We start from the raw sequence: 72,089 nt of genomic DNA, 5'->3' as shown, positions 1-72,089 counted from the left end.
ATAGGGGGAATAATATAAGTTTAATTAAACATTAACAAATTATGAGAATTAAATGACACTGAAAAAAGGAAAAGAGTTACAAATAGATAATGTTTTTAAGGCATTTTTGTTCTCAGACAACTTAATTGAGAAGAAGTATTTTTCAAGTTCTTTTACAAATATAAGAAAGAGAGGTTTAGCATTAAGATATTTAGATTTATGAATATGGAATTTAGCTAGAAACAAGATCAGATTAATCACATAAAAAATTTTTTTTTAGATTGGTCAAAATCAACAAAGCCCAAGACCACATTCTAACAATACAACATACATTCATTATAGATTTCAGACCTAATAAATCCTAAAACATCTTGCCAAAACATTTTTGTAAATGGACAATACCAAAAAAGATGAACTACAGTTTCATCAGAGATGTCACAGAAAGAGCAACTGGAGGAAATATCCTTTTTGAACTTTTTCATTTATTGATTTGCAGGGTAGCATTTATGAATGATTTTAAAAGAAATATCTTTTACTTTATTGGTTAAAAAAAGAGATGTGGAAGCGTCCACACTTTTTTCCAACAAATATTACCAACTACATTACTCCAGTAAGTGGTCACAGGTGGTAAAGTAATAATGTCTTGCTGAAATAGTGACCGGACTGATCTATTATTGTTTTTATTGGGAAAAGCAAAGCACAATTTGCCAACAGAAGTATTAACCAAACTCAAAGAGACTGGAAGTAGAGATTGAGTTCCTCTCGATAAAGCAAGAGCACCTGATGGGCTTGAACCCATAACTATTGAAAATTATTTGGGAAAAACAGGAAATTGAAAATGATCTAGAAATTCCTTATATGAAAACAACAATCCCTGAGAATTAATTAATTGACTAACTAACAAGATATTTTTGTCAAACCAATTCTGAAAAAAAAAAAAATATATAGATTTATTCTTGTATAAAATATTACAGTTATTCCAAATAAAATATTTATGAGGTGAAAATTTGTGCTTAAATATCAAAGACCACGCCAAAAGTGACTGTCTATGAAAGGCAGATAATATTGCTAGTAATTTTTCAATTTTATAGTTACATAACAGAAGGAAATCCAGACCACCAAACTGTGAAAAAATATAATTAGGAATAAAGTTCCACAGAGACCCTGGGTTCTTTCTAAACTGTTTCAACCAATTAATTTTAAAGGGATAGTTTAAAGTACTAAAATCCAAAATATTAAGACCATCCTTTTCACTTATATTCATTACAATGGATTTTCTAATATAATGAATTGAGTTTTTCCACAAAAACTTAAAGAGTATCTGGTCAATATTTTTACCGAGCTTTGACTCCAAATGAACAGATTGAGCAGCATAAAGCCTTGAGAGGCCTTCAGCCTTTGTAAGAAGTACCCTGCCTCTCAGAGAGATCTCTTTGTAGCCACTGGTTAAATCTCTTCTGAATTTTATCTGTAAGGGGTTGAAAATTAAAGATGCATCTTTCTTTTTGGTCCTTCACTATATAAACTCCTAAATAACAAACCATTTCTTTTACAGGGATACCATGAATAAAAGAGTCATTGCAGTTTTGTATGGCCAAAAGCTCACATTTATGAACATTTAAATGCAGGCCAGAGGCTTTGGAGAAAGACTCAATAACACTTATTGCCAAAGGGATCTGCATAGCATCCCTAAGAAAGAGGGTCATGTCATCATCAAGCTGACTGATAATCACCTCTCTTTCAGCTATAGCTACTCCTTTCAGATTGCTGGATTTTATGTGAGCACAGAGAAGCTGAGCAGCAAGAAGAAGAATATAAGGTGAAATGGGGCAGCCCTGCCTTATTCCTCTTGAAATTTCAAAACGGTGGGTAGCACCATGATTTAAAATAACAGAACTACTGCCATTTGTGTATAAAGTTCTTGGCACTACAGAAAAAATCTCCAAATCCAAGCTTTTCAAGACACTGACAAATAAAGCTATACTATAGAGTGTCGAAAGCTTTATAAAAGTCAAAAAGAAGCACAAAACTATCATCAGCAACTAGATAGGAATAATCTAAGATATCTAAAACTAAACGTATATTATTTGATATGTGTCTATTACTAATGAAACCAGATTGAGCCTCATCTATTATAAAATGGAGCAAAAATTTTTATTCTTTTGGAAAGTATGTGAGCCAAAATCTTATAATCATTATTTAATAAACTTATTGGGCGCCAATAGTCAATAAAAAGCAAATCTTTGTTCTGTTTAGGAATGAGAGAAATTACTCCTTGAGTCATACTGGGAGGAAGTTTGTGGTTTTTAATACTTTCAATAAATACTTCTAAAAGAAAAGGGGAAAGAATATCTGAGAATAGTTGGTAGAATTCTGCTGTAATGCCATCATTGCCAGGTGACTTTACATTTGAGATGTTTTATGGCACGAGCTACCTCTTCTAATAACATATCCTGATCACAATTTTTTTTTCTATAGCACTAATTGAATTTACATTTTCTAAAGAATCTAAGAAGAAAGTGGCAGAATCAGCACAATAGCTGGATTTGTAAAGATTGGCAAAAAAAGTTATGTCAGAAGTGAGAAATAGTTTGACAATCATCAGTAACATGACCATTGAGGCTCAAGTGGTGAATAGTATTACGCTTACCCCGCTGTCTCTCAAGATTGAAAAAATATGATGAGTTTTGTTCACCTTTTTCTATCCACTTAACTCTCGACCTGAAAAAGGCCCCTTCTGCTTTGCGCTCATATATCTCATCTACAGTAATTTATATTGTAGATTAGTCAATCGCAATCTCTCCTCAGGTGAGATCCTGTCAGGAGACACCATAGAAAGAGAGGTGATTTCAGACACAATTTTCTCCTCTGAAATTCTGTTTAGTTTGGAAAGCAAAGCACCATGTGACCTTAGATATTTACTAACTTCATATTTTAAAAGTTCCCAATATACACCAAAGACTCCTTCCTTTTGTGCCAAGTCCCAATGTAAAGAAATATTTTTTTTTAAGTTCTAACTTAACTGACTCATGCCTTAAGTGAGAAATGTTCATTTTCCAAAAGGAGCTACTATGTGGTGCTACAAAAGAGGAAAATCTAATATTTATAAAAAATTGCCTTGTGGTCTGTTAGGGGAGTAACAAGAATATTTACTAAAACATTCTCCTTTGGTATGCTACTCGTGACTAACCAAAAGTCTATGCGAGACTGCTTTGTACCATTTTATTACTCCAAGTATAAGTATTTTGATTTGGTTGCATCTCCCTCCAAACATCAACCAAATTGTATTTTTGCATAAAGGTTTTCAAAGCATAACTAGACGATCCTGACTGCTTAGGAGGCCATCTGTCGACCAAATCATTTAAAGTAATATTCAAATCACCACCCACCAGTAAGAACGCTTGTGGATACTTCTGAAACCAGAATGAAATTCTATCATCTAAAGACTCAAAAAGTTTGTCATTTTCTGTATTAAGATTGTATCCATAAATATTAACCAATATAAAAATTAAATTGTTCCAAGAAATAAGTAAACATAAAAAATGACCAAAAGGGTCTGGAAATGCCTCCAGAACATTCCCAGAAAAAGTGTTCTTTAACGATGTTACCCACAAACCACAAATCATTATTCCACTGTGATCTCCAGAATTTTGCATCATTAGCAACAGAATGTGACTCTTGAACAAAAACGAAATCAGTTTTAAGTTGTTTTGCAAATAAAAATAAAGCCTTCCTTTTAACAGTGTCTCTCAACCCTCTAGTATTAAGAGAAACGAGTGATAAAGACAAAAGAACAACAAAACAAGTAGTACAGAAGAACAAATTATCGTCCAGTAACTAGAAGAAAGTATATTATCCGAGCAACATCACTTGTAACGATAACTAAAAATAAGCCTTTGAAAAGATCGTAACAGACTCTGTGCGCTGCAACCAGCAACTTCAAGTAAACAGCAACTTAAAACATTACTGGAAAGTCTTTTAGCTTGGGGGGGGGGGGGGGGGGACTCGGGAACCATCACTTGACTGAAAAAAGGATGTTAAAGACAAACAGATTTATATCTTAATTTCTCCTTCACCATGAATAAATGCAAGAGCTCCCGCAAAGAAATCCATTTTCCCTGCATCCTTAGCTTGTTTCACCAATGGCCACAGCTTCGAGTGCCTTTCACGATCACCTTTTGAGAAGTCTTCCTTGAAGAGAAGTCCATTAGCTTGGAGAAAGGTAGAAGTCTTAGCCTGCTTCCAGATTTCATTTCTCATCATTCACAATGTAAACTGAAGAATATTGGGTCGAGGACAGGAGTCAGCTGCGCTCTTCTTGCCCAATCGATGTGCAATGTCAATCGTTTCCGAGAGCCGCCCTGAGTCTTCAGGTAAAACAGCTTTGCAGATCTTGATGGCCTGCTGACGCACATTCTCATCCTTATCTTCTGAAACACCATATAGCCTTAGATTCAATCGTATGGAGTAAGACTCCATCTCATCCATTCACTGTTCAAGCATTTTGACTGGCTTTTCCAAGGCAAGCATGCGACCCTCCATCTTGCACATCTTATTCTCCATCTCTTTAATTTCAGCAAAAGCAGTATTAACTTTCTTACTCAGCTCATCAATTCTTTCAGTGTTGCCACTCACCAACTTTTCAATGCAATCGGACCTTTCGTTGATAAGTTGGGACAGTGTGCCGATGACATCAGCATTGGAGGAATCAGTCTTGACGGACTTCATTGTTTTTTTCTTCGCAGCAGGTGATTCGCTCGGGGTCATCTGTAACTTCGGAAATTCCTTCTCATCTATGATCATCTCTTCTAGCACATTCCCTTCAGCACAGCTTTGACTGTAGTCGTGATCACAACCAAGCTGCATGCTGTCACTATCCCAGTGAAGTGTTGTCACTATTGCTGTCAATTGAAGAATAATTTAAATATCGATTCCTTTTCTTCCCACCCATCCAAAGTGACGTTAAAATTCACTTAAGATGGAATGCTAGCAAGACAATACTATAAATCAAAAAGTCTAGTTTCTAAAACCAAGTTAGGCTAACATATAAGTTTTGTGATGAAGAGCTCAACAAAAAGCGTCAGTTCAGGTGGCCATCTTGGAGACGCCCTGTTATGACAAGTACTCCTCGCTGCAGACTGTAGCGTGGTGACGTCACGTATGTACGTGAATGTATGTATGCATGTACGTATGTGACGTATGAGTTTTTATCGCGCATGCGTAGTAACGTATATGTGTTTACCGTAAATACGATTGTGCGCCGTACTGACTGTCATTAATGCGCATATCCGGGTTCATTCACTTCCGGATGTGCGTAAGGTATGGTGGATATGAGATATTACTTTTGTTTTCTTAAAAATTTGCGTTTAAATTCCTTTTAATTCTAAGAATGCTTTGGTCATAATCATAGGGAGTGTCATTGCAAATGTGTGTGATTTCAAACATTTAGGACATGTTTTATGATATAGTATTCTAATGCTGGTCTTTCAAAGTCTTTTTTCACCTAAAATGCCATTAAAGATGTCTTAAAATAGAGCAGAAAGACCTTATTAATATAAGTAATGCCATTGATGGTTGCATGAATTGCAAAAAAAAAAAAAAATCATATTTGTATCATCTTTTTCATTGACATTATCAAAGACTAATAGATACTGTAACACATGTATTGTTTATTGTTAGTTCATGTTAAGCACAAATGCTATTTTGGGGATTTCCGTTTTTCATTTTCCTACCTAATTTTGAATGCCTGCCTATACTAATGCTACAGTGTAAGCTCAGAAAGTTTGGTATAATTTCAAAGGAAACCCTTTGAAATTACATAAAACACTGTTGAAATTTATAAAAATGACAATATATGCTGTCTGTGTTATTATAAATAGGGAAAAAAACAAGGCGCTTTTTTATTTTATTTGTGTAAACTGAAGTTTGAAATGGTATAACTCAGGCATTGAAGGGGCTGGCAACTTCAGACCAATGTCTTGTGCTTGTTCCATTTGTCAGCTTTTAGAGGAAAACAGAAATTTCTTTCTATCCTAATTAATGCAAAAGTTATTCTATTTCAACTGAAGGAAGGAATAATACCATTTTTGTATAAAATTTTTGTCTAAATAAGTATGAAGTCATCTTTTGCACACTTGCAGTATGGAATAATGTGATCTCTGTATATTATTTTACAGAAAACACTCAGAAGTTACATAAAAAGCTGCTGTTTGTGACAAATAGTATTATTTATGTTGTTTCACATATGATGAACCATCTCAATACAATGTGCTTTTTTTGTGTGTGGGTTTTCTGAACAGTCTTTGAAAGAGAATAAGTCATATTACACAATAGCAACATGCATAAAATTATAAAAAATATCTGGTCTATCACAATCTAAAATAGAATCCACAATCTCCAGCTTCATATCGTTTCATTTATGTCTATTCTGCATCGTGTAGAGATTGTGAGACCTCGCCTTTCTCTTTCATATGTAATATTTTGATTTTTTATCAGCGTGTATTTTGGTTTCGGTTTCTATACAGCGTAAACAAGCTCCCCGAAGCTTTTGCGCGAACTTCGGAGCGTCAACAAACTAATTTATGTTTATTCCCCCAGTACTGTACGGATTACTGTACATTCACTGAGATGCGGTCGAACACTGCACAGTTATGAAAATAAACATATTAGCTTATTGCTAGCGAAGCTTCCAAGCCTCAGAATAAAGAATCAAATGTATGAAAGCGAGTAGCACGCGTATAGGCTTACCAGATGCGCGTCCTGACCTCTCCACGGCGAAGTTGGCCACCCATAACTTGTTTTATGAATATTATGCATTATAAATCCGGAGATTCGGCCATTTGTAGTTTTGCCTGGCGTGGCCTTTGTTTAGAAGCAGCAAAAAACTCAATTTCCCAGACATCAGTGCGTCAAACGAGCGGAAAAGAGTGGGCAGTCGCTGTCCAGTTCCAGCACCCCCGCGGTGCTGAATTCACACCTTCGATTGGAGGGAACGACTTGTGAATGACAGCTATCAGGACAAATAGCGCTTCACAAAAGAGATCAGACGTCTATAGCAGAAGAAAGGCATTTAGACCCGTCTATATGACTTGAAGATCTTTTCAATAATACAGCCCTTGGAGCGCTTTTGCGCACTTGTACAAAACGCTTAATATCTCAGCAATGGAAGCACGCAGAAACGTAAAAATGGTCTTGTTTGAAAGAAGAGATTCTAATCTAAAAGATTATATCGAGTATATAGGTATGCGTGGCTGTTTGCGGCTGACTGAAGCGGTGCAAAATGTATAAATAATAAGGTGAGAAATTTTACATCGCGATTCTGTTGAAGATCATTCGATCTGTGATTGTCACACAATAAAATGATCTACATCATCAGATTCCTGAGAATGAGAGCTTTCTTGTGATATATGACTTGACTGTTTTGTGAAAAATATTTTAAATACACATTCTTACGAAAACGTATTCGCAATCGTTAGATGGAAATTTATGGGGGGGGGGGAATATATTTCTTAGCTTAATTTGACTACTTTATGTATCATAAAACCCCAATTAATGGTATTCTTTGTAAAGAAAACACTCTAAGCTTTCAAATGAACCCATTTTTGGGCAAATGCCATATAAGGAAGGATATGCAAATGAGACACAAACATCTGGCATGCTATTTTCGGACCCGGTACCGGGTCTGCAGAGTTTAAGATACATTAACTAGTTTTTACCAATGACACCTTATTGTATTGTTAAATTGACCTTCATATGTCTTAATATGACTTGATGGGGACATTGTCAGTGAGAAGAAATTCAGAGAAGAGACCCACTTCATGTGGCTAGAGTACTGTAATTATCTGTTTTTCTTTCTCTGACAGACTGTATAGCCCTCAACTTTAAAGAAAACTTCAAACCTTCAGGCCATGCTTTCTCAAGCCAAGCCAACCTAAATTATGACCTGACAAACTTTATTAATTTAGTTTATGTTTATGCTGGTTATAAATTAAATACTTTAGGTAGTTTACAGATAAAGTAAATAGCACTTTTTCTAACACCATGCTATAATCCCACAGCCCGAGAGAGCTCTGGTGCCGGAAGTAAATTTCCCATTCATTTCTCCCATTGACTTTCGGAAAAATCCGTATCTAAAGAGTTTTAGAGCATGTGTGAGGATAACCAGCTACGGCTGAACTCATAAGCATATAACATATCATTTCAAGTGAAAAAATTAAGACAAAACCCCAAAAAAGTCAAAGGTACAAGACTGTGTACATATTTTCATTTCGAGCGCAGGAACTACTCATCCCATAAACCACCACGCCTCATTGAATTCGACTGAAGCCACAACCGTGAACGAGGCAACGAGCTTTTTGAGCGACATCCAAATCTGATGACGGCCGCCCGCGCGAACTTTTTCCTCCAGTGAATTTTATTTTATATAGTGAATGTGCAGTAATAGCAGTTCTTTCAGTATTAATCGTGTAAATAAATAGTGTTTTATAAATGTATTGTGTATTTTATATTGTGTGCGTGTGTGAAAGCGGTTAACGTCAGCAACATGCTGCAGTGCTTTGTACCAGATTTCAATCACCGCTCAGTCATCAACACATGTCGTTGCCATTATACAAATGTTAAGTAAATGCACAAAAAGGTATGCCTAGGCTAAATATTGTTTTGACAGTGGCATTATAAAATGCTTGATATGACTCATACCATATGAAGGCTACAGAAGCCTAGCTACAGCTGACGATAATGCTAACTAACGTTACCAACCTCCCTGCAAAACTCTAGTGGCAGCCATGGAGATCATGATTGCACTGATAAGTCTACCGTGCAAAAACGCAACACAGGTTTTTATTTTATTGTAATTTTATTAATGATCTTCAGTCTTCAGGGACCTTCGCGGGGTTTAACCAGACGGTTACACAAGCTCCACCAATCAGATGTATCACTGTGGGATTGTGGGACTGTTCAGGATTGTGGGTAATGAAGTACTTAGCCAAGACACCGCGAATAAAAGGCATTTATATCAAAACAAGGTTAGTGCCCCATGATCCTTTTGCGTTTATATGAGCATATACTATCGCTTAGTACAGTCGTAGCTGCTTCAAGTCTACCATGTATGGTTAAGTTTTTATGGCTTATACCCCAAATGTCAATGCAGAAATTGCATTGAATTTTTACTTCCGGCACCAGCTGTGGGCGGGCCTATGATGCTCTATTGTCTGAACAATAATGTTCTATAGTCTTAATCTATATTTGTATATACAATTATATTTTCTGTTTTGTTCTTGGAAATAAATAAAAAACATCACTGTCATCAGTTTGGTTTTTTTTGGAGGCACCTTGCATAAAATGGGATGCAGTCAACTGAACTTAAAACTACTTTATTGGCTTAAATGTTTCACATGCAGAATTGCCAAAGCAAAAGAAAAATGTCCAAATTTATAGTTAATGAATAGATAAACAAGAACCATAGCAAAAGAAAGATTAAAATAAGAAAGGCAGTAGCTATTTACACTAAGTGCAAATGGCTATAGATTCTATTTATACTATGTTAAAATTGCAGGATTTTCTGCTATTTATATTAATTATTGCAAATAGTGGCAATTATCTGCACCTCAGTATTGTAGTACATTATAAAACAGTTTGCAATAATTACTGAGTGTAAATTATCATTTTAAATCAAATTATTACATTTTATTATTTCCTTCGTTTTTATTTAAAATAAATGCTTTTCTGATGTGATTTGAAATTTAAAAAGGGAGAAAAAAACTGTCAAAAGGCAGATTCGGACCCTGATCGATTGCAACAAATTGTGAACAACACACGTCTTACCATCTGCACTATTAGAGCCGACGACTGTACTTTATCTGTTGTAATTTTGACTAGCTCAATAAGAAATATAAGGTGCCATTAAAGTGTAATATTACAATATACACAGTGAAGTAAAGTGCAACAGAATGTTAATATATTGTAAGTAAGATACTACACAGATATTACAGAATAAACTTTAATTCAGTATAATTTTACCTCAGATGAAACATGGTTAAACATGTTCTTTTTTTACACCTTAATGTTCTTTAATACTTTAACATTTTATAAGAGTTTTCTGTTAAGTATGCGCATCGGGACCCACTTTATATTAAGTGGCCTTTACTACTATGTAGTTAAATTTAAATTATTAATTTGGTACAATGCACTTATTGTGTATATACATGTTTTTACGTACTTATATTTGAAAAATATCTGCACATAATTACATCTGTAATTCATTTCTGTAATTACATGTATAATTACACGTTGACCCATCCCTTACACCTTAACACACCCTTAAACTTGCCTATACCACCAAATCTGTCCCTAACCTTAACGGTTTCCCACCTCAATAGCAAAAAAAAAAAAAAAGTTGCAATACAATATGAACACAATAAGTACATTGTATTTATTTTTTGATGTAAGTACATAGTAGTTAAGGCCACTTAATATAAAGTGGGACCGCGCATCGTTTTAATGTATGCACGAAGCGAAAACAACTAACGTCATCACGCAATGCAAATTACAAGAGCATGCATGGTAAACACATACGTGACATGATGTTACCGCGCTACAGTCTGCAGCGAGGGGTGTCTCGTCTTTGAAGAAGCAATAAAAAAACATTCATGAATGGGAAAATGTGTAAACTGACTACCAGGATTATTGCTCTGTTGCAGGACACTTGTGTGAGAGAGATATTTTTTCATTAGTTGGAAAGCATATTTGCCATCACAATTTAATAAAGTGTTAAACTGCCAAAGCTTTGTTAACTCTATGCCTGGCACTGTTCAGGTGCAACATAATTTATGGGACTTATTCAGTCTAATGAACAACCGACTATAAGTTTCCTTAAGTAGTGAGTTTGTCTTCGTTTATTAAACTATACAACCATTAAATGCGTTTTACTGGATTCAGAGCATCTTTAACTTTATTCATAAACTTTTGAGGAGGTTCACAGAACACAAAACATCCAAATAATTCTTGAGAGCAGAATTAAGATTATCAGCCTTATTCTGAGACTTCCAGTTCACTAGCCGCTGTTGGTAGGCCTAAGTAACTAGAAGAATGACAAAGTACAGTAAATGATACAACTATATGGCTTATTTATGCCAATATAAAATCTGTACAGGTAAAAACAACTTTAAGAAAATAACATGAAACATCATTATCTATAAGTCATGTCTATAGCGGAGTGCATGTGCATGAGAGCAGCTGGTCACTTCCTGCAGGTTCTGTGTTTCCTCCCGTTTCAGAGGAAGGGCAGAATTATCACCTTAAACCACAAAAACATTATCAAGTGAGCAAAGTAGCCAGTTGGTAGTCAGCTACACTACATGGTTTTAGCCCCTTTTTTTCAGAAGAGTGAACCTTCAAACACTGAACAAAATGTTACATTCTAGAAGCGTGAAAATGATCAACACACAAACTGTTATACAACTGTAAGTGTTAGTTTAAGTTTACATTTTTATTATGGTGTTTAATCATTTTTCCAACTGAGGTTTCATGGGGGTTGGTATAAAATAATTTTGAAAAAGCAAATAGGATTAATAAAATAACTGATGATTAAAGAAATTTTAACTGTCCATGTTTTTAAAATATGAAAGGATTTTATAACAATTAATAGCAGTGAAATATCGCAACATATCTGAGTATATCCAGTCTGTTATATTATCTAAAAAATATAAGAAATTCAAGTACATAAAAACATAAGTACTGTGCCTGCACAGTTTCCTGTAAAAGATAATAAAAGAATACAAAGGTGACACAACCGCAAAAAAACACAAGAACAAGCAACACTTGAACATTCAGACGAGATCAATGACAGTCAATCAAGGAAATGAGTCATTATTTCTTCACACATTAAACTACAATACTTTATTTTAGATATGCAAAAAAATTATTTTTAAATTGAAGAAATTAAACCGAGTCTATAAAACAATATGTAGAATTACATACTGCTAAGAAAAAAAATCCCATTTGATCACTTTTTGACAGAGTAGGCTAGTTGTGAACTGTGCATTCATTTACAATTATGTTTTGAAATTTCAATAGTCTTGACCCTCACATCTATTCATACAGGTCCTTTCAGAAATATAATTATATATTTTAAAATAAAATATTAGGTTCACATCACATGAGCAAATTAATTTAAAAAAGCTTAAGAAAATAGAAAGGTGTGTGATGACAGTGTCATGTGGAGGGTAAGGGAGGAACTCATACGCAGACAGGAATCACTACACAGAGGGTTTATTAAAGACAAAAGGGGAAAACAAAACCCACGAGGGGGGAAACAACGACTAGGGCAGAGACTAAATAACTTTACAGGACTGGGTTGACACGATAAACAAACTCAAAACACTAACTACAGACAAAACACTCACGGGAAATACAGATACTTCTTCAAGGGGTAACAAAACAACATCTCACAAGCTAATATGTAAACAATTCTGTAGAAACAATGAACTGACAAAAGACAGAGCACACTAGGGGATATAAATAGGAAAACTAATCAAGACACAACAGGTGGCACAGGTAAGGCAATCATGACAAAACTAGGATAACAAGGGGGCGGGGCAAAGGAACGAGACAACACAAGCACATGGCCCAAAGACAAGGCCACGTGCTTGTACACAAAACACGGGTCTGTCGTAATCCTGCCTCAAGACTAGAGGAAAGTAAGGACATTAAGGCAGAATCATGACAGACAGTCTGATTGTGTTTCTCTTGGTCTGTTCTTATGTTGTTCTCATTGTTGCTGTCAGTGTGGAGCCACAGTGCTGTATATTATGCTGTTTATTGCTCCACCTGCTGGACACTTCATCGCTTCACTCCCAGGAACATGAACAATAGTGCTGTAGTAGATTATGTCATTCTCCTGTGGAGAAAGGGATTGTAATTAAAATAATAATTCAGTGTCACCATGCATTTCTTCTTTCTCCAGACTTTCTAATTTCTAAATTGCCTTAAATTTTTGGGGTTTGTTTTTTCTGTTTTTTTCTTCATACTTTGCTGATGGCAGAGATATGACAAATAAGTATCCAGGCTTTGTAAATTAATTAACAACAATGGCATGCAAGAAGGAATGATCTATAGAGCCATCGAAGCAAAGCAAATAGAGTAGTAGTAGAGAGCACACAAATAAGAAAAAGCCAATACCTGAACATTTTAGACAATTTAACAATCCCAGCCAGGGGTCTGTTCTTCATACATCTCTAACTCAGCTCGATTTAATTGTGGACGAATTGGCGTAATCTTGGATTTTTTGTTTTGTTCTTTGAAGCTCACACTGGAGTTGCTGTCAGAGCAACAGGTCTGTATAAACTTATTTCATGTAGACAGGATTAGATCACATCTTTTTAATACTTAAGAAGAGACCTAATCCCCTTTACATGAAATAAGTGGCTGGGAAAGATTTTAAGGATCAATTACTTAAAATCTGTCCCAGCCACCAATATTTTACTACAAGAATACCCTACTGATCCATGTACAAAATTAAAAATAATGTAAATATAATGAAAATAACATTAAAATGTTGTGTAAAGCCCATTACTATAAGCGCATCCAGTTTTACTTATTGAAAGATTTATAATTGTTTTGAAGTCTTACATAGGCTACATGATGCACAGTTCATCTGAGCAGAGCATTCATTTGAGTGGTGACAGCTGTATCTTGAAGACGCGCATGAGAAAAAAAAAACTGCTTTAAAGATAAAATTAAATGAATTGCTAATTACAGCATTTAAGGGAAAAAAAAATAAAGAATGTACAAATACTAGAAATCATGAACAATTATTGGGAATCATGTAAAAAAAAAAGTTATTTGCAATTACATACTGTTGCTCTTTTGTTAGTTTTGATTGCTTCTATTGCCCTCATTTAAGTCGCTTTGGATAAAAGTGTCTGCTAAATAACTAAATGTAAATGTAAACCTATTATATCATTAAATGTAGTTTTGTTTGCTTGCTCTTTCCTTAAAAAGGTAAAGAAATTTGTGTCAGTCTGCACACAATCCATCCTAAATTCTATGTGATATTAGTAATTTTCAATACTATTTATGGCAGATAGATAGCATGTACACTGGGACACAGGGTCAGAAAACTTAATCCAGATATTTAAATAAAATCCTCAGATTTGTTTTAAGACCCAATTAATTGTAGACCAGTTATAATGGATTAAAAGATCTGTCATTTTTCGAAAACATCTTAGATGTATTAATCGAGGTATGAAGAATGGGCCCCAGGACACGCCTAAGAAAAATAGACTCATAAGGTCACCTTAAAATAGATATATTAATGTCTATTTGGGGTTTCATTATTTATAGTGCTGTGTGTCATAGGATCTTCAGGTTTAGAGTACATCTGCATTTCATACAAATCACACAAAAACCGTAACATCAAGAAAAACCATGTCCTGGAAATATGTGAGTGGCATAAAATATGTGAATAGTGTTGCATTCTTGTCAGAAATATCAGTATTATTTATTTCATGTATTTCTGACATGACAAAGCATGACAAAGCACATATCAAAGGGTCATTTATGAAACATGCCTGTGCCTCTGATGAGCTGTTCTTTTAATAGATCATTCTTATGATCTCATCAGTTACCATTTTAAATCAGTCTGACAAATGAAGCCGATATAATAAATACAGGCTATAACTCCTTTTCTTAACGACCCGTTCCTTGGTCAACAATGAAAATAGCTACATAAGGAACACTAGACAAAAACAACAAATGCTTTTCTTTTCTCACATTTGACTCTTAAACAATCTCTAGATTGATCAGAATGAAAAGGCTGTGTTATCAAAGCAGACAGAGTCTTTTATACTAAAAATGAAATGATAGAGCACATAACAGGGGTTAAAGACACACCTTAAGAAAAAGTGAATTTATAATTAAAGTCAAATGTGTGTTTCACCCCGGTGCTCCTTTAGTGATGTTGAACCTATATTATCATCCCAATATTTTCATAACTTGCTTCTTATAAAGGACTCACCATGTCAGTGGTTCTGCTGCTGTTTCTCCCTCTGATGTGAGGTTTATCTTGTTCTTCATTTTAAAAAGAGGAAACAATAATATCTGTCATTAACTGCATATAGATTGAATCTGTGCTCTCAGAATAGCAGGGAATAAAATAAAAGTGTAGTGCAGCTCAAACTGACTGGGTCTCCGTCTCCATCTCCAGGTGAAAACACCGACCAGAATCAAGAACAGCAGAAGTGCTGCTAAAGCTGGAAGAAGCCACACAATCAGGAGTCCATTACTGTGGAAATAAAGAAACAAATGTAAACTTTTATATTGAAAGAGCTCCAAAAAAGAAACTTAAAAATAATGTATTAATATAAACTCCTAGGGCTTTTCACACTGTGTTAACCCTGAGTTATTATGTTGCAGGCTAAACCTAGCTTTCAGCCACAGGAGAATTAATAGTATCACATTTGGAAGCATGTTTGGCACCGTTTCTTTTTTTTTTTTTTTTACCTGAAGTTATAATAGAGACTTGCATAAGCAGCAGTGGTTTCAGCATTTAAGAAGAAAAAAATATTGACTCGAGTTTATGGCGGGTTTAATTAGGGTTTAATCTAAACTGTGCAGGGCTGGAGTTTGACACAGTGATGTACAGTGTACCTGTAGAATGTCAGTTTATGAAGACCTAGAATCATGAGTAAATTATGAGCAGTGTGGAAGGTGAAACAAGAAAACCCACGATTCAGATTATCCAGGGTTTACTGACTGAATATTTGAAGTGTGAAAAGCCCTTCTGTTTATGTATTTCAGCTTAAAGGTTTTAGAATTAGGTTAAACTATAATTATTTTAAACAATACACATGAAGTACTTTTGTGGCTCCTCCGTGTCTTTTGTTTCATTTCTGCAAAAACAAAAAGGAGGAGAAAGGGTAGAATATCAGCAGAGCAACAAGGAAATGACTGTTAGTCATGAAATAAACCAGAGACAAATATAGAATAATTTCCCAAAGATGATTATAAAGGAAAGTACATTTCTTTACAGAGAAATGATTAAATACTAACTCTTTGTCACTGACAGTGCCTGCGGACAAAGTAAAAAATAAAACAAAAATTTAGTTGTGTTTTATTTCATAGTATCAAAACATTTATGATTTATTGAAAAAAACATTTGTACCTGGTTCTGCCTCCGTTACAGTGATGTGAACAGGATTCAGTGTCTCTCCAGCAGAGCAGAAGTACCAGCCAGAATGCAAAAGATGATTTACAAAAAAATAAGAACTATTATAAATATAAAGAGCACACTTCAAATTTAAATAAACATGATAAGTCTCATGTTAATGGACTGATTTTTCAATGTATGGCTGCTTACACATACTTTTATTTTCATCGTCTCTCTGAACAGTGATGAGAACAGGATTCATTGCATCTCCTACAGAGCAGAAGTACCAGCCAGAATCAGTCCGTCTCAGTCCAGTCATCAACACAGTGAAGGATCTTCCCCCATCATCATCACTGATCTGCACTGATGGATTCTGGGATGTGTCAGTCCTCCCCACTGTGTAACATCTCTGATCTTTATATCTGCACCAACGTTTGACTTTATTCTGATATCCAGAACTGTAGAGACACTGAACACTGATATCACCACCTTCATGTCCAGAGACACTGCTGCTCATCAAAGATACATCAGGAGCTGAACACACACACACACACACACACACACACACACACCTATTTGTGATTATAAAATACACAAGGAATAAAAGAGAGAGTTTAAGAGAACTGAACATTAGAATGAGATTAAAACAATTACAAAATGTCTTACTAGACTGAATCTTGAGATAAAGCTCGTATGTTATATTTATCGGTGGTTGTTCTCCAGTCTCCACAACACAATAATAATTTCCAGTGTGTTTGTTCTGCAGGTTTCTCATAGTCACAGTAAAGAGACTCTGATCAGGATGATCAATTACTGACAGATTCTGCTCTGTTGTGTTTGTGTATGTGTATGTTTTATCAATCTCTGAGTACCAGGATTTCTTCTGCTGTGTGTATTTCTTGTCATAATGACATGGGATGGTGACAGATCCTCCAGGATAAATAGTTAATACATGGTTTGACCAACCGCTGTAGCTCTCAACACCTAAACAAACAACACATTATGTCCAACAATAAGTCACTTCAAATTTTTAACATGAACAGCTGAGCATAAATCTGTCATTGTAAAATACTAAACAGGATCTATTAGAAATGAACACAGCAATACATGTACTGTACTCTCACCTAAAATGAGCCAAATCCAGATTGAAATGTAGAATGTGTTTGTCTTCACATATGCGTTCATTGTGTTTCTCTTCCTGTATCTTGAGTTGTTCTGTTCTTGAGTGTCTCGACTTCCCTCTTCACCTTATATAAAACTTTTAAAACGGATGAATGCTGTCACTGGGGCGGGACCTTTCAAGAAGTAATTATTTATAGCATTTAGTACTTAAGATGCACTCTTTCAAAGTATGAGTACAATTAGGTTGAAAGTTTAGCCTATTGTTCCAATTGTTATTTGCATCTCTTTAGGAAATAAAATGTATTTGACAATTTCTATGATTTTCTACTATCTTAAGTTGTGCTATCTCAGAATTAAAGTTAATAACTTTTTTCTATATGAATGTTGTCGGCTAAGTAACAAGACTAATGAAAGGTGAAGCTGTGAGTGAAGAGTAGCCTTTTTTTTTTTTTTTCTTTTTTTTTTTTGTGGTCTGAGATGCAGAGCTCCATATCTAGTGGTGGGAAAAACGTATACAGCACCTTTAGGGTTGAATGCTTAGAAAGAAAAAAAATCCTTACAGTGCATTATAATGATAATGTACATCTCTTCAGAATAGGATCTAATGACCATGACAGAGGAAGGGGAAAAAAACTCAAACCTTTTTATGACGAGATGAAAAGATTGACATTAAAAGAAAAAAAAATGCAGACTTTAGCCTAGTCATTCAGCAAACAGATGTATAAGAATAAGTATAAAGCAAATACAGAATATACATTTTATTATCAACACTTTTATCTGATCCTTAAGGTCGATGTGGAGAAATTACAAATGTTCCCCATCAACAGAAAATTATGAGAAACAAATTATTCTATGTCACATGTACATTTTGGATTTGTGGGAGCCCACATAAAAATATTTGCAAATTTTGTAGTCATATTGCACAAAGACTTGAAATTATTTATCGATGCATAATACATTTCTTAGATGTTCTTTTCAAAAGTAATAAAATTACTGACTTGTCCTGCACAGTGCCAGTTTGTTTGGTCACAATTTCTGTCAAACAGAACAAGCTCATTAGGTCTTACTTTTATGGTAAAAGCATTAGGAAGAAACCAAGTGAACTTTACTGTGTGAAGCTTGAAAAGAGAATACAATGCTTTATCAATATGAAAAAGACTATTTTCAACTATTGTTTTCATTTCTTTGGGGATACATGTGAAAAAAAGAGATTATTGCTGAATTGGAATATTTTAGATTAAATATATTTTTCTCTAAAACTTATTGAAGTTTATGTTTATTGTTATGAAAATTTACTGAAATATTAGTTTTATTCTGGTAAATTAAAAAAAATAAGAAAAAAAAGAAGAAATCGATTTAGCCTAAAATGCAAAAAAGTAAGTATATGTCTAACAAAGATATCTAAAAAAATTAGGTTTCTGTGGGACTTTTTGTAGCTATAACACAAAACGCCACTAGGAGTCACCGATGCTCCTTCTGTGACATAAAAGGTCATTTAGTTACTTGAACCGACATCTGACACCACAAAATACACTGAGACTAGGCTTTTTCCTTTTTTTTTTTTTTTTTTGGAGAGGCTATCAAGCTGTGCGAGAACATACCCCAAAGTCGGGTATAAGTTGTACCCCTGGGGCGCAAGAGCCCCCCAAAGTTGCCCTAGCAACCACCCGGGGTACCCTAGCAACCACATAGCAACACCCTAGCAACCGCCCCGATTACCCTAGCAACCACCCTGGGTACCCTAGCAACGGCCCTAGCAACCATCATGGGGACCCTAGCAACCACCCCGGGTACCCTAGCAACCAACCTGGGTACCCTAGCAACGGCCCTAGCAACCATCATGGGGACCCTAGCAACCACCCCGGGTACCCTAGCAACCAACCTGGGTACCCTAGTAATGGCCCTAGCAACCAATCAGACTCTCAGGATCATTATGAGGCTATCAAGCCACGCCCTAGCAACCATATAGAGCACCCTTACAACAAGTTCCATAGACTTACATTGAAACATTTCTAATTAATATCTTTGGATAGAAGTGCTATAGAAACATGAGGGTGAGCTCCTTTGACTTCGGGCAGCAAACGACCAATCATGAATCCACACCTTAACAACAGAGGGGTGAGTTTTGCCACTGCAAGCACCACTCATATTTTCTTCAGGAAATGTACATTCTAGTTCTGTCTCTTCCTCTGCCTTCATCTCTGAATCCACTGAAAATTGCAGCTGAAGTAGATGATGCAGGTGTGAAAGAGGTTGATGGTTGAGGTATGTCCTCGTCTTCATCAACTGAATACTTATTGCAACAAAATTGTATGAACTGAACTGAACTATGAATTATATCATAAAACTAATATACAACAATGAAATACAACCTGAATATAGTATAAAACTAATATTGTATGTGCAACAATATGACAAATTGAATATAGTATAAAACTAAAATAAAACGAATACACGTATCATTCAATGTATCATACATCTAAATTAATTATCACATAATTATGGCACATTTGCACATAGACCACTAAAATAGGTAAAGGTTGTATAAAAGAAAAAAATATGCATGAACTTGAACATGAATTTTTCATCATCACTTGATAGATGATTTTGTCCATCTTCACTTTTGCAAAGTTCCTCAACAAGTTCTAACAATGTATAATGCCTTTTAGACCATTGTGAATCCACCTTGTGAATGTGAGGTGAAAAATGTCAGTGTAATCTGTGTTCTGTTTCTACTCTGCAGATTTACATTCATCAGGTTTTCCGCTGAGCGTGATTGGCACGTGTTTGAAATCAACCATAAAGTTTTCTATTGGCTAGAGTTTATCTGGTCATCAGTGTTCAAAGAGGTCATAGGTCAGGTGATATGATGAAATCGAAAGAGCCCTAGTGACAGATCTAGCTGCTCTGTTTGAGTACTTAGAAGGTCTTGTCTTGCTGAACATAACTTTGTGAAGGCAGGCTCAAAGACTCTACCAACACAGCAATTAGTAAATTATTGCAAAACCACTCCAAAAATTAAATTTTATTACAAAACCAACATTATAATTCTCATTTGTGAGAGTATATATAGAATATACAGATAGACACCAAGTATGTGTAAATATTATCTTATCAATATTTTTAAACAAATATTAGAATGGATGTTTTATTATAAACCTTCAATGTGAAAATAGTTTGCATTACTTTGTCCAGGTCCAACATCATTTACTGGACTTAATAACTAAATAACAGACTAAAGGTAAAAATCAGATTTTATAGTAAAATAACCTTCTTTAAGTAGCGAGTTTATTTTCCTTTATTAAACAATACAAACATTGAATGTGTTTTACTGGATTCAGAGCATCTTTAACTGTATTCATCAACTTTTCAGGAGGTTCAAAGAACATGAAACGAAATAATTCTTGAAAGCAGAATTACGAGTATCAGCCTTATTCTGAGACTTCCAGTTCACTAGCCACTATTGGAAGGCCTAAGTCACTAGAAGAATGACAAAGTACAGTAAAGGATAAAACTATCTGTCTGTCTTATTTATGCCAACAGTGCCAAATGTGTACAGGTAAAAACAATTAAGAAAATGACATCTGAAGCTCCATTATCTATTTTAAAGGTTTTTATAACAAGATTTGTCCATGCTGTACCTGATTTTATTTCCAAACATTTTGAAAATTTAGGTTATTATATTTTTTTTCTGGTTTTATTTTCTTTATTGTATTTTTTTTTTTAAATTGCAATTCTTAAAGTGTTCATTTAACTGGGGAAGCATGGTGATATCTTTTTAACCCTGTTCATGGTGTCTAACCTTAAAAAGTGACAATGATTCGACCACACATGTGAGATGATTCATGGACATGTTTAGACACTGGAAATGTATGAGTTGTGCTTTAAAAATAGTTTTTTTTTTCTTTTTAATAGACAAGAAAACATACACAAATGATATCGCTCAAGTTTTGGGGACGAGAAAAAAAAAGTACCAGCAGATGTCGCCAAACACAAAAATATGAATAATACTGTCTATGAAATAAGGTGTATAAACTATTTAATACAGACAATTTGATTGGCTTTACAATATGCATTTAAAATACAATTAAACTACAAATAAAACTTTTAAAAATACAACAAAATTGCATTTACTGTATTTAACTCTACACCTTATGTAGGTCTAATCTGGACTTCGAAGAAAGCATAAGAAAGATTGAAGAATATTGTGAATCTTTTTAAAAGGTTGATTGGTCATCAATTAATTCTGGAATACTTCAGAAATACGCTTCATAACTATGTACTTTAAAGTTCAAATTATTCATTTTGTTTTCACAGAATTGCCAATCAGCATACATTTAAAACACTGACACACTTTTCAGCTGCATTGGTTAAGCACTGAACCTTCACACTGTTTATACTGAAACTGTAAAATAGATCTGTTGTTAAATTTACAATTACTGACTTCCCCTTTCTAAACTTCTTTCAGAAGAAGCAGAAGTAACACCTTATTATTAACACACAGCCTTGGGTGTTAGTTTCACAGAGCTGTAGATCACATCAGTTTCTGGATTCACTGATGATGAAGGCTGTGAAGAAACAAAATCAGCTCTGAGAATCTCATTTATTTATCACAACAGTGCGTCATTTAAGCACAACACGTTACATGACGGAAATGCAGCTAAAACTGCTGTGAAACATCACTTATGAAAAGTCAACGGAGAACATTCAGATGAGACACTTACTGCTTTATGAAAAGTAATCACAGAACTGTAAATCACTGAATTATCATCCACCGAGGCAGAAGACTGTGAACAAACACAACTGAAGATTATTCATTTATAATCAGTTTCTCAGTAAATATGGACAGATACACACGGACTGATGACTTACAGCAGCATCTGCTGGACTGCTGGATGTCATTTGGTTTTCTTTATTTTGACCCCTCTCTGTAAGAGTGAGATATGAAGATTAAATTCCATAACATTTTACATTTAAACGCTAAAGAATCTTTGACGTGGATGGCATCTTTCCATTTCACAAAAGTTCTTTATAGAATGATCTATAGATTATTTAAAATGTTCTTCACACTAAGGAAAAAACGGTTCTTTTGGCACTGTAAATGGTAAAATGATAAATGGACTGCATTTATATAGCGCTTTCAACAGACCCCATAGCCATCCAAAGTGCTTTACTGTTCACTGATGGGCTATTTGTGGAACCAAAATCAAACTTGACAGGGATTTATGAGTGAAATACACACAGCCTACAGATTTCCTACATGAAGGAAATTATATAATTTCAACTAAAATCTATGTCCATTTATTGATTTATTTAAGTAGCCATAAATGAAGCACTTTAATGCAATTTCAGTCAACCAGAAGTATGACAAAACTCACCAGGCTTTTTTCTCAGCCTCCAAGTTACTATGGCAACAAGAGTAACCAGCAGTAACAGCACAAGCATTGCGAGAAGACACAAGAGCAGAATCACATCACGCCTATAAGTGATGGAGAGACATTTGTATTTAACACATGGAACCATTCTCTCTTTTAATGCATTTTAATGCATTGCAAATGAATCTTGAAAAGCTTTGCTTGTAATTTAGAGATATTTCAAGCAATTGCACATTGAAATGCCTTAAATACTTGTTTTGCTGTATTTCAGTATTAATAGTCTCTGAGGCTGTTAGAGATGGATGGCTTTCAGCTCCGCAAATAAAATTGACATTACATGGTTACAGCTGTAATAGTTTAAAATGTTTTCAAATGTAACAGTTTGTTAATACAAACACTATTATGAACGACTGAATAATGTTGTTCACACTTACTTGTGTGTTTCTGGTCTTGAATCAGTTGTCATATCTGACAGCCAAAAACAAGTTAGAACATAATGTTATTATCGGTTATTACTAATTGTAGAAGCTGTTTAATAATGAAGCACATTTCCAAGAAAACAATATTCTCTGGTAAATCGCACTTATGATATGTAAAGTCTACATTTTGTATCTAATAATTATAACTCTAAAGTTCTGTTTGGAGTAATTTGGTTAAAGTGTTCCTTACTGTACATTATTTTATTCACACTTGTAGGATTCCTGTTGGTAGATTGTTGTGTTGTGTCTCTGCAAAACAATGTAAAAAACAAATATTATAAAAAAATAAATAAAATACTAACATTAATTAATAAAATGCTAATATATGACATAGATTAAAATATACTTTATGTTTGGAATTGGAACTGTGGAGCTCATTTATTTTAGCCAAACAAATACAAGAACCAAAGTAATATTTTTTAGCCTAATTAGTCTGATACTTTAACTTGCGATCACAACAATTAAGAAAACAATGAGAATTTTTTTTTTTTCATTTTTTTTTTTTCATTTTTTTTTTTCATAGCAACAGTCTATTCACAGCAGAAAAACTGAATGTTTGGCTTTTTTACAACTCTTCAAACACACACACACCCACCCACACCCACACACTAGTCCTTCAGCTGTTCTTTGGGGGATTTGAGGTGCTACTGATTTTTTAAATGCTCAAGTATGTTTCACCTACATGTCTGCCTCAGAGGGAGTTGGTGGAGCTGCTGGAATACTTGTGAATGCTTGAAAGGAAATAAATAAATTAGTTTGTTTGTTTAGTTTGAGTCATTTAAATTACATACTTTTTATGGCTGAATTGGTTTTTGAACCATTGGTTTTTTACCTCTTTTGGGTTCAGTGACTGTGAGTTGAACAGGAACCTGCAGATCTCCTACAGAGCAGTAGTACCAGCCAGAATCAGTCCGTCTCAGTCCAGTCATCAGTACAGTGAAGGATCTTCTCTCATCATCATCTCTGATCTGCACTGATGGATTCTGGGATGTGTCAGTCCTCCCCACTGTGTAACATCTCTGATCTTTATATCTGCACCACTGTTTGACTTTATTCTGATATCCAGAACTGTAGAGACACTGAACACTGATATCACCACCTTCATGTCCAGAGACACTGCTGCTCACCACAGACACATCAGGAGCTGAAACAGTCAAAACAAATATTTTAATTAATACATTTTAATAAATTGCTTCTTATTGTTTTATTTTTCTTGTTTTCAGAACAATTCCAGAAGCAAACATTATGACTACAAATATTTTACATCCCATCCCCTAATGAAAGAGAGAAAGAAAAAGAAATATTCAAAAATGCGTTATACGTTATCTTCTCCATTTGACATGTTTGAAGACATTTCCACATTCTAATTTATGGCTCAATTATATTGTTCCAGTTAAGAGCAACATAAAACTATTTTACTACTACTTACTATTTCCTTTTGTCAGTTTGCAATCCTGAATTCAAACCGTGTCTCCTACACTGCTACTGCAAAATGCTACTTTATTCTACATTTAACTGTAAGATCAATTCAATCCAAAACAAGTTGAGGTGGTTCTTTTGCGTACGTGTGTGTGTGTGTGTGTGTGTGTGCATTACAGTTTTACTTTGGTTCTTCTTATATCATCCTTAACATTTGCTAAGTGCATAAATCAAAACAATTCTACAAACAGCACCAAACAGTTGATTTCCAGCAAAAACCTGTAACTGTCTCAAAGATCTTAATTCATCTCTCAAAATAAAGTATCATCGCCATCAGAATATGAAGTCCTTTTTAGAAACATGCCCCCCTTGGCCTCTCCCACCTCTTTAATCTTTTCTTCTTTCCAGCTGTTTATCCTTTGTGTTTCCTTCTTGTTCTTCTAAAAATGATTCGGGTGATCTGTTACCACAACACTGATAAATGCCATGCATATTTCAATTAGGGTAGTGGTTTTCTATTTCCCAGCATGCTTTGCATAGGAATGAATTAGGAGTGTAAATGCTGAAAGGGATTGTTTTTTAGTGAAGGGTGTCACGTTCCCTAACCTGTCTGCTCTGTTTGTCTAAATAAACCTAGTTTGATCCTCCATTCTCCTTTCATTCAGTGACAAGTACAAGTAATCTTACTCGTTCATAAAATATACGTTAAATAACACTAAGCATGTTCTATGATAGCTGGTGATTTGAACTGAAAAAGATAACATTAATTGGTTCCAGGCTCACAGATCCATTAGTTGGAGCAACTTCTTTTTTTTTTAGTAATCATTTTTAGTAACAGCCTTCAAACTCAAAGTGGTTTGGTGGTTGAAGTTGTGATAACTCAAAAAAAAAAAAAATTATGCAATTTACATTTTTTTTTTTAAAGTGTACTGTCAAAAATGCTAACACTGTGTTGGGCTCTATCTGCTTTTCATTAGTCACTACCATCCCATGTCCTCCATTTTCAGTTTTTCTTTATTTGTGTGTAATAGACATCTACTCATAATCAAAAAAACAAAAAAAGTAATTTACAACATTACTTAGTTACATTATTTCACTGCAGTAAAATGCATAAACATGTTTTTTTAGAGAACCGGTGCAATTTGGAAAGATATTCTTACCTGACTGAACCTTCAGATACAAACAATAACCGGCGTCTACAGTGTTAGAGCCACCGATCTCAACAGCACACCAGTAATATCCAGAGTCTGAGGTCTTCAGATTCTTCCACTGCACTGTAAAAATACTCTGTTCTGGATAATCAGTGAGGGAATATTCTCCTGGCTCATTTGTATATGCCAGTATTTGGCACGAAACCCAATGTGTCCCCTTACACCAGTATTTACGGTTTTCTTTATGTTTTTTATCATATAGACAGGGAATAATTCCAGGTGATCCAGATTTCACTCGGATATTCATACTCCCAATTCCAGCATCTGTAGACAAGATTAAGTTTAGAGAATACCATAAACATGCATAAACTGTGCATTATGGAAAAGTAGCTATACTGAAGAATTACTAGCCTAATGAATTCACATTAAACAATTTTAACAATTTAGGGTTTATAAGAGGCCATACAATAGTTTAATAATGCTAATTAGACTTAGAGGTAAAACTTGTGTTTTACCTGAGATGTGAAGTAAAATCCCAGAGAGAATCAGAGGGTAAATCATGTCTATAGCTGAGTGCATGTGTATGAGAGGAGCTGGTCACTTCCTGCAGTTTCTGTGTTTCCTCCTGTTTCAGAGGAAGGGCAGAATATCACCTTAAACCACACAAACATTAACAAGTGAGCAAAGTAGCCATTCTAGAAGCGTGAAAATGATCAACACACACAAACTGTTATATGTAACTGTTATTTTAATTTTTTTGTTATTGTTTTCAAGGGGGTTGATATAAAAGAATTTTGAACAACCAAATATGATTATAATAAAATTACTGATGATTAGACGAAATTTTAACTTTTCAAATATGTTAAACCTCAAAGAATTTCATATTAATAGCAGTATACCCAAGATGAAAAAAAGTATCTCATATTCTCTCAAAAATAAGAGAGATTCAAGTAAATAAAAACATACATAAATATATACTGTTTGTTTAAATACCATTTAAAAGTGTTGTGGCTGTACAATGATCATGAGAAACTTCTGAGCTAATAATAAAAGAATCATCACTCTTGAACCACAACCACAAGAACACAGAAGAACAGAAGCAACACTCGAACGTTCAATTCAAGACACTGACTTCTGCTCCACTCGTTCACCACATCAGACCGTGAGATCAGCTCAATGACAGTTCATCAAGGGAAATGAATCACATTATTTTTCACACATACAACTGCAATACCTTTTATTTCATTTTGTATATGCTTGCGTTTATAATAATGCCAGAAACAGAAAGTAATACTGTAGAAGTAAACTAAAAATTTTGACAGAGTAAGGTAGTTATGAACTATGCATTCATTTACAATTGAATGTTTGTTGATGAGATGAATTTCTGGACTTTTATCTATATTATCTATATTATATTTATCTTTAAATTAATTTAAATTATTATTACATTTTCCCTGGATCAGTGGGATCAACAGCTGTGGCTGCGACAGATTTCAAGTTTCAGTTCTGCTTAAAAAGCTGCAATCTACTCCTGTTAACATGAAATAAGATGCTCCCGAGCAGGTTTGAGATTACAGACCTGTTCCAAGATCATGCCAAATCATCAACAATCAAATCCAACTGAGTTAGCAAAATACAAAGAACGGGTCCCAGGACACGCCCAAGAAAAATAGATTAGAGGGCCCTGAAATAGGTATATTAATGTCTGGTCTACTTACGGTTCATGTAGGATTTAATCATTTATAGTGGTGTATATCACAGGATCTTCAGGTTTAGAATATCTGCATTTCATACAAATCACACAAACACACACACACACACACACAAAAACAATAATAACAGTAACATCAAGAAACCATGTCCTGGAAATATTTTTAAGGTTTTACTGTTGTTAACAGTATATTTCCACATCAACTGTAATTCATTTACAAGAAGCAAGTGTTTGCACTCCTGTTTTTTACATTAACTTACTGTAGTGTGGCATTATGGGATTACGCACGCATCTGAAATCCAGCCGACTGGAGCAGTGTGAGAACGACTGAAGATTAGAGGCTTTATTCATAATTCCTGTTAAATTCACTTAATTATATTTAAATATATCCTTTGATTTAAGTTAATGTATCATGACATTTAGACAAGTGGCCTTGGTAACTTATGTGCAGTAAACTGGGAATTGCTATCATAGCATAGTTAGGCCAAATTTACATTGATTTTTGGAAGTTACATTTTCTTATTGAGCATTTATAGTAGTGTTTACCTAACTTTTATCATAAAGCCCAATGCGAACGATTGTCATCTAACTACTATCTGTCGAAATAACTGAAAAAGAGCAAAATATGTTAAATTGAATTTGTTTATATGTGTTCAACTGTCCCATATTGATGTGACGCATTACTATAATAAGTAATTACATGTAACCAATATAAAGTTGGTTCGACGTTTCACATTTTGTCAGACATTCAGCCTAGGAAATCTTCAATAATTTTTTAACGATTAAGCACAATGACAAGATACAGACTGTGTTGTAATTGTTTTCAAACGTAGAAGAGAACACACATTGTGTTTTATTGATTTTAATCTGCCTTAAGGAATTATAACAGATAGATCATATAATGCAAAAGTGCAGGAAAGGAACTATCTGCAGAGTTCAAATGAAGAGAAAAAGCACAATTATTCAATCTAAATGCTTCACATGTGAAATGTATAAATAATAAATCTCAAATCAAGTGGGTGTGTCTTATTATTTGTTCATAAAGGAACATTTAGCTGTTGGCTTTATTCACAAAACTGTAGCACAACAAAAGTTATTGATATGTACCGACTGAGAAAAGCTTGAAAAGCATTACAAAGGTTGTGAGGTTTACCGCCACCTAGAGGAACATATTGCACTTGTCCTGACCAAGTCTGACATTCAGAAGTTTAAATAAATTAACTTGAATGCATACAATTTGATATGTAAATGTAAATGGGTGTTTCGTGTTACTTGTACAATGCATACTACTGAATTAAATTTGAATCCGTTTACACACTCTTTTTTAAAACATACAGTATTCCAACCAAGGGTGTGTGTTGTTACTGGTTTCTAGAAGAACATTTTGATGGTGGTTTTAGCCACATAACAATAATAGAACACATACTATTGAAAATGAAACCAATACATAACTTAGAGATACATAAAATACAATCTTCTATCTCTGCTACAAAGGCTGTGTCTTGATGCAGATTTCTTATGGAACATTTTGCAGTAGTTTCCATTGTCAAAAGTGATGCAGAAGTCATGCTATTGACTTTCAAAAATCGCTTGTGCATCCTTCCATCGAGTCTCCAGTATTTCTGCCCCCTAGAGGAAGATACTGGAGTTGTTTTGAATGAGTTTGACATTCAAAGTTAGAAATTATTTTAAAATCACTAAAGTCTTCTATTTCAACTTCAAGGTGTGTCTTGTTTCTGATTTGTAAATTAACATTTCAATTCAGGTTTTATACTCATATGTAAATCAGGACACATGGTATTGAGTTAAAGAGTAGGTTTCTTGAAGTGTCTTGTTGTCACAGTTCTTCTGGATTTATTCTCTCTCAGTTTGTAAGTCATTCCAGACAGACTGATGATGATCAGATCAGATCTATGTGTGGAGCACTGGCTGCTGTCAGACAGAAATCTCAATGGATTATTACAATTTATGTCAAAATTAATATTTTAAAATGTAAACTGATATTTCCTACTGACACAACAATAAAAGATAGAAATAACTGACTTAAAACCATTTTAAGCTGGTGAAAATACTTGTGTTAAAAATGTTTGACCACCATTGCATATTATATATGACATGCTCATCCAAAAAGAAAAAACAGCCCATATATATTGTATATTACTTTATAGTACATTAGTTTTTTTTAAGCATATAAGTATCACAAAGTACTATTTATCTATAGATTTATAAATACACATACATATACGCACACGTAAATCAGCATAAAATTTATATCCATGCATCACCACTAACAAGACCTAAAATGTATTCTTGCAGTTACATACAGAAAATACAAACAGGAAATAATTTTGTTTTGTTATCAATATATATATATATATATATATATATATAAAGCATCGAAGTGCGAGACTCATTCTGATTATATTAATGTTTCATTCAACATAAAGGCACACATAAACTCTCGGAAAGTACATGAGGTAAATGTTCAACTGTTGAGTTTATTTATAACATATGATATAAGTATCACAAGTGAGCTGTTTTGTTGAATATCACAATTGCAAATACATAGTTCAATAAACAATTAGTTAACAACTTTCTTACTTGACACAATACTGACTGTTGTTCTAATTCACCAACTAAAATAGATCCAAACAAAGATCACAGCAAAACTATTTTTCTCATCCTCAAATCAAAACAGCGGTGTTTTTGCTGAATGATTCATCTTTTTGAACTATTTGATCTATTGAACTATTGAACTATTCTTCTTTTTGAATTATTTTATTTTAAACAATACACAGTACTTTTGTGTCTCCGTGTCTTTCGTTTCATTTCTGCAAAGACAAAAAGGAGGAGAAAGGGAAAAATATCAGCAGAGCAGAGATGACTGTTAGTCATGAAATAAACCAGAGATAAATATAGAATAATTCCCCAAAGATTATTATAAAAGAAAGCATGTCCTGATATTGCTGAGTTAGATGTGTTCCAGGGTCAACATATTTTGTTGACCCTGGAACAACATTTTACTCCAAAAATGTATTCTTGAACATATCCCTACACCTAAACCTAACCTTAACCATGAGTAATCCCTAAAATCAGAGGAAATTAGAGGAATCAGAGGAAATTATAGACCAATCAGATTTGAAGAACCAGTTTATAGATTTTGTGAAGTGTATGCTTAAAATCAGTGTTTGGTGCTTGTACATCAGTGTCATTAAATATTAACTCTTTGTTACTGACAATGCCTGCGGACCAATAAAATAATTACAAAGTAAATTTAGTTGTGTTTTATTTCATATTTAGTATCAAAACATTTATGATGTTTTGAAAAAATGGTTCTGCCTCCGTTACAGTGATGTGAACAGGATTCATTGTCTCTACAGCAGAGCAGAAATACCAGCCAGAATCAGTCCGATAATATATAATAAACGTTTACCAGAACTTAATTTAACTCTGTTAATGTATTATTTAATGAATGTTTTTCAGCCTAATAATTGTAGAATTAGCTTCATCTTTATTTTATTTTAATCAATACAGATGCAATACTTTTGTAGTTTGTCAGTGACTTCAGTTGTGTTATTATTATTCTCCTGATGTCCTGATTCACTTCTGAAAAGATAAAAAAAAAACACACAGAGAAGGAATGAGTTAGGGAAGGGAAATGGTTGTTAGAGTGAAAGGCAAACAAACTCAAGGGAGGAGAGGAGAAACATCATTGAGAAATGTTTTAATACTGACGTGTCTTTCTCTTTCCCTGGTTCTGCCTCCGTTACAGTGATGTGAACAGGATTCATTGCATCTCCAGCAGAGCAGAAGTACCAGCCAGAATCAGTCCGTCTCAGTCCAGTCATCAGCACAGTGAAGGATCTTCTCTCATCATCATCTCTGATCTGCACTGATGAATTCTGGGATGTGTCAGTCCTCCCCACTGTGTAACATCTCTGATCTTTATATCTGCACCAACGTTTGACTTTATTCTGATATCCAGAACTGTAGAGACACTGAACACTGATATCACCACCTTCATGTCCAGAGACACTGCTGCTCACCACAGACACATTAGGAGCTGAACACACACACACACACACACACACACACACACACACACATGTTGGTATTTGTGGTTTATGGGGACTCTCCATAGGCGTAATGGGTTTTTATTATGTACAAACTGTATTTTCTATTGCCCTACCCTACACCTAAACCTAACCCTCACAGGAAACTTTGTGCATTTTTGGATTTTCAAAATAACTAATTCTGTATGATTTATAAGTGTTTTGAATTACGGGGACACTAAAAATGTCCTCATAAACCACCTCCTCATTGTAATACCTGTGTCATACCTATGTCATTATACAAATTTGTGTCCTCGTTAACCACATAAACAAGCTCACACACACACACACACATTTATTTGTGATTATTAAATACATGTGTAAGGTCAGAGAATATGACATAATGTTGAATTGACTGAAATTTGATTTAAAAATTACAAAATGTCTTACCAGACTGAATCTGGAGATAAGGCTCATATATTGTTTTTATCGGTGGTTGTTCTCCAGTCTCCACAACACAATAATAAAGTCCACTGTGTTTGTTCTGCAGGTTTCTCATAGTCACAGTAAAGAGACTCTGATCAGGATGATCAATTACTGACAGATTCTGCTCTGTTGTGTTTGTGTATGTGGATGTTTGATCAATCTCTGAGAACCAGGATTTCTTCTGCTGTGTGTATTTCTTGTCATAATGACATGGGATGGTGACAGATCCTCCAGGATAAATAGTTAATGTATGGTTTGACCAAGCACTGTAGCTTTCAACACCTAAACAAACAAACCATTGTCCAACAATAAGTCACTTCAAATTTTTAACATGAACAAGTGAGCATAAAATCTGTCATTGTAAAATACTAAACATGATCTATTAGAAATGAACACAGCAATACATGTACTGTACTCTCACCTAAAATGAGCCAAATCCAGATTGAAATGTAGAATGTGTTTGTCTTCACATATGCGTTCATTGTGTTTCTCTTCCTGTATCTTGAGTTGTTCTGTTCTCGAGTGTCTTGACTTCCCTCTTCACCACATATAAAACTCTTCAAACGGATGAATGGCGTCAACAGGGTGGGACCTTTCAAAAAGTACTTATTTATAGCATTTAGTACTAGGATGAACTCTTTAGAAGTATATAGAGTACAAATAGGTACCTTTTGAAAGGTTAGCCTTTTTTCCAGGACAGCTTTTGTCCTTTTTTTCTGAATTGGGTAACACATTTATTAGCATCTATTTTGGATATATAATATTTTTTGCTATCTTAATTGTTTCTATCTCAGAATTTTTTTTGCTTGTATGTTGTCAGCCTAGTATCGTGACTAACGAAAGGTGGAGCTGTGACTGAAGAGTACCACGCTATGTTTTTTTTTTTTTTTTTTTTTTTTTTTGGAGCTCCTTATCTAGTGGTTGAAAAATGTTGATTGGTTTTGGGTTGATTGCTTTAATAAAATAGTTTTGGTGGTGGGGGGAGGACTTTAAGAAATTTTACCATTAGGATAAAAAGCCTGTCAAAAAAGTGCAGACATGATCCCACTCATTTAGAAAACATATGTATAAGATTAAGTGTAAAGCAAATAGAAAAAAAATCCATTTTATTATCAACACTTTTAGAGTGATCTGATCTTTAAGGCTGATGTGGAGAAAACTCCTCTAGATCTGTGACAAACAAAACCGCTCCACATGTGATCTGAAAGATAAAATAGAATGGAGCATCAACAGACAAAAATAAGAAGCAAATGTTTCTGTCTCATCATGTACATTTTGGATGTGCGGGAACCCACATAAAAATATTAGCAAATGTTATGTCTTTATTGCTGCATAATATGTTTCTTTGAATGTTTTATATTTCTACTGAATTATAAAACCACATTTTAATATTATATAATAATAATAATAATAATAATAATGATAATAATAATAATAATAATAATAATAATAATAATAATAATAATAATAATAATAATAATACCAACAATAATAATAATATTGTTTCAGTTTTATTTTAAATACTTTGCTTTTTAAAATCAACTTTAAAATATCTGTTCAGTATTCCCTATAACATGACACATTTTAATGTCGGTGCTTCCAATTAAGTGATAAATATCAGTTACAAATGTTGTACAAAATACATAACCACTACTCATCTTTGCACCAATAAAACATGCAACACTTTTTATTTTCTATCAAATTATATAATATCTAAATAGCCTGCTATATTATACTTACTTTCCTATACTATACTTAATTATTAGTATATATTTAACTTTCGCTGGAAAGGTTTCCGGGACTCTCTGCAAAAATGATACACGATGGGATACACTAAGCCTTGAATAGCGTTTACGGTGTGTTCCAAATGGGATATATATAGCCCTCCCAAGGGCACTTCAGAGTGAAAATAATCATTGCCTCCGTATCACTGGGCACTTCGAAGGGTACAACTGATGGAGACTTAGGGACCCCATGATTTTTTGTGCTGATTCTCTCCATTATAACGGCACCACCGTGTGGGTAGGATGATGACACAGAAGGGCACTACAAGAAACAGTTGTTTGGTCCCCTATACCATTCAGTCCTTCAAAGTTCTCAATCCAGAAGGTAAAGGGATTAGGGCATAGGGTTCTTCCGAGGCTAGTGTGCATTAAAGGCACTGCACTTTGGCATTTTACTGCCAAACAAAGTTTTACATTTATCCGTTACACTTTCTCAGCTAAAGATTGCAGGCATGCCTTCTTAGTGGCTTTGGATTTCCTTAGCATCTGCTTCAATAGTGAATAGTCATTAATATTGTCGCTCTGTTGAGAATGTCTTGTGTGTTAACCGTGAACATACTCTGGGTTGAATTAACTTAATCTTGGATGTGTTTTTGAACCAGCATACCTGGAGCAAATAAGGTTTGGGTTAATCAACTGAGAGGTCAGGGTTTAGCAGATGGTAAGTTAAGCAGGGTTTCTGGAAAACAATCTTTGTTGGTCAATAGGTGGTGCTGGGGCTCCACCCACATCAGGTTAGCCAGAGAATAAGCTACTTTAGCAAATAAGTTAAATATGTATTGCAAAACAATCCCAAAATAGCATTATTTAGTCATACTATTTGAGTAAGAGTAGGTTACCAAGAGTTAGTTACCAAGAGTAGGTTCATTCAAGCCAGAGCATGTTCACGGTTAACACACAAGACGTTTTCAACAGAGTGACGAATCGACGAGTCACCATCGAGACAGAAACTAAGAAAAAGCCAAAGCTCACTATACTTAACATGACTCAAGGAAAATGGGGCAAGGCCTAGCACACATCACAGACTACAAGTGCCAGACATCTGCAAACATCTCTGTATCTCTGCCCAATGAGCTCAACCTCTTTTATGCACGTTTTGAGGCCCTGAACACAGAGCCCTGGACAACATTGTAAGTGACTCCTGAAGAGGGGAAACGGGTACTGATGCTTACCCCCACACAGGTTTATAAGTCACTGAGTAAAGTGAACTCACACAAGGCAGCAGGTCTAGATAACATCCCAGGACGTGTGCTCAGGCTTTGTGCTTCAGAGCTGACCAATGTAACCACTGACATCTTCAGTTTTTCCTCACAATGACTACAGTCCCTAACTGTTTCAAGTCCACCGCTATTATCCCTGTCCCAAAAAAGCTTCAAGTTTGAAGTCTGAAGGATTACAGACCTGTGCTTCTCAACATGTCCACCTCTGTAAATACCTCCAGCACCATGATAATGAACACAGGCACTCCTCAGGGCTGTGTACTCAGCTCGATGCTGTACAGTCTTTTCACACATGACTGTGTTGCTAGACATGCATCATCATAAAATTTGCAGATAACACCAGTTATTGCAGTCAGAAACAATGATGAGACCGCATACAGGAAAGACGTGTCTGAACTGGTTACATGGCGTGAGACTAACAATCTCACATTGAACATCAGCAAGACCAAGGAGATGGCTGTGGACATGAGAAGTGAGCGTGTCGGTCAGTCTCTGCTGATCAGAGATGCTGAGCTTGAGAGAGTAGGCAGCTATACGTTTATTGGTGCACACATCTGTGAGGACCACACATGGACAGTAAACACAAAGAAACTAGTAAGTAAGGCCAATCAAAGAATGTACTTCCTGAGGAGGCAAAGGAAATTTGGCATGACATCACAGATTCTCCATAACTTCTACAGAAGCACTGTGGAGAGTGTGTTCACTTGCTGCACTGCTGTGTAGTAGACTGCTCATGATAGAAAGGCATTACAGAGGATCATAAAGCTGGCCCGGAAACAGATCTCCCCTCAGTGCAGGGCATATACAATAAAATGATTGTATTATACTCTAGTACATATGACATAAAGCTCTTAAATCTTGAATCTATTCAACTGGTATGCATGAAAGTAACTATAACAAAAAAAAAATCTAAGTCTTTGTTTGTGTGTGTGCAGGGCACTGGACTAATGTGTTTCTTTTAAGTCTGTAAACTTTTGAAATGCATGTGATTTGAGGCTGATCTCTAATTGTTTTGTTTCAGATTACCCTCGGTGGGCAGAGAATCAACATCTTAGATCTTAGTAAATCAATATTGCTTTTATATATTTTGGCCTCATGTGATTTTACCACTCTCAAATGTCAAATAGGTGCAATATCTCTTCTGAGATTAAAATAAATCATATTTTAACTTTACAAAAATCACTTCACAAGACGTTGATATTTATATATATGAATGGATTATGGAGCTTGAATGGAGTGGACAAGCTGAATGTGATGTTAGTCATGCCGTTTATTGTTTTTACTGATTGTCATTTCAAAGCCCTGTCACCAAAGCATTGGTAACTACACATGAAGAAACTGAAACCATGCAGTTTAACTTCATCTAACGGTCTTTGTTACCCAAAATGACCTAAAACTGATTTTGAGGCACGTTTTGAGGGTCTTACCTGCAGCTAAAACTAAAACACCACTGAGATTCAGAGAACACAATTTTCGGACAATTTGAGTAAAAAAAAGGTTAAGTATAGACAGAACATGAAATTGTCTATTTTAAGAAATGCCTCTTAGAATAATTAGAAATTAATCATTCTTGTACTTTCGATGAAATGAAAACTGTAGTCAGATGCTGTTTGTCACCCACGAGCTTATAATTAACAACACTTCCTAGGGTTTTTATGAGATATCATAAAAATGCACAGAACACAATAATGCATATAAAAAAATTAAGGCCTTACTAAAAAGATTTTTAATTTATCACAATATTTTCCATACATTTAGATATACAACTACTTTCAACTTTAAGTGCAGTTCTAAATGTCTTGTGGCTGCATTGTTTCCTGTAGCATGCAAAGAAAAAAAATGTGATAAAATGCACAGTCAACCTAACAATCAACACTAAAACAAGTGTTTAAGTCCAAAACAACACTTCAACATTCGAGTCTCACTGACTTCTGCTCTATTTAAAATTTTAGTCATGTGTAAATCAGCAGCAAAATGCAGTGTGCAATACTTTTATACTGTAGGGACAGACCAGAAACATCTCGCTCTATTGACACTGTTCAAAAGTGATCATGTTTTAAAAAACAAATAAAGTACATTGAGACAAAGTCAAGGGATTTTTTCCCGACAACTGCAATATACATTTATTAGATTTCAGCTAGATTAAAAAAAAAAGAAAAAAGAAATAAACTGAGACACAAGAAAAAATATTCTGCAAATAAGATGAAAAGGTAAGGAACTACATACTTTAAAAATGAATCCCATTTTCTCGGGAGTGGTCTTTTAATATGTAAAACAGCAAGTAAGCTATGAACTATGAACCTCATTTACAAGAATCCTTTAAATGTTCTACCCTCAGATCAGTTCAAAATAATATATTTGCCAATCAGTTAACAACCAAAGTAAATAAATGAAAATCAAAAGGAAAAAGTCAATTGCATGATTGGATTCAGTGTATAAGCCAAAAACCTGCCACAAAAAAATAAAATAAATACAAAATGTAATATCTCTGGTGCTGATTTTGTTTCTCTTTGTGAGAAGGGTCTGTTCCTGTGTTCTTCTCACTGTTGCTGTTGGTGTGGAGCCACAGAGCTGTATACTGTTCCACCTGCTGGAGGCTTCTGGAGGAGTAAGATCATTTCAAATTAATTTCCAGCAGAATAAACACATGATATAAAATGCAAATATTTCTGTAAAACCTACTGCTTCACTCCCAGGAATATTATCAATAGTACTGTATGTGGTTGTGTCTTTGTCGGCATCCTGTGGAGAACGGCGATTGTAAATATGGTGGATATATTCATGTCTGATATTTCAATATACAGTATTAGTGCATGTCTGGTCTACTTACATTTGGGTTTTCATCATTTATAGTGCTGTATATCACAGGGTCTTCAGGTTTAGAGTAGATCTGCATTTTACACACAAAACAATACAGAAAAAAATATATAAAGAAATTAACACATGACTCATTTAATAAAAATGCATTTAATAAGTGAAGTAAGGAGAAATAATTTTCAGCTCTAAATTATTTTATGATTGGTTTTGATGATGTCTAACCTCTGTGTTAACCAGAAGAGGGAGACAAATGAAGTGTTATATATTTCTCAATTGCTTTGGCTTAATACTTGAATATGTTTTTTTTTTTTTTTCACAATACTGAATAATCTCTGCACACGTTTTGGCACATGTAAAAAAGAGCAAATACTTACTACATTTAACAAAGTAATTCAAAGCATGTGCTTGCTTAATTCTCAGTGGAATTTACATACTCTTACCAAAAAGTAGTGTACTTCAAGTTTATTTTACTAAGTACACTTAAGTGAAGTTCAAAAATATTTTTAAGTATACTTCATGTAGCAAGTATAAAAATATCAGTGTTCTAGTATTATACTTGTAAGTGTACCGTTTCAATACTCCTAGGGACTAAATTGGCCCACTTCCTAGTATATAAATGTATACTTTTAAGTATCCTTTAAAACTACTAAACTAGTAGTTTACTGAGACTATACTTCAAAGCGCACAAAGTATTTAATTAGTAAACGTATTTAAAATCAGTATACATATAAATTCACTTTTAGTATACTGTAACTGCATATCAAACTACAGACATAGAAGTAAACTAGTTGTGTACTCAAAGTCTGCTACCATTATATTTAAGTTTTCTTTAAGTCAATTTTACATCATACTTTAAGTATACAACTATATCCCTATTTAGGTTTTAATTTGCATATATTTTGATGTATTACTGTAATATCTGAACATAAAAACACATAGATGGAGTCGATCAACACCCCAAAGTTTGACTGTAATTATTACCTCTTCATCTGTCAACATTTTATTCCATAACCTTACAGTTTTGATGCTGTTTCATGTCAGATGATTGTGTTAGATTACATGTGTAAATATTTGTTTATGTTATTCTTTCTTCTTGACTTCTGTGCAGAAGATGTGTACTAGCGCCCTCTACCATATAACAATGAAAACATGGATTCTAGGAGTATAGCTCAAATATATTCAGACTTTTTTAAGTAAGTCAAGTATGCTTAAGTGTCATTTTAAGTATATTTCTGAGGAGTACATAAAGCCCATTTCTGTTAGCTGAAATCATGCTTTCCTATTTTTAGTTTAAAAGAAGTATACTAATAGCACACTTGAATAAACTTATTTTTCATAAGGGTAACCTTCAAATCTTTCATAGTGTGAACCATCACATGCAAACTCATCCATTCAATTAACAAAATTGGTTACACACGTAAATTCCATATCTATGACATGGAATGTGTATTTTGTCCCTCAAAAAAATTGCAAGTGATCTGCCATAGTAATGAAACATGCATCTTATCGAATCAAACAAGTTTGAAAACATGAGTACTATGGAGCATCCTTGAATGTCACTATGCATGTTTCTCTTCACTACAAGTGACTTTATATGAAAGAAGTGTGAAACAACGTACATGCAAATATAAATTTTCTGTTCACAAGTAAACAAGAGATAAATCGACTGTACAGTGGCAAGTGATGACTTCTTTAACTGGGTATGGCTATTCCTGGAAAGCCAGAGTGTGTTTCGTGCTTGCATCTGTGATCATTCAGATAGCAAAACTGACATTTTTGTATACTATAATTTTTTTTTTTGTAGCAGTCAGTGTCAATATAAAAGTAAACAAAAAAATAAAATGGGTAAAACCTGACACAATTACTGGGCTTTGAAGCATGAATTAAATGTTTTGAGGACATAGAAGTCTAAAGTCCTCTGAAGAAAATCGGAAATTGCACTTACATTTTATGTTCTCAAAAATAAGCCTAATCAGTTGAACATTTGTCATACAAACATTTTCATAACCAAAAGTCTCATAATGAAAGGACTTACTGCGTCATTGTTTCTGCTGCCATTTCTCACTCTGATTTGCTGTTCATCTTGCTCTACATTTAAAAATAAAATGGTGAAACAATAATATTAACATTAACAAAATTGATGAATGCTTTTAAAATAAATTATAAAATGGCATGGAATTTAATTAATTTTCAAACAAATAAAACTGGAGGTCAAACTGACTGGGTCTCCGTCTCAATCTCCAGATGAAGACACTGATCAGAATCAATAACAGCAGAAGCACAGCTGAAACTGGAAGCCACACAGTCAGGAGTTTATTTTCTCTGTGAGAAATAAAGAAACATTTTAAAATCTTTTCATTTAAAGAGCTCAAAGACAAATCTGAAATAAACGTTTACCAGAACTTAATATATCGATTTTAATGTATTATTTAATGAATGTATTTCAGCCTAATAATTGTAGAATTAGCTTCATCTTTATTTTATTTTTATCAATACAGATGCAATACTTTTGTAGTTTGTCAGTGACTTCAGTTGTGTTATTATTATTCTCCTGATGTCCTGATTCACTTCTGAAAAGATAAAAAAAAAACACACAGAGAAGGAATGAGTTAGGGAAGGGAAATGGTTGTTAGAGTGAAAGGCAAACAAACTCAAGGGAGGAGAGGAGAAACATCATTGAGAAATATTTAAATACTGACGTGTCTTTCGTTTTCCCTGGTTCTGCCTCCGTTACATTGATGTGAACAGGATTCATTGCATCTCCAGCAGAGCAGAAGTACCAGCCAGAATCAGTCCGTCTCAGTCCAGTCATCAGCACAGTGAAGGATCTTCCCCCATCATCATCTCTGATCTGCACTGATGGATTCTGGGATGTGTCAGTCCTCCCCACTGTGTAACATCTCTGATCTTTATATCTGCACCACTGTTTGACTTCATTCTGATATCCAGAACTGTAGAGACACTGAACACTGATATCACCACCTTCATGTCCAGAGACACTGCTGTTCACCACAAACACACCAGGAGCTGAACACACACACACACACACACACACACACACACACACACACACACACAAGAACACAACATTTATTTAATTTATAAAATTGTTAAAATTATAAAATGCATGTGTAAGGTCAGATAATTTAACATTAGAATGAAATTAAAACAATTACAAAATGTCTTACCAGACTGAATCTTGAGATAAGGCTCATATATTGTTTTTATCGGTGGTTGTTCTCCAGTCTCCACAACACAATAATAATGTCCATTGTGTTTGTTCTGCAGGTTTCTCATAGTCACAGTAAAGAGACTCTGATCAGGATGATCAATTACTGACAGATTCTGCTCTGTTGTGTTTGTGTATTTGTATGTTTTATCAATCCCTGAGAACCAGGATTTCTTCTGCTGTGTGTATTTCTTGTCATAATGACATGGGATGGTGACAGATCCTCCAGGATAAATAGTTAATGTATAGTTTGACCAACCACTGTAGCTTTCAACACCTAAACAAACAACATGCAAACCATTATTACGCCCAGAATTATCAATGATTCACTTCTTAATTTCTTCAGTCTTGACATAAAACACAATAAAAGCAACACAAACAGCTTAACATAAAATGTGGCATTATAAACATGATCCATTAAAAAACAAACACAGCACAACATTAAATACTCACCTACAATCAGCCAAAACCCGATTGAAATGTAGAATATTTCTGTCTTTGCGTATGCGGCCATTGTCTAAGTTTCTCTTCCTGTATCTTGAGTTGTTTGACTGTGTTTGTAGTAACTGTTGCACTTCCCTTTTTCACCTTCTTATACAGAAGCACTGAAACATCTTGAGCCACCTAAGTTTCTCAGCTCTGGCCCTCGATGTCCATTCTCCTGCAGAGTTTAGCTCAGCCCTAATCAAACACAACTTAATCAAGGTCTTCAGGATCACTAGGAAGTTACAGACAAGTGAGTTTGGAGCTAAACTCTTCAGGAAAGTTGAGAAAGAGTTGAGAAACCCCGTGCTCTAGATTTCAAGTTATATAATAACTGATCAGCTTCCAAAATTCTTTCATTTATATCACACTTTTATTTACATTTTTGTTTAACTAGGGGGATCTGGGGGGGGGGGGTTAACATACTACATTTTATCAGTCAAAATCATTGAGATGATATGTGATCATTTTACCTTTTGAGAAATTATATTCTTCAATTACATTCATTCTAATTGCATTAGTATCAGTTAACACTGATTTTGACAAATAAAAAATAATTTTACATGCCCAACATTTTTCATCTGCCGCCTGCCAGAAGTATTGATGGTTCTGAAATCAAATTAATATCTGTTTTATCTGTTGTTAGTTACAGTATATGTTAAAACAACTCTATGAAACTTGGTCATGTGAGCAAGAGCATTAATAATGGGAGAAATGAACTGTTGAATGAAATGACAGTTTGAATCAATCAAACCAACTGCTCTGCAAAATGATCCACTGTTTCAAAACACTCGAAACACCACATCCTGGTGACGCATGCAACAAAAACTCAGTCTAAACACATAAAACACCTTTTAACTGAAAAATGTTATCTATTGAAAATGTTATCTATTATTTGACTAAACAGGCCAATAATAGACTATTGATTGTGACTCTTTACTTATCTTACGATCATGGCTGTGCAAAAACAGGAAGTGTGAGAGACTGTCCTAGGTCTGAAAAACACCAAAGCTCAGTACCCTTAATGTGCAAAAGATAAGCATATCCCATCATGCACCAATTCCAATCCAATTCAATATCACACATAATTTGGTAGGAAACCAAAGTGTTGCATATATAATTTTGTGCAAGATGAGTGTGTATTTTGTAAGACTTTTGCAACTGCTTTTTACCACATAATTAGAAGCAGCACAATTGATAAACTGTGTCGTCTGTTACAAAACAGACTACTGTGGTAGACGCACTGCGTTAGCAAAAGCAAGGCTGGGGGTTCGAATCCCAGGGAACACATGTTAGGAATAATTGTTAGACTGAATGCAATGTAAGTCGCTTTGTATAAAAGCGTCTGCTAAATGCATACATTTATTTATTTATTTGAACAGACATGTTTATTTGTAAATTGCAAAGTATTGCTGTGCTAGAGTAAACTAATTAATATTACAAAGTAAATCAAGATTTTTCTACCTGAGAAAGAACGTTGAACAAAACAACTAAATAAGACATGACAACTCGTGACACAAGACAGACATCACACACACAATGTACTGATCCCTCATGAACAAATATTACACCTGACTTTTGCATAGGTGCATACTAGTGTACCATTAGGACATCCTTTATGAATAAACATGATGTCTGATGTTTGTATATGATACGTACAGTATATATCAGTATACCACTGAGTCACACATGGTTTCAGATACAGCAGTTTCTTTGGTTACTCTGTGTGTTGTCACGTTAACACAGACAGACAGTGCGTGTTGACATGGGCACATTTCTTGCGTTCAGTTTAAAGACTTTTAGTCCAGTCCACCTTCCATAGTGTGGGTATTTGGACGGGCCACTGAGAAACACTGAAATTTCTAAACATTATGAAGTAACAAATCCTTGTTTACTGAAATCATGTGACTTTGGCAGTTTGATATGAACTCTGAATAACTGGCTGTAAATAAAAGTCTCACAAAGGTTACAGAGCTTCACAGAGCAATTTTTTATTATCATTTATTTTTTGCTGGAAAGAACATACAAACTATGCACTGGTCACTCACAAAAGACAAACCTGAAATAACTCAGAGAATAATAATCAGATAAAAATGGGCCATTCTTGTGCTCCTGATGTAAAGATAACAATAGTCAAACATAGTTTTTTCCATTTCCCCACATTTGTCTGTTGAGTATGTCTTATTACCATATTCACACTTGTGTACATACAGTAGCCCTTGTCACCCACAAGCTTATGATAAAACTCTATAAACAACACTTAATAAACAAATGTGAGGTATCACAAAAATGTACAAATCACAATCAATAAGCTTATAAAAGCAAACAAATGAAGGCCTTACTAATAAGCTTAATGACTGCTTTGTATATTTACAGCTGTTTTTATTAACACAAACTGAGACACAAGCAGAAAACAGAGACACAAGCAGAAAGACACAAGCAGACACAGAACATGTCTTGTGTCATGATTTTTTCATTGCAACTAATGTGCAATGAAAAGCAAGAATAAAAAGTCAACTGCATGAGTGTATTCAGTGTCTGTGTCTGTGAATTTAAGCAACCCCACCCACCCCTTCTGTTGTTCAGAGGTTTCCTGTGTTCTTCTCACTGTTGCTGATGGTGTGGAGCCACAGAGCTGTATATCGTTCCATCTGCTGGAGGCTTCTGGAAGAGTGAGATCATTTCAAATTAAATGCCAGCAGAATAAACACATGATTTAAAATGCAAATATTTCTGTGAAACTTACTGCTTCACTCCCAGGAACATGATCAATAGTACTGTAGGTGGTTATGCTTCTGTTGGCATCCTGTGGAGAAAGAGATTGTTTAATGATATATTCATGTCTAATATTTCATTAATTTACTGGTATGTCTGGTCTACTTACATTTGGGTTTTCATCATTTATAGTGCTGTATATCACAGGGTTTTCAGGTTTAGAGTAGATCTGCATTTCACACAAAATAAAAATCAATAAAAATTAAGAAATCAATAAATGAATCAAAAGAAAAAGAATAAGAAAAAATAAAATGCATTATTATTATTATTATTATTATTATTATTATTATTATTATTATTATTATTATTATTATTAGTATTGGTTTGTTATGTTTTGTTTAGTTTTTATTTAGGCATTTGCTTCAATGTTGGTCATACATCTCTAGGTCAGTCCCAGCTTTTGCTAGCCCCTGTGTTAACCAGAAGAGGGAGACAAAGCGAGTCTTGTTTATTTTTTTATCATTTTGGTCTTAAAAATATACTATTTCTTCCAAAGCAAATACCTTCAGATCTCTGAACAAATAGTTTCTTGACAGATGTCAGATTGATTGATCGATTAAACTTTATTGTCCTCAAGGGCAATTCTTTGTGTAGACAGCAGTATACACATACACATACATATAACAACACAACACACAAATTACAATAAATCATTTAAAAACTTAATTGCAGCAGGTATAAATGAATTTCTGTATCTATTTGATTTACACAAGGGTAGTTTAAATCTCTGTCCTTAATTGAAGATCAACACACAATGGATGAGTGACATCAGAAAGGACTAACTGGCCCTTCCTAGTCGTCCTATGCTCATGAATTTGTGTGATAGTCCTTAATTCGATCTCCACTATCTTACTGCACATTATAACTATGCTTGACAACTTTCCTATCCTTAACATTAAGATTACCATACCAACAAATAATAGAAAAACTTAAAACCGCTTCAATAAAACAAGTATAAAACATTTTCATGAAAGAAACATCCATGTTGAAAGATCGAAGTTTCCTTAGAAAATACAGACGCTGAAGAGCTTTTCCTCTAATAATATCAGTGTTTGCATCAAATTGTAATTTATCATCAAGTACAGTCCCTAAATATTTGTACTGGGTAACCACTTCTACCTGATGTCCCTTTACGACAGAAGGCAACACAGGTACAGAGCTCTTCTTACGGAAATCAATGAACATCTCTTTCGTTTCCGAAGCATTAATATTTAAAAATGAAGCGTCACACCATTGAATAAAATGATCTGTCACTGGACCAGAATCTGATTCAAACTCATTAAGAAGAGACACAATCACGGAGTCATCCGCAAATTTAAATGTGTCTCCAATTAAACATACTACGACAATCGTCAGTATATAAAGAAAACAAAAGAGGGGACAAAACGCAACCCTGTGGGGCACCTGTGGAAGACAATAATACATTCGACAACACTCCATTGACACGTACTCTTTGGGATCTATTGGTTAAAAAATCCACCAACCAACGCACAATGTTTAAATCGAAATGAAAATTATCTCTCAATTTCTTTGCCAAGATAAAAGGCTGAACACAACAGAAGAAAAATCAATGAATAGCAAACGTACATGATTCTTTTTTCCTTCCAAATGTCTTAAAATCATATTGAGTAGGGTACAAGCAGCGTCATCAACTCCTCTACCAGATCTATATGCAAACTGCAAAGGGTCAAGTGCTGACTGTGTTGAGGCTAAAATCTCCTTCCTTATTTTTTCAAAAGATTTCATAACCAAAGAGGTTAATGCAAAAGGCCTATAATCTTTAAGAGAAGGAGAATTTCTTTTTTTCGCAATTGGCACCACAATGGCATCTTTCCATAGACGAGGGACTTTAGAAAGTTTTAATGATTCATTAAAAATAAATGAATAAATCCCTGAAAGCTGCTCTGCACAATTCCTCAACAGCCTACCCCCAATATGATCAGGGCCTGGACTTTTCCCAACCTTAACCTGACCAAAACAACTACGTACATCAGCCTTATTAATTTGAAATTCTCTTTCATTTAAGGTAACTGTACATGTGTTGACACGTGTGTGTATGAGTAAGCACATTATATAATTTGCACAATAACTAAATGCATTAAATTTATTGTCAGTGAAATTGTCATACACTTCATAACTTTTAAACATTATTTCATAATGTGGGCCATCACATGTAAATTCAGCACCATAGTAATTTAACTTGAAGTTATTAATACTGTACAAATAGTGTTGGCAGAAATGTATTTATTACAAAATGTTACTGTTATTACTGGTGAAAGTTTTTGTAGCCATAGAAGGTGTTTGTAGTTTCTTCATATTTAGTTTTTTTTTTAACTACAAATTTGTATAGTTTATTAATATTTATTTAAAAACCCATATAACTATGGTAATGAGGACTGATTTTACTTCTTATGACCACCATAAATCTAGTCAGCTAAACTCTGGATTCTAAACTTCTTTCTTTTTAGATGTTTAGTTCTGATGAATTTTAACTGAAGTTAAATTTTAATTAAAAAAGGGCCTGATTAAATATAAATATCAGTCTTTATTATTTACAAATAATGAAGTTCTTAAAGAAAGATTCGCCCAAATATTAAAACTGTCATAATTGACTCAACATCATGTCTTTCCAAACCTGTATGGATTTCTTTCTTCTGTGAAACATAAGAGGAATTCAAGAAATGCTTGTCAAGGGTTACCAAAAATGATTTGGAAGCATTCTACAAAATCTTCTTTTGTTTTCAACAGAACAAAAGTCGTTTGGAAATGCATGAGGATGAGGAAATTATGACAGAATTTATTATCAGTAACCTTCCAGCAGTCTATAGCTCAAAATCAATTCTTTACTGTCAAGTGTGTTTATGTGTGACAAAAATGCATTGTTAAGTTTGTTGTATTTGTCGTTAATTCAGTAATATCTATCAATATTCATGAATTTAGTAATATCTTACAGTATTCATTTCTGTCCTGGTTTTTAATATTTTCTTAACAAATGAAACAAGTTTGGAAACATATAGAGCTAATGTCATTTTGTGGCTTATTTCCTGTTTACGATATGTGAGTTCAGGAAGAAATGTGTAAAAATGTGCATGCAAATGTGAAATTTGCCTTGCTGACAAAAGGACAGCTGCCATGATGTGCTTCTGATTTGCATATTCAATAGCATAACTGACTATTTTTATATTCTAAGCAGTCAATCAAAACATACAATAAAATTAAATATTGTAAAAACATCTAAACATATTGACCAGTACAAATAAACAAAATCATTTTGGTGGCATTGGCAAATTTACTGACACAATAACTAGATTTTGAAGCGTAAATTAAATATGGGCGAGTTATGGACAAATAATGTTAAAAGCTCTAAAATCCAATGAAACAGTTCAGAAAATGGTCAAAGCAACTGAGATAAACTATAAAAATACACTGATATTGATGGTAAATGACACAAATGTTTTAATAACTACATTCTCCTAAATTTAAGGACTTACTATGTCAGTGGTTGGGCTGCTGTTCATCTCTCTGATGTCTTGGTGTTGGTCTTGCTCTTGCTCTTCAAGAAGAAACAATAATGTGACATTATCAGAATCAATATGCTGTATATAGAATCTGTGCTGCTGAAATCAAAGATAAAATGGCATGGAATTACTTTAATTTTCAAACAATTAAAACTGGAGGTCAAACTGACTGGGTCTTCTCCATCTCCAGATGAAAACACTGATCAGAATCAATAACAGCAGAAGAGCAGCTGAAACTGGAAGCCACACAGTCAGGAGTTTGTTATCTCTGTGAGAAATAAAGAAACATTTTAAAATCTTTTCATTTAAAGAGCTCCAAAAAAGATGTGGCACTAATTCAACTGCATAAAAGGAACCAGAAAATAAGACAAATCTGAAATAAACACCAAGTTAATTCAACTTTGTTAATGTATTTCAGCCTAACATTCATCGAATATTCATTTATTTTATTTTAAGAATACAGATGTACTGAAAAAACTTATATTAGAAATGTTTGAATACTGACGTATCTTTGTCTTTGTCTGGTTCTTCCTTAGTTACAAAAAGCTGAACAGGAACCTGCAGATCTCCTACAGAGCAGAAGTACCAGCCAGAATCAGTCCGTCTCAGTCCAGTCATCAGCACAGTGAAGGATCTTCTCCCATCATCATCTCTGATCTGCACTGATGAATTCTGGGATGTGTCAGTCCTCCCCACTGTGTAACATCTCTGATCTTTATATCTGCACCACTGTTTGACTTTATTCTGATATCCAGAACTGTAGAGACACTGAACACTGATATTACCACCTTCATGTTCAGAGACACTGCTGTTCACCACAGACACATCAGGAGCTGAACATACACACACACACACACAAACACAACATTTATTTGTGATTATTAAATACATGTATAAGGTCAGAGAATTTGACATTATAATTTGATTAAAACAATTACAAAATGTCTTACCAGACTGAATCTTGAGATAAGGCTCATATATTGTTTTTATCGGTGGTTGTTCTCCAGTCTCCACAACACAATAATATTCTCCACTGTGTTTGTTCTGCAGGTTTCTCATAGTCACAGTAAAGAGACTCTGATCAGGATGATCAATTACTGATAGATTCTGCTCTGTTGTGTTTGTGTATGTGTATGTTTGATCAATCTCTGAGAACCAGGATTTCTTCTGCTGTGTGTATTTCTTGTCGTAATAACATGGGATGGTGACAGATCCTCCAGTCTGAACAGTTAATACAACGGTCAGACCAACCATCATAGCTTTCAACACCTAAACAAGGTGGTATGTCCACAAGGTGGTATGTCCACACACAAACCAGTATGTCCAGGATTAACAATAAATCACTTTAAGTAACAAACACAGCACAACATTTAATTCTCACCTAAAACACTTGACTGAAATGTAGAATATGTTTGTCATCATGTATGCAGCCATTGTATAAGGTTCTCTTTTTGTATATGAGTTATATGTGAATGAATGTGGTTGTACTAACTCATGTACTTCCCTTTTCCTTTCATATGGTCTATTAACATATTACTAATGTACTGCACTCTGTTTAAGAGCTGAGGATAGACTCTAGATCAAGGGGTGGAGCCAGGGGAGACCAAGCTTGGCCCCACCACATCCACAACTGCAGTTTTTGTCTCTTTTTTTCTTGGTAAGAAGTGCATTTATTAAGACGACCACATTAAACTGGACACTTTTCAGATGCGCACTTCAACATCACCTCAGCACCAGGAGCAAGTCAAATGAGCACGGAAAAGGTACAGGAGCCAAATTAGCTTCAGTAGAACAACAGTGAACTGTGTCTGATGAGATGTTGTACGTCAGTAAAACAAACTTTCCTGTACTGTCAGGTGTACTGTGCAAAGGGCGCACGCTCTTCAGAGGCACACACTCTAAAGACGATTAAAGTTGCAAACTGTGCATGCATATGCTATATATGCATCACATTAAATAACAAAAATTACTTGACCTAATTCACAAATATCTAAACTAAATTAAATTAGAAATTATTTGTATGCAGTTGTGTTTTAGGTATATTAAAACTGTCTTGTACTTTACAGTGAAACAAATATTTATATTGAATTAATGAATATTTCTGTGCCACCCCAGACTGGTTTCTAGCCCCTCTGTGGCCATCCCCGTGAAATCATCCTTGATCCTCCAGTGACCTGTGGACCACTTTTTTGCAGAGATTAGCTCAACCCTAATCAAACAAATCTAATCAAGTCTTTAGCATTACTAGGAAGTTTCAGACAGGTGATTTTGGAGCTAAACCCAGACCTCAAGGGCCAGAGTTGAAAAAACCCTGCTCTAGATTTCAAGCAACGTTATGTTCTGGTCACTGTCAGAAGTTTTGATGCTTCTGAATTTAAATGATCTGTTTTATCTGTACTTGTTCATCAATGGGATAAATTAACCTTTAACTGAAATTACACTTTGAATCAACCAAATGATCCTCTGTTTCCACGTGCTGGTGACACATGCTGGTAAAAACGGTCTAATCACAACCAAAACTCAATCCAAACATTCATAACAACCAGTTTCAAATGATTTACTGAAAGTGTTATTAATTATACTCTTTACTACTCTTAGGGTCATGGAAAGCATGGGAAACAACAGGAAATAAGTGTGCAAGACTGCCCCAGGTGTTGTATATTTTATTTTGGCAAAGATGAGTGTGAATTTTGTACAACTTTTTAAACTTTTTTTTATCACTTATTTAGAAGCAAGCCAAATACTAAATTGTGTCATCTGTTACATAGGAACTATAGTGACCAGACATTCAGAAGTTTATTTTTGAACTGCAAAGTACTACTGTGCTAGAGTAAATTAATTAATATTAATATTAATTCATTAATATTTCATATTAGTTAATAAACATTAGGCTGAGTAAATCAGAAAAATACCTTCACAGTTATCCACAGCAGCAATGATCACGAGCATCATACTGAAAAGTCACAATCTTCCCAGGGCAATTGATCAGGCATATGACAACACCTGCTGATCGACTGGAGACATATATATGACTAAACAAAACAGTCGCTCCACATTGCATTTTCTAAAAAGCATCATCTTCTTCAATGAAGTAAGTCCCTTATAGAAAAACACATAGGTTACTTAGAGTTTACTGATCTTACTAGCAGTGAGCACATTTTTGGAAATACATCCTGGAAGCCTTGCACATAACCTAGTTACAAATGCTGCGCTCTTCACGATACACATTCTGATCCTGAAACAATCCCACACTTGTTTTTTAGGAGTTCTGAAATAATGAATGTAATTGTTTTTATTTGGGATCAGGATCAAATAAGTTGGATGATTTGTTAACCCAGCTAACTCTCAGTGGACAGAATCATCTTCATAAATACAAGTCACTGATTCGTAGGCTTTTCTGTATTGATTTAAAGTTTCTATGACTCTGTTTGCTAATTGTTTAAGAAAGATGCTAAGTATGATAGACTATAGCCTTCTGTGATATAACATATGTATGCCATTGTGTGTGTGTGGGGGGGGGGGGGGGCATGTTTTTGTGACATATCAGGACACTTTGTATAATGACATGGGTATGACTCAGGTATTACAAGGAGAGGGTGACTTATGAGGACATAACCCATGCCCCATTTTTCAAAACACTTATAAATCATACAGAATGAGTTTTTTTTTTTGTTTTTTTTTTGAGAAAGTAAAAATGCACAAAGTTTCCTGTGAGGGTTAGGGTTAGGTGTAGGGTTGGTGAAGGGCGATAGAATATACAGTTTCTACATTATAAAAACCATTACGCCAATGGGATGTCCCCACTTTTCAGAAAAACAAACGTGTGTGTGTGTGTGTGTGTGTGTGTGTGTGTGTGTGTTTAAAAAAAAAACATAAATTAACTGATTTAACCTACACACAATTATACGACATTACAGACAACCATTGCTGGTTACTATGGCAAATAATTAAATGAATTATTGTGCAAAAGTGTAAAGAAATGCTGATTGTGGAACTTCAGGATGTTCAGGTGTGAGAAATCCTTTTCAAAACTAAAGCTAAAATGTTAGAAAATGTGTGGAAATGTCACTGAGATATTAAATAGCCCACTGACAATGACAATCATGCATGTGAGATGATTCTTGGACGACACAAAAGTTGGATGAACTATGTGTTTTAATAAATGTTCATAAGTATTTATTGAACAAACAAAGAAATGCATAAAAATTATATCGCTTATGTTTATGTAGAGGTACAAATGTCAAGCAGATGGCACTACACACACATAGAGAAAAGATATTAAAAAAGTGTGTAAGCATAAGCTATTTCATGCAGACATTTTTTATGTGCAGTTGAAACGAATAAAAGTACATTTGAATGTAATATTAAAAATATACTTATTTTAAAAACTATTTCATTGCAACTAACAAAACTGCATTTACAGTTACCCCCCAAATTATGAAGGCCTAATGTCGATTTAAAAGAAAGCACAAGAAGAAACGTTACAGAATATTTCAACTCTTTATAAAGGGTTGATTTGGTCATGAATTCATTCTGGAATATACCTGGAATGTAATATGCATATCTACTTCAGAAATGTACTTCAAAATTATTTAGGTACAGTAGGCGTTGAATAATTAATTTTGCTTTCACAGTATTACATATGTTAAGCACTGAACCTTCACAATTATTTACAGTTATTGACATCCACTTTCTCATAAATTCATTCAGAGTTTATTTCACAGAGCTGTAGATCACTTCAGCTTCTGGATTCACTGATGAAGAAGGCTGTGAAGAAACAAGATCAGCTCTGAGAATCTCATTTCTGCATCACAACACTTAGTGTGTCATTTCAGTGCCACAAGTGTCACATAATGGATACGCAAAAATAGTCATAATTTTTAAACTAATCTCCCTTTTGAACTACACACATACAATCCCTGTCAAAACTGCACATCACTTTAACAAAAATCTCAAGAGGAGACACTTACTGCTTGACGAAAGGTAATCGCAGAACTGTAAATCACTGAATTATCATCCACCGAGGCAGAAGACTGTGAACAAACACACATGACAATCAGCATCTCAGTAAATGTAAATGAGTTTTGGGTGAATGTGTTCTTCTCTGAAGACTTTCCTTTATTGCACGAGATATTAATAAAATACTTACTGTATTTCTGGTGCTGTTGAAATGCCCTTCTCTCAATTGTCCTCTCTCTGTCAAAGTGAGATATGAAGATTAAATCCCATTATATTTTACTCTGTTAACATATGTGGCATAGGTAAGTTCCCTCCCCTGTAATTAGAACGACAGCCTATCAGAACATGGTACTGCTGATACTGATGTGTGTGTGTGTGTGTGTGTGTGTGCGCGCACATGTGTGCATGTGTGTGCGTGCGTGTGGGGAGGGGTGGTTCTGCTTAAAGGTATGTTGTTAGCCGTTTGGCTAATGTTGCAAGACCTCTGGCATATCAATTAACCAAATTCATTTATTGTAGCTGGAATATCATCTGCTTTGCGGTGGTGTGTAAAGCTGCCATCATTCCCGGGTAGGTTTAGTTTGACTTCAGTGTTTGCGTGGAGTTTGGACTCGCTGTAACTTCCATGCTCCCATTCCAGCTGGGTTTGAGTTCATTCATCTTCAAATAAACTGAGACTTGTGCTGTGAGCAACTGTATAACTTGTCTCCTGATGACCAAAATCTGCTATGTATAGTTTCACTCTTTCTTAATGAGTAAATTTGACAAGTTAATGAATCATTGTTTTTAGCAGGACTATCTTTGGGAGCATTCTGTCCTGTTGGGGGTTGGGGCAATCACTTCCTTCATTAAACAGGATTACGACGATGTTGCTGTTTTGCTGTGTGTTTGTTTATTTGTCCTTCCCACTCTTGGCTGTAGCTGCTCCAATTAACTCCACACTGTACGTGTTGGGCTCCCATCCTAGAATTACCAGCTTTGTAGAAGCATGTTTGAGTGGTTTCTTTGGTTTTGGAGATTTGTCTGTTTCCTTTATACTGTTTGTGTATTGCTTTGTTTATTGTATTGGTTTCTTTTATTTACATGTTTCTTGCTATGTTTGATTTGGCTTATTTTGTAATTTTATAAACCCTCTGTTTGTGTATCTTTTTAAGTGACAATTGATTTTCAGCTGAATCTTGTTTATTTGTAATTTAAGAATGCCATATGTCTCCAATCAGGCTCTGGTATAACTTTGTTTGTATTTTGATTAATTGTTTTCTCTTGTGTTTTAGGTTTCTGAGCAGGGAGGCTAGTTCTAGTACCCTAGTGGTGGCGTGTGTGTGTGTGATCACTTATCTCACTGTGTGTGCGTGGGTCAAGAATAATCACTAGGGCTGGCCTACCCTGCTACAGTTAAGCCTTAGTCATTATTATTATGCATGTGTTGTACTGAGTTGTAGTTGTTTAACCCATTGAGTTATATCTTAGTCTGGTCGTTTCAAAGTGTCTTGTCTGATTATTGTGAACTTAATAAACATTTTGTATTATGATGCCCATGTCTCTGCCCTCCATGGTAACGAACCTGTGTGTCCATGTTTAGTTCCCCTTACATGAAAGGGTGGCGTAGTCAGCATTAAATTAATTCTTGTTTATTATTCATTGTGCCATTTACTCGTCTGTGGCCACGCTACACATACATTGAATCTTTCCATTCCACATAAAGATATTTCAAGTGAAAAACATGTTCTATTAATTTTTGTTCAAAAGCTTCTTCTAAGAACTGTTCACTGATAGATTATTTGTGAATCCAAAATTAGAATAATTTAATTAGAATAAAATACACAAATAGTATCAAATACTATTTATTTTATAGAGCGCTCTGGAATGCTTGATTCAGATTGGTCAGTCTAATCAGTCTGTGGTCAATGTGTTTGCAAAAAGACGATGAACTGGTTGGATGCCTCTCGAGTCCCTTATCTCTTTTATAAATATATTGTATGTCTATTTATGAGAAACTCACCCAGCTTCTTTCTCCGCCTCCAGGTTACTATGGCAACAAGAGCAACAATCAGTAACAGCATAAACATGGAAAGCAAACACGTGACCAGAACCACATCAGACCTGTAGGGATGAACATTACATTTAGTCTTTTAGCAGACTCTTATCCAAAGCGACTTACAAATGAGGACAGTGAAAGCAATCAAAATCAACAAAAGAGAAATGATCTATAAGTGCTATAACAATTCTCAGTTAGGTTAACACCGTACACAGAGGGTGGGTTTTTTAATAATCTAAAAAGAAAACCGATAGAATAAAAAAAGAATAGAGCAAGCCAGTGTTAGAGGTCTTCACACATTCACACACACACACTCACATATATATATATATATATATATATACATACAGTGTGTGTGTGTGTGTGTGTGTGTGTGTGTGTGTGTATAGTGTAAGTGTTAGAGGTCTTTACACACACACAGTTGCATAATAAATGAAAATAAAATAGAATACAAAAAGGTTAGAAAGGTAGTTAGATTTTTTTAAAGAATAGAATTAGAATAGTGAGTGTTAAAGTTAGAGGGTCAAATAAAGATGGAAGAGATGTGTTTTAAGCCGATTCTTGAAGATGGCTAAGGACTCAGCAGCTCGGATTGAGTTGGGGAGGAGGGAACATTTAATTTAAAAGACTGTAAAAGAGACTTTGTGTTTCTTTGGGATGGCACAATCAAGCGACGTTCACTTGCAGAACGCAAGCTTCTAGAGGGCACATAAGTCTGAAGTAACAAATTTAGGTAAATGGGTGCAGAGCCAGTGGCTGTAGTTTTGTAGGCAAACATCAATGCCTTGAATTTTATGCGAGCAGCTATTAGAAGCCAGTGCAAATTGATAAACAGAGGTGTGATGTGTATTTCTTTTGCCTCATTAAAAATTAATCTTGCTGCCGCGTTCTGAATTAATTGTAAAGGTTTGATAGAATTGGATGGAAGACCTGCCAAGAGAGCATTGCAATAGTCCAGCCTGGACAGAACAAGAGCTTGAACAAGGAGTTGTGCAGCATGTTCCCAAAGAAAGGGCTTGATCTTCTTGATGTTGAATAAAGCATATCTGCAGGATCGGACAGTTTTAGCAATGTGGTCTGAGAAAGTCAGCTGATCATCAATCATAACTCCAAGGCTTCTAGCTGTTTTTGAAGGAGTTATGGTTGATGTGCCTAACTTGATGGTGAAATTGTGATGAAACTATGGGTTTGCTGGAATCACAAGCAGTTCTGTCCTGGCAAGGTTGAGTTGAAGGTGATGGTCCATCATGCGGCAAGAAATGTCTGCTAGACAAGCTGAGATGCGAGCAGCTACCATCAGATCATCAGGATTGAATGAGAGGTAGAGTTGAGTGACATCAGCATAGCAGTGATGAAGAGATATATTTGTTTTTATCTTAAGAACAGCAGTTCAACCTGGTAAAACTTTGTAATTTAGAGATATCATTTTAAGAAAATGCCTTAAATATCTACTTGTTTTGCTCATCTGTGCTGCTGTGTATGTCAGTGTTAACAGTCTCTGAGACTACTGTTAGAGATCGATGGGTTTCAGCTTGACTCCCAACCCTAGGGTTGTGGGTTCGAATCTCGGGGTGGCAATAAGACGACTAAGAGTGCCTTGAGCACTCTGTGTGCACTTTGGATGGGTTAAATGCAGAGCACGAATTCTGAGTATGGGTCACCATACTTTGGCTGAACGTCATGTCACTCACTCACTTTGTCACTTACTTACCTGTTTGTCTCAGGTGTTGAATCAGATGTCATAGCTCTTGTAAATAGCAGAAATGGAGAAACAAGTTTATTAATGTCATCATTATAGCTGTTTGTTATTGAAGCCCATTTCCAAGAAAATACACTCTTTGGCAAATCAGTATTCTTACATGAAAAGTAGAAAATTTGTATGTAATTATAACTTTTTCATCTCGAAAATTGGACTTTGTCATAATTGTAACTTTTAATCACAAAGCTATGACTTATGTATGTCATAATTTCAACTTTTATTTCAAAATGTCAACTTTCCAACTCAATTTATTTTTGTCATAAATTTAAATTTTAGTTTTGTTTTAGATTTTCAGTTTTATCTCATAATGTTGACTTTTTACGTCAAATTTAGCCCTCATCTCATAATTTTGACATTTTATATCATAATCATAATTTTGATTTACCAAAAAATGATCTATTATGTGGCAGAAATGGGTTTCAATAGTATATTGCGCATCCAGAGTATTTTACATTGGCTTTTATGGTTTTTCAGATAAATTATTGATTTTTTAAATTTCATATCTTAATTAATTATTACTGTTCCTAAGAAGTCTGATAAAGGCATTCAGTCTGATAAACTCTGTGTAACGGTTCCTTACTGTTTATTATATATTTGCACCTAAACTGAACGTTTTTGCCTTTTTAATTTTTAGCATTTTTGATTTTTACTTTTGTGATGTCACATTAAAATGTTCTGGCTAGAAAAGCATTGGATGTGACTGATTTTTTAAATGCTCAAGTATGTTTCACCTACATGTCTGCCTCCGAGTCAGATGGTGCAGTTGCTGGAATAGTTGTAAATGCTTGAAAAGAAACAAAAATATGTGAGTTTTAATAAAATTAATCACTTATGGCAAGAGTGGTTTGTGATATTACCTCTTTTGGGTTCAGTGACTGTGAGTTGAACAGGAACCTGCAGATCTTCTACAGAGCAGAAGTACCAGCCAGAATCAGTCCGTCTCAGTCCAGTCATCAGCACAGTGAAGGATCTTCTCTCATCATCATCACTGATCTGCACTGATGGATTCTGGGATGTGTCAGTCCTCCCCACTGTGTAACAGCTCTGATCTTTATATCTGCACCACCGTTTGACTTTATTCTGATCTCCAGAACTGTAGAGACACTGAACACTGATATCACCACCTTCATGTCCAGAGACACTGCTGCTCGACACAGACACATCAGGAGCTGGACACAGACAGCAAAAGATTAGAGTAAGATTTTTAAATCAAATGGCTTATTGTTTTCCAGAACACATTATAAATTAGTGTACATTTTATTGAAATCATAAAGTATTTACTTTAATTCATCTGAAGACAGTATTTTTTAAATCAATTATGGAACTCTTCCCTTACGAAAATGAATCATGTGATTTTAATATATATATATATATATATATATATATATATATATATATATATATATATATATATATATATATATATATAGATATATATATAGATAGATAGATAGATAGATAGATAGATAGATAGATAGATAGATAGATATATTAAAATCACATGATTCATTTTATATATATATATATATATATATATATAGAGAGAGAGAGAGAGAGAGAGAGAGAGAGAGAGAGAGAGATAGATATTAAAATCACATGATTCATTTTCGTAAGGGAAGAGTTCCATAATTGACTAAAAAAATACTGTCTTCATATAAATTATAGTAAATACTTTATGATTTCAATAAAATGTACACTAATTTATAATGTATATATATAAAAGCATGGTTATACACAGTATAAATAGTATTTGTGGTTATAAAAATCATATAATTTAATAGGCTATGCCCCCTTCAAAAAAAATAAATAATAAATAAAAATAAATAAATAAATAATATGGTTACTACGTTTTACTAGAACAAAATCATGGTTAATTTTTGTATTATCACACTTGTAACACAAAAAACATATATAATCTTCATTCCTGAATCCGATCCAGAACGACTTTTACAAGTTGGTTATGAGTTAAAAACAGAATGGTCCAATTAATTCTTGAGCTGGTTTTTATTTTAGTGCATCAGCACACTTACCGTTTGAACGTTTCGGCACGGTGTCTGTGATCTGATTCATTCAGAGGAATTATATAATCTTAATTAATGTTTATATTAGGTCACAAAAAAAAAAAACATATTAATTAAACGCATTTTAATAAATTCTGTTCACGTCGGTTCACATTAGGCCATAGTCATTGCCCTGTCACGTTGTCCTTTTTTTTTTCAGCTACAGAAAAAAATATCTATCACATATAATCCAACAACTACCTTTTATATAATTTATAGAATTACCTAGCAACATTATTTATTACAATAATTTGGAATTTGGAAAAATATTCTTACCTGACTGCACCTTCAGATTCAAATAATACCCGTCATCTGGAGAGCCACCGATCTCAACAGCACACCAGTAATATCCAGAGTCTGAGGTCTTCAGATTCTTCCACTGCACTGTAAAAATACTCTGGGCTGGATAATCAGTGAGGGAATATTCTCCTGGCTTATTTGTATATGCCAATATTTCACATGAAATCCAATATGTCCCCTTACACCAGTATTTACGGTTTTCTTTATGTTTTTTATCATATAGACAGGGAATATTTACAGGTGATCCAGATTTCACTCCGACATTCAGTGCATGTATTATAGCTTCATCTGTGAACAAGATTTAATGTAAATGAAAGCATCCATAATCTGCACATAAACGAAACGTAAGAATTAAAAGCTCAAATAAGTTCAACTTAAACAATTTTCAAAATGCAAGTTTAACATAACATCATGCAATAGTTTAATAACACTAAAAGGAGAATTGTATGCGTTTTAAGTGTTTTACCTGAGATGTGAAGCAAAATCCCAGAGAGAATCAGCGGGTAAATCATGTCTATAGCAGAGTGCATGTGCATGAGAGCAGCTGGTCACTTCTTGCAGTGTGTCTGTTTCCTCCTGATTCAGAGGAAGAACAGAAATATCGCCTTTAAACCACATAAGCACCAACAGGTGAGTAAAATTAGCCAGATGCAGCCATGTAATCTCACACTAGCAACAACAAATAACTTTTTTATGGGCTCTAATTTGATTTGTGAATATATGCAAGCAGTATTGACAGTAATGTAATTTCTGTCAAAATGTTTAAGATATAATATATTAAGGCTGAGCAGATGACTTTCTCCATTTACTGCGACTGATTGACCGACATTTTTTCAATATCAGCCACTAAATTGACACAACTATGAACACAATTGAAGTCAAGTCAAGTCAAGTCAAGTCACCTTTATTTATATAGCACTATCAACAAAATACATTCCGTCAAAGCAACTGAACAACATTCATTAAGAAAACAGTGTGTCAATAATGCAAAATGACAGTTAAAGGCAGTTCATCATTGAATTCAGTGATGTCATCTCTGTTCAGTTTAAATAGTGTCTGTGCATTTATTTCCAATAAAATTCAACGATATCGCTGTAAATGAAGTGACCCCAACTTAGCAAGCCAGAGGGGACAGCGGCAAGGAACCAGACGAAACCAGAAGTTCAGTTCCAGGCTGCAGCAAAGTCAGATTGTCCAGAAGAATCATCTGTTTCCTGTGGTCTTGTCCTGATGAGACAAGGTCTTTACAGGGGATCTGTATCTGGGGCACTTGTTGTCCTGGGCTCTGCTGTCTTTCAGGGCAGTAGAGGTCCTTTCTAGGTGCTGATCCACCATCTGGTCTGGATACGTACTGGATCCGGGTGACTCCAGTGACCCTCTGATCTGGATACAGACTGGATCTGGTGGCTACGGTGACCTCAGAATAAGAGAGAAACAGACAAATATTAGCGTAGATGCCATTCTTCTAATGATGAAGCAAGTACATCGGGTGTATGGGAAGTGATTCTGGTTTACCTAATTAATGCAGCCTAAAAATCCTTTAACGGATTGGATATTAAAAGCATATTAGTATGTTATGTGTAAGCCAGGTTAAAGACATGGGTCTTTAATCTAGATTTCAACTGCAAGAGTGTGTGTGCCTCCCGAACAATGTTAGGTAGGTTATTGCAGAGTTTAGGCGCCAAATAGGAAAAGGACCATTACAATAATCTAACCTTGAGGTCATAAATGCATGGATTAACATTTCTGCATTTGACATTGAGAGCATACGCCTTCATTTAGATATATTTTTGAGATGGAAAAATGCAGTTTTACAAATGCTAGAAATGTGGCTTTCTAAGGAAAGATTGCTATCAAATAGCACACCTAGGTTCCTAACTGATGACGAAGAACTGACAGAGCAACCATCAAGTCTTAGACAGTGTTCTAGGTTATTACATGCAGAGTTTTAAAGCCCTATAATTAACGTCTCTGTTTTTTCAGAATTTAGCAGTAAGAAATTACTCGTCATCCAGTTTTTTATATCGACTATGCATTCCATTAGTTTTTCAAATTGGTGTTTCACCGGGCCGCGAAAAAGTATCATCAGCATAACAGTGAAATATAGCACCATGTTTCCTGATGATATCTCCCAAAGGTAACATATAAAGCGTGAAGAGTAGCGGCCCTAGTACTGAGCCTTGAGGTACTCCATACTGCACTTGTGATCGATATGATACTTCTTCATTCACTACTACAAACTGATGGCGGTCATATAAGTAAGATTTAAACCATGCTAGTGCACTTCTATTAATGCCAACAAAGTGTTAAAGTCTATGCAAAAGAATGTTGTGGTCAATAGTGTCAAACGCAGCACTAAGATCCAAAAAAACTAGAGAGATACAACCACGATTAGATGATAAGAGCAGGTAATTTGTAACTCTAAGGAGAGCAGTCTCAGTACTTCTGTTTGGATTGATGTTCTATTACGACCCCGGATTGTTTTGTTCTGATTTGGATTACCCCAATAAATCTCACACAACACTTGGATCTTCCGTCTCCTGTGTTCCCGTACGTGACAGTACTATGATACGGTCTAAATCCTGATTGGAAATCCTCACAAATACTGTTTTTCTCTAATAAGGAATAAAATTGTAGAGAATAGTAGAGAATGAGTGGAACTGTTCCTCAGTGTATCAATAGTGCACTGTCTTATGCGATACTGTAGCTGACGGCTGAATGGTTACAATTTTATCTCTAATAGTATCGATTTTAGAAAAATAAAGTAGTTCATAAAGTCATTACTGCTATGATGTTGGGAAATGCCAACACTTGTTGAGGCTTTAGTTTTCGTTAATTAAGCCACTGTATTGAATAAATACCTGGGGTCATGTTTGTTTTCTTCTAAAAGAGAAGAAAAGAAATCGGATCTAGCAGTTTTTAATGCTTTTCTGTAGGATTGGTTACTTTCCCACCAAGCAAAATGAAATACCTCTAGTTTTCAGGCTGCTCTCTTTAGGGTGCGAGTATGCTCATTATACCATGGTGTCAGACTGGTTTCCTATAAGAGTAAAGGAGCAACTGTATTTAAAATGCTAGAAAAGAGAGACTCCATAGTTTCTGTTACATCATCAAGTTGTTCTGAGGTTTTGGATATGCTAAGGAATTCGGATACATCAGGAAGATAACTTAAAAAGCAGTATTTTGTGGTAGAAGTGATGGTTCTACCATACTTGTAACAAGAAGTAGAATTTACAATTTTGGCTATATGAAGTTTGCACAAAACTAAATAATGATCTACTCTTCTCATCAGGTTTCACTGGCTACCAGTAGCCGCTCGCATCAAATTCAAGGTACTGATGCTTGCCTACAAGACGACCACTGGCATGGCACCAACATACATAAACTCACTGGTTAAATCTTATGTGCCCTCCAGAAGTTTTTGCTCTGCAAGTGAACGGCGCCTTGTGGTGCCATCCCAAAGAAATTCAAAATCACTCTCACGGACCTTTTCCTGGACTGTGCCCAGCTGGTGGAATAACCTCCCAATCTCAATTCGTACAGCTGAGTCTTTACTCATTTTCAAGAAACATCTAAAGACTCATCTTTTTCGCCTGCACTTAACCAACTAACACTAGCACTTTTCCTTTTCTTGTCTTTTTTTTCTTTTATTTAAAAAAAAACAAATAAAAAACACCTGGCTATGCATTCTATACTAGACTAACTGAGACTTGTCATGGCACTTGTATACTGTTGTTGTTCTCTTGTTGACCTGACTGCTTCTATTGTTCTCATTTGTAAGTCGGATAAAAGCATCTGCTAAATGATCAAATGTAAATGTTAAATGTAATGTAAATGATCTGAGATATCATCACTTGGCTGCATAATTTCAACACTATCAACATCAATTCCTTGTGACAATTTAAGCAAACAAACTGTAATGTTTAAATGTTAGTTGTTGTTTTTTTATTGCTTGTTCAATAATTTTCACAATTTGTCCTGTTTTACATTTAATAATTCATTTATCTGTTTATATTATTGAGTTAAAACACTTCAAATAAAATGGGGTGGAGTTGAGGGAAAGGGTTCAAGGGGGTTGGAATAAATCATAAAAAAAGGAAAATTTTATTAACAAAATAAACAGCAAAACATTTGGAAACAAAAATGACATAAAAGAAAATAATATTAAAGTGTGAGAAAACAATGCAAAACGTATCTAATAAAAAAAGTCATTAAAATAACCCCTAATTATGTATTACATTTTTATCATAAATATTTTGAAAATAGAAACTTTTACCAGACATTTTTAATATCTGATCCATTTTTTTACTCTTATAAAGCTATGCTGTATGAACATGTTTGTGCAGCTACTAACAAGTGGACTACAGTATACATTTTTGTAAATGCAGATATGCTGGTATTTTCATAATAAAATGTCTTTTGTTTGATATCATATTCGCCACTATATATATATATATATATATATATGTGTGTGCTGAACTTCTGAGCAAAAAAGAAAATAATGTGAGAATTCAACCACAAAAACATAAGAACAAAAGCAGTGCTTAAACATTCAAGCAGAAACACTGACTTCTGCTCCACTAACAGTGCTGTTGACTGCTGATAAGCGTAGACCACAGAGAGCAACGGCAGCAGGCCGATACATACATATGAGCTCACCACAATGTCTGTGATACTTTTATACAGAATGAGCAGACCTTTTGTTGACGGCATGTAAAAGATGTGTATACTTATTAGAAAATAAGGCATAGGACAAGGATAGTAACCTGAGACACATACAACTGCAAAATACTTTTTTAATTATTTTTTTTTGATTTTCATTTTAGCCATGCTTGTTTGGTCAATGTACGTTTTGATCATTTCATTTCCGATTTAGAATTCAGTAACGAGAAATAGAAAAATGGTTGGTTCATTAGTTTTTCCGTTTAGTTTAACAAACGGAAAATTAGTTTTAGGCTCGATATCTCATTTTGTCATTTGGTGTTTACAAATCGGTTTAAGGCTTCAATATTTCATTCTCACTTGTTGGCGGCGCTGAAATGATGCTTTCATCTGTTTGGTCGAATCATGATGTTTGTGTCTGACTCGTTGCTGTATAAATGGTCAGACTTACCTTCCCAAAAAATCCTAGTGACTTTTGTTACCCGAGCAATGAAGGCCTTAACGCTTAATGTCCACTAGAGCGGATGACAGGATTTCTGTTTACATCAGTTTAAATGACAAATATATACATGAATTTCATGTGTACTGCCATGAATATGCCATATCTGTGTACAAGAATAAACTTCACACTTCAATCTGTAAAACTACTTAAAACTTCCCATTCTGGCTTTTTCAACCTACCTCCAAATTTATTTTAAGATATTGTTTATTCACCGTGGTTTATGCATTTAATGTTTGTCCATCTGGAACTTTTATGTTTCATGAGCTCTATATTTTAAGATGTACCAGGTGTTCATAAATCACATGCACTGAATGTAAAGAGCTAATTTCATGGGCTCTCAGTTGTTCTCCTGGAGGGCCTCTGTCCTGCAAAGTTAAGGTACCCCAAATAAACACAACCCCCCCACCACGCTATCATTGAAGAAGCTGTGTTCACCTCGTGCTGCAGGAGTGTGTTGGTGCAAGGAGGATGGAGATCTCAAGGCAGTGCCCTAAATTCAGATCTGAAGATTTAGTCATCACAGAAGTTGCAGGCCTATCCAAAGTTCCTGAAGAGTTTTGTGTAACAGAAGACTAAGTATAGAAACATTATTCAATTTAGTATGTATTAAAACTAATATTACTAATTTATTTCATAAATTTAACTATATACATTTTCACAATTATTTATTAATGTCACACATACACATACCTAGTGCCTTTTGACTTAAAAGACAAGACTGGTAGATGTTACAGACATATTATCATGGAACTGTTCAGTCTATTATTGATTTTTTTTTCACTTTTTGAACTATTTGCACTGTATTTATCAGTGGGACAATATTCATACAATACTATAACCTAGAAATAATTTAAAGGGGTCACTTGCAATTCGCAGCAGCACAAATTATGAGTCCAGCAACATCTGATTCAAATATTATGCTAATAAACAGCTACGAGCCATGTTTCCATTACTCGTTACTGAATTCTAAATGGGAAATGAAATGATCAAAATGTACGCGGACCTTGTTTGTATTAATGCAAACAACAGAGCACTGTACAAGTAAACTTAAAGAGATTTTTTACAGTAACCAAATTAAATGGCAATAATATAATACAAAAAACAAAGTTGTGATGCCATTCTGCTGCTGTTGATTGTTTCTCTTGGTCTTTGTTCTTGTGTTGTTCTCGCTGTTGCTGTCAGTGTGGAGCCACAGTGCTGTATATTATGCTGTTTATTGCTCCACCTGCTGGAGACTTCATCGCTTCACTCCCAGGATCATGATCAATAGTGCTGTAGTAGATTATGTCATTAACGGGATCCTGTTGAGAAAGGGATTGTATAATAAACAGGATATATAATTATGTATGAATTAATCCAATCAATGCTTGTCTGGTCATGCTGTATATGACAGATCTACAGGGGCCATTTCAGAAAGGAGGTTAAGTGAAAACTCTAACCCTGAAATGAGGGAAACAGGTTTTCTGTTTCAGAATGGGAGGTTTGTAAAACCCGACAAAGCTATGGAATTACATTTGGTTCAATAAAAATGAACGAAACTTTATAAAACTGAATGTGACTTTTTCAGAAACTATAAAAAAAATATGCCATTACAAAAGAAGAAAAAATGAACTCAGTCGCACAAATTTAACAGGCTCTTCGAATATGCTTCATTTTTTGTTAATGTTTTTCAAAGATTCGTTTTTGCTAATCGTGGATTCTGAATTCATTGTCTCAGATTTCGCTCACGATTCACAGTGTTTCGTTTGGTGTTTTGAAACAAACCTCTCGTGGGGGCGGGCTTAACAGTGATCTATTTTGATTGGATAGTGAGCTTTTGATGGACAGGTGCTCTCTGACCGGGAAGTACAGACGCCACTCAGTGGCGCGCATATTGAAAGCTCTCGCGGTGATTTGTACTATCAGAGGCCCGGCGTTTATTTGACTACCGGTTTTTCACTAGCTAGGACCACGCCACAAACCAGCTATGCAGCTGGGGAAGAGTAGAAAGAGGATGAAGGGGTCGAGGGAATGGGATGATGGTCAGGTTGATCAGGGCATCTTGAATTGATGGCTCAGGGAGACTCAGGGTGGGGGTACCGTCTCTAGCGTATATTTAGGCCAGACAATGAGGACCCCTTGATACAACCTGATAGAAATATAATGTGGGATAAGGTTGGCTGAATGGATGAGAAAGGGAGGGAAGGGTGGGTTCTCGAGAACGAGACTAGCAGAGCGGTATGAGGTGGCCCGGTATATATGGAGGTTTGGAAGTCAGGTGTTTGTTTGAGGCGTGGCCCTGCTCCCGAACTTTAGTTAACCTCACTTAACTCCATTTATTTGAGGAATTACGGTACTTCAGTAACACAAGCTTACTTCAAGCTGCCTTGAAGGACAAGAGCACACCTTTACATACTGAGACGATCACATGTCACATTAGAATTTATTTTCTAATTTATTACAGCTGTTCTGTAACCGAAAACTCAAGAGTTTCCCATCTCAGGGTAAGTCAACTCAGAGTTCAAGTTTAAACTCAAATTTGGTTGAACCTCCGTGGTGAAACGGGCCCCAGGTTTAGAGTAGATCTGCATTTCACACAAAACAATACTGAAAATCAACATGTGACTCATCTAATAAACTAAAGGTTCACAAACCCAGTGCATGTCAATTTGTGGCTGTTTTCCTCTTCACTATACATGATTTCACATGAAAGAAATATATAAAAATGGATATGCAAATGTAAAACACTGCTGCAGAAAAATAAATGTACCATACAGTGTCAGACAGTGACTTCTTGATCCAGGTATGTAATTGATCACAGACACAAATAAGAAACACACCATGGCAGGCGTCAGTTTCAAAAAAGGAATAACCATCTAACTGATATCTGTGTACTACAGTTGGTAGTCAGTGCCAACAAAAAATAAAATAAAAATGATATGTTAAATAAACATCCAAATATTTTGACCAGTGTGGCTTACACAATGAGAAGTAAACTTAAGTTGGCACTTACCAGTTTACTGGCACAATAACTGTTTTGAAGCATGAATCAAATGTGAGTTACATCTACATTTTGTGGACATAAAACAGTCCCATAAAACAGTTCAGAAAATTGCACTTACAGAATAGAATATCAATTCTGAATTAATGTTGAAGTAATGTTGAATTTAAAGAATGTTAAAGATGTCAAAGATGGTTTAAAAAAATAAGCCAAACTGAACATTGATTTTGTCAAACAAACATTATCATAAGTAGTTTCTCATAAAGTAAATGACTTACTGGGTCAGTGGTTGTGCTGCTTTTTCTCTCTCTGGTTTGGTGTTCATCCTGCTCTTCATTTAAAAAAAAAAAATAGAGAAGCAACAACATTACATTAACAAAATGTACATATATATATATATATATATATATATATATATATATATAAAGAGAGAGAGAGAGAGAGAGAGAGAAAGAGAGATTGAGCTTTTGAAATATGTTTAAAAATGGAATTGAATGAAATTAATAAAAAAAAGAAATAAATTGGAGGTCAAACTGACTGGGTCTCCGTCTCAGTCTCCAGATGAAAACACTGATCAGAATCAGTAAGAGCAGAAGCGCAGCTGAAACTCGAAGCCACACAGTCAGGAGGTCATTATCTCTGTGAAAATAAAAGAGAAACATTTTAAAATCTTTTCAAAAGTTTTTTTTAATTATGTGGAACTAATTAAACTGCATAACTGGCACCAGAAAATAAGAAATATCTTTAATATATTAGCCTAATAGTCGTAGAATTAGTTTAAGCTTTATTTATTTTAAACAATACAGATGTAGTACTTTGTGGTTTGTCAATGACTTAATTTTTATTATTAATATTCTTGTGATGTCATGTTCGCCTGTTGCACTTCTGACGCCCGTTTCAGAAAGGAGGTTAAGTGAAAACTCTGATTATGTTAACCCTGAAATGAGGGAAACTCTAGGTTTTCTGTTTAAGAATGGGAGGTTTGTCAAACCCGAGAAAGCAAGGTAAATCAAGCTCATTTCTGAAAGAGAGCTAACTCATACTCAGAGTCATACTCATACTTTCACTATACGAAAGTTTCTTTCGGTCTCCTCCCCCTTTTTAAAAACTTCAGTGATGCACACTAGAAAAATGCTCTTCTTACTAAGTGTTTTTTTCCCAAGTACAAACATAAAAACTAAAATAAAAAAATAATAAAGATATAATTTTATATATAAGAAAATCATATAAGATACTTAGTCTTGTTTCCTGGGGGATCTAATTTTACTTTAACTAAAATTATATGTCATTGTGGTAATAAAATTATCTTAATGCAAATGGAAAACAAGATTATTCTGAGTGTCTATTACTAAGAGAAAATCTACTGTAAAATCTACACATTAGAATTTATTTTCAATAAAAATTTCAACAAAATGTTCTAAAAGTGGAAGTAAAGTGCCTAATTATTGTTTAATAATGCTACAACTATTTATAATTGTAATAAATATAATAATTTACAATCTGTTATTATTGCATCCTGTTAATGTATAACAATACTGAGGTGCAAATGTATCTGCATAAAGTATAACTAGCATCTAATTATTTACACTGGTTATTTACATGGTAAATAGAATATATCAAAATTTTCACTGTACATTTTTTCTGTAAATAGCATCTAGAGCTACTTGCACTTAGCCTACTGTAAATAAGATCTATCGCTAAGAAAGTATGTTAATTCTACTTAGTGTAAATAGCCGCTGCCGTATTTTTCTTACTCTATTGGCAGATCATTTGTAAAATAAGAAAAATGCATTTATGCAATATTATTATTAATATTGTTCTTTTATATATATTTTTTGCCCATGAGATACCATAAAAATGATTAGCTACTAGTTCATTATTCTGCCAGTTTTCACCTGTGATATTATAACACTGATATGAATTACATTTGTATTGATCTGAAGTATATGCGGACGGCTTTTTGGCGGGAGCTGTTGCCATGGTGAATCATAATATCGGCACTCTATTAAGAATGGCTTTTTATAGTTGTGGTGCACGCGCTTAACTCAGAGTCAGTCAATTTAGAGTTGATTAAACCAACTAATTTCAGCTGTTCTGTAACCGAAAACTCAAGAGTTTCCCATCTCAGGGTAAGTCAACTCAAGTTCAAGTTTAAACTCAGAGTTGGTTGAACATCCTTATTGAAATGGGCCCCTGCAAAGTTTAGAACAAAAAAAAAAAAAAAAAACACAGAAAAGACAAATCATGATTGCAATGAAGAAAAGATTGTTAGATTAAAAGGGAAAAGAAAATGAAGAAATAGTGCATGACAACCAAATGCAGACAATTATAGATCCATTCCACAAAGATGATTCTGAGAAACGTTATTGAGAAATGTTTGAATACTGACGTGTCTTTCTCTTTCTCTGGTTCTGCCTCCGTTACAGTAAGCTGAACAGGATTAATTACACCTCCAGCAGAGCAGCAGTACCAGCCAGAATCAGTCCGTCTCAATCCAGTCATCAGCACAGTGAAGGATCTTCTCCCATCATCATCTCTGATCTGCACTGATGAATTCTGGGATGTGTCAGTCCTCCCCACTGTGTAACATCTCTGATCTTTATATCTGCACCAACGTTTGACTTTATTCTGATCTCCAGAACTGTAGAGACACTGAACACTGATATCACCACCTTCATGTCCAGAGACACTGCTGTTCACCACAGACACATTAGGAGCTGAACACACACACACACACACACACACAGCGGTCATTTGAGATGATAAAACACATATTTAACTTCAGAATGTTATTAAATTAATACAAAATCTCTTACCAGATTGAACCTTGATATAAACCTCATATGTGCTGCTCATTATTCCTTCAATGTCCACAATACAACGATAATCTCCAGTGTCTTCATCCTGCAGGTTTCTCATAGTCACAGTAAAGAGACTCTGATCAGGATGATCAATTACTGACAGATTCTGCTCTGTTGTGTTTGTGTATGTTTGACCAATATCTGAGGACCAGCATTTCTTCTGCTGTGTGTATTTCTTGTCATAATGACATGGGATGGTGACAGATCCTCCAGTCTGAACATTTAATATATGGTTTGTCCAAGCATCGTAGCATTCAACACCTAAACAAACAACATGCAAATCATTATTATATCATAAATTTATAATAAATAACATCTAAATTAGTTTGGTCTTCTCAGAAAATACAATGCAAGCAACACAAACAGTTGAGCATAAATTGTGCCATTACAAGATGATAAACATGATCTATTAAAAACAAATCTCAAAACATTTAATACTCACCTATAATAAGCCAAAAACCTAATGAAATGTAGAGTATTTTTGTCTTTGGTTGTGCGGCCATTGTGTAAGTTTCTCTTCCTGTATCTGAGCTGTTCTAACTTTGGTTGTCGTAACTACTGCACTTCCTTTTTCATTCAAAATATGCTGAGCTAGGTGCACGAGGACTGGAATTGAGAACCGCTGGTTTAGAGCTAAAAAAAAATGGCTTGTTTGTAATGGGTTCTATTGTTTTTGTCTTGTTGTGCAGTGTTTTGACTGGGACACGCATCACAGTATGGTGAGGTCCACAACATTTCCGTTATGCGCTTCAGAAATTCGGCCAATCAAAAAGCACTGGATGGCTGGCCAATCAGAGCACACTTCACTTTTCGGACTAAAAAACGATGCATTTCAGAAGATGGGCACAGTGGAGAAACAATAATGTACAGTGTGTGGAAAATAATCTTTTTTTTAAACCTCAACCTAATAAAACACATTTTATTACACCAAATACACAAAATAATGTTATTTTTCGCATTCTGTATCGGTTATACAAAAAGTTGATTTTAAGATGAATTCAAACTAATATCTGTTCAGTCAGGACCAGGAGATAGTGTTTATTCACACTATTACATCACAGAGTAAAACATTCCACAGCCTGTTGTTTTGGCAGACTGGATTCAATATAAGCTGTTTTTAGACTAACAAGACATTTCTGAGTTTTGAAACTTACAGGATGCTTTTATAGTAGCTACAATTGACCTCTTATATGTTAAAAGATTGAGGGAAGTTTGGTTTCTCAGTTTATTACCCATTTAACTACTACTAATTATTTTTACAAGTGTAATTAAAATGACTACAAATGTATGAAACTTTGAGACTGGATAAAAACCATATACACTGGTTTATGAGTTCACTGGGCCAGTCACAATACACACACTGGTGGTCTTAAGAGTATGTGCACTGTTGGAAACTCAGAAGTGAAGACCAGGAGACTTTTGGGTATCTTCATCAGGCTTCTTTATTAAATCATGCAAATGAAATATTCAATTATAGCAACCTGACCCATTTTACCAGTCCTGATCTAATCAGCATAACCACTTAAAGACAGCGGCAAAGAGCCATTACACAAAAAAAGGTTAGTCTCAGTAATCTGACTCATCTGACTTACAATAAGACAACAGGAGCTGACCGGAACATGTTGGCTTCAAATTTTAACAAAACCGTTCATCTGATGTCATCCTCTTTATAACAATTATTATATTATGGGATATGATAAACATTAAATATAATGTATTTCACCTAGTTTTTCAGATGATTGTATGTCAGGATATAAATTCTTAAATTTTTAACCTGACAGCACAAAACAGGAGGTGCCCAAGACTGTCCCAGGTCTGAAAAATGGCCAAGGTCTATGCCCTTAACACACAAAAGGTATGTGAATCTCATCATGCATCACGTTCAGGAACTCATGTGCCCTGAAATCTTCAAAATGTGAAGAAATAATAACTCTGTAAGTTAAACAAATCTTAAGATATTACACATAATTGGGTAGTAAAACAAAGTTTTGCACATTTAGTTTTGTTGCAAGATGGGTGTTTATTTTACTTAATTATAAGATCCACAATTACTTAATTGCATAATCTTGTTACATAGGGACTATACGTTTTTTAAGCTTGCAGCTTAGGCTCATACATGAAATGCATTTAGTTGTATACACAAAAATGTATGTATTGGTGTTTCATCCAGATGGATCCAGCGTTTTGGGAGAGTGAAACCAGTATTATTTGAAACTGGGTGGAT

The 72,089-nt window shown here is 34.7% G+C and overlaps 5 protein-coding genes and 1 pseudogene across 6 annotated transcripts; all 6 read right to left on the bottom strand.

The window, feature by feature from the left end:
• Window positions 1–16,269: 16,269 nt before the first annotated feature.
• On the bottom strand, window positions 16,270–17,341 carry LOC113082657 (polymeric immunoglobulin receptor-like). Its single transcript, XM_026254201.1, has 3 exons — window positions 17,248–17,341; window positions 16,790–17,107; window positions 16,270–16,657 (listed from the first exon to the last, which is right to left on the bottom strand). The coding sequence occupies exons 1-3, from the start codon at window positions 17,306–17,308 to the stop codon at window positions 16,299–16,301; spliced, it is 738 nt and encodes a 245-aa protein (XP_026109986.1). The 5' UTR covers window positions 17,309–17,341; the 3' UTR covers window positions 16,270–16,298.
• Window positions 17,342–21,413: 4,072 nt separating this feature from the next.
• LOC113082664 (CMRF35-like molecule 5) lies at window positions 21,414–25,984 on the bottom strand. Its single transcript, XM_026254207.1, has 9 exons — window positions 25,679–25,984; window positions 23,932–24,243; window positions 23,782–23,830; window positions 23,311–23,348; window positions 23,055–23,088; window positions 22,624–22,724; window positions 22,118–22,173; window positions 21,970–22,032; window positions 21,414–21,813 (listed from the first exon to the last, which is right to left on the bottom strand). Exons 1-9 carry the CDS (start codon window positions 25,974–25,976, stop codon window positions 21,739–21,741), a joined length of 1,026 nt encoding a protein of 341 aa, XP_026109992.1. The 5' UTR covers window positions 25,977–25,984; the 3' UTR covers window positions 21,414–21,738.
• A 10,641-nt stretch (window positions 25,985–36,625) lies between these two features.
• On the bottom strand, window positions 36,626–41,694 carry LOC113082655 (polymeric immunoglobulin receptor-like). Of its 2 annotated transcripts, XM_026254198.1 has the most exons (9): window positions 41,422–41,694; window positions 40,928–41,245; window positions 40,439–40,766; window positions 40,247–40,309; window positions 39,961–40,061; window positions 39,775–39,827; window positions 37,753–37,812; window positions 37,605–37,664; window positions 36,626–37,522 (listed from the first exon to the last, which is right to left on the bottom strand). In XM_026254198.1, exons 1-9 carry the CDS (start codon window positions 41,480–41,482, stop codon window positions 37,463–37,465), a joined length of 1,104 nt encoding a protein of 367 aa, XP_026109983.1. In that variant the 5' UTR covers window positions 41,483–41,694; the 3' UTR covers window positions 36,626–37,462. The 2 variants fall into 2 exon arrangements, with proteins under 2 accessions (XP_026109983.1, XP_026109984.1); XM_026254199.1 differs by lacking the exon at window positions 40,247–40,309.
• A 2,361-nt stretch (window positions 41,695–44,055) lies between these two features.
• Window positions 44,056–50,696, bottom strand: LOC113082663 (CMRF35-like molecule 1; annotated as a pseudogene).
• A 1,757-nt stretch (window positions 50,697–52,453) lies between these two features.
• On the bottom strand, window positions 52,454–59,372 carry LOC113082662 (CMRF35-like molecule 5). Its single transcript, XM_026254206.1, has 8 exons — window positions 59,327–59,372; window positions 58,837–58,989; window positions 57,358–57,669; window positions 57,236–57,284; window positions 54,706–54,732; window positions 52,894–52,940; window positions 52,715–52,777; window positions 52,454–52,511 (listed from the first exon to the last, which is right to left on the bottom strand). The coding sequence occupies exons 1-7, from the start codon at window positions 59,370–59,372 to the stop codon at window positions 52,758–52,760; spliced, it is 654 nt and encodes a 217-aa protein (XP_026109991.1). The 3' UTR covers window positions 52,454–52,511; window positions 52,715–52,757.
• Window positions 59,373–64,812: 5,440 nt separating this feature from the next.
• Window positions 64,813–70,455, bottom strand: LOC113082656 (polymeric immunoglobulin receptor-like). The gene is made up of 6 exons (XM_026254200.1): window positions 70,308–70,455; window positions 69,821–70,126; window positions 69,394–69,721; window positions 67,543–67,643; window positions 67,283–67,335; window positions 64,813–65,325 (listed from the first exon to the last, which is right to left on the bottom strand). The coding sequence occupies exons 1-6, from the start codon at window positions 70,366–70,368 to the stop codon at window positions 65,203–65,205; spliced, it is 972 nt and encodes a 323-aa protein (XP_026109985.1). The 5' UTR covers window positions 70,369–70,455; the 3' UTR covers window positions 64,813–65,202.
• Window positions 70,456–72,089: the final 1,634 nt, after the last annotated feature.

This window comes from Carassius auratus, unplaced genomic scaffold (assembly GCF_003368295.1).
Source record: "Carassius auratus strain Wakin unplaced genomic scaffold, ASM336829v1 scaf_tig00036640, whole genome shotgun sequence".
Taxonomy (NCBI): Eukaryota; Metazoa; Chordata; class Actinopteri; order Cypriniformes; family Cyprinidae; genus Carassius; species Carassius auratus.
The sequence above is the reverse complement of the archived record's forward strand: the minus strand, read 5'-3'. Positions and strand labels throughout refer to the sequence as shown.

What these genes read in the sequence shown, in the direction of transcription:
- LOC113082662 (XM_026254206.1), bottom strand. Translation starts at nt 59,372, where the DNA reads ATGATTTACCCGCTGATTCTCTCTGGGATTTTGCTTCACATCTCAG. An exon ending in AGTCACTGAACCCAAAAGAG is followed by an intron (nt 57,285 to 57,357) that starts GTAATATCACAA and finishes TTTCTTTTCAAG; the next exon opens with CATTTACAACTATTCCAGCA. An exon ending in TCAACAGCACCAGAAATACA is followed by an intron (nt 52,778 to 52,893) that starts GTAAGTATTTTA and finishes GTTTGTTCACAG; the next exon opens with TCTTCTGCCTCGGTGGATGA.
- LOC113082657 (XM_026254201.1), bottom strand. Translation starts at nt 17,308, where the DNA reads ATGAACGCATATGTGAAGACAAACACATTCTACATTTCAATCTGGATT. An exon ending in CTGGATTTGGCTCATTTTAG is followed by an intron (nt 17,108 to 17,247) that starts GTGAGAGTACAG and finishes TTGTTTGTTTAG; the next exon opens with GTGTTGAGAGCTACAGCGGT. An exon ending in TTATCTCAAGATTCAGTCTA is followed by an intron (nt 16,658 to 16,789) that starts GTAAGACATTTT and finishes GTGTGTGTTCAG; the next exon opens with CTCCTGATGTATCTTTGATG.
- LOC113082655 (XM_026254198.1), bottom strand. Translation starts at nt 41,482, where the DNA reads ATGGCCGCATACGCAAAGACAGAAATATTCTACATTTCAATCGGGTTT. An exon ending in CGGGTTTTGGCTGATTGTAG is followed by an intron (nt 41,246 to 41,421) that starts GTGAGTATTTAA and finishes TTGTTTGTTTAG; the next exon opens with GTGTTGAAAGCTACAGTGGT. An exon ending in GCAGCAGAAACAATGACGCA is followed by an intron (nt 37,813 to 39,774) that starts GTAAGTCCTTTC and finishes TGTAAAATGCAG; the next exon opens with ATCTACTCTAAACCTGAAGA.
- LOC113082664 (XM_026254207.1), bottom strand. Translation starts at nt 25,976, where the DNA reads ATGAATATCCGAGTGAAATCTGGATCACCTGGAATTATTCCCTGTCTA. An exon ending in AGTCACTGAACCCAAAAGAG is followed by an intron (nt 23,831 to 23,931) that starts GTAAAAAACCAA and finishes TTTCCTTTCAAG; the next exon opens with CATTCACAAGTATTCCAGCA. An exon ending in TGATTACTTTTCATAAAGCA is followed by an intron (nt 21,814 to 21,969) that starts GTAAGTGTCTCA and finishes GTTTCTTCACAG; the next exon opens with CCTTCATCATCAGTGAATCC.
- LOC113082656 (XM_026254200.1), bottom strand. Translation starts at nt 70,368, where the DNA reads ATGGCCGCACAACCAAAGACAAAAATACTCTACATTTCATTAGGTTTT. An exon ending in AGGTTTTTGGCTTATTATAG is followed by an intron (nt 70,127 to 70,307) that starts GTGAGTATTAAA and finishes TTGTTTGTTTAG; the next exon opens with GTGTTGAATGCTACGATGCT. An exon ending in GAGACTGAGACGGAGACCCA is followed by an intron (nt 67,336 to 67,542) that starts GTCAGTTTGACC and finishes TTTTAAATGAAG; the next exon opens with AGCAGGATGAACACCAAACC.